Genomic DNA, 72089 nt, shown 5'->3' with positions numbered 1-72089 from the left:
AGCATTTCAATACACATTTACGCGCCTTATTTGCACCACCTAGATTTTGACCCCTTTCCATTCGGCATTATTTTTCCTGCATTAAAACTTCCACACGGAGAAAGGGTCTTGTCCGGATCACCTGTTCGTTACCGGTGGAATATTGTAAAAAAAAAACTGACTCAAAAAATGAAATAACAGATCCTTTCAATTAGAGAGTGGTTTTCGAAAAAGCACCTTTTATCCTTTTTTTTTCAAGTCACCCCTCGGAGCTCTCGGACCCATCGTGCGTCGTCGTCGTCGTCGTTTGAATCTATCTTGAGGACATGCACATGTTGCCTCATCCTGGCCAAGCCAAGGAATGGAAGAAAGAACGACGATTGGTGAATGGTAACATTGCGTGTAAACGAACATTTGGCCCTCGAATGAATGCAGCAAAAAAAAAACAGATACAAAACCAATAAACCAATTTATTGAGGGTGAACTGGGAAAAGGCATATGCAACCTGCTTCGTATGTCCGAATTTATGGGGAAACAAAATACCCTTCGCCCCGGTCGGCACAATCGTAATGGAATCGAACCGAGTGGTGTCGGAAAGTGCATCTTGCACTGCTCTATCAGGACGATCGGATCTCTGTGGTACAGTTTGAGCGGGGTTGAATGATGCATTTTGCTTTTCGGGAAACCCAAGCCATCATAATCGATGGAAGGGAGATAGCTTTGTGAAGTGAAAAAGGAACGCACACTTGACGATCTGTAAAGTAGCATGAGAAATTGATAAAATGTGAACCATTTCTTTTTTTTTTTGGATCGAATGATAATTGAGGAAGTGACTTTTTTCTGGGTCGATTCTGGAAGAGATTATCACATATTTTTAGTGATGAAGCAAATTTTCTCTTATATTTGATGGGTTAATTTGGATGAAGTTAGCACCTGACACGAATCGTTTAAACTTTCGCTTCTAGCTTAGGTCTTCCTTGGCATTATAGTATTGTCCGTAGATACACACCCAAAAGGAGACAGAAAATGATCTCAGTAAACGGATTACCGAGAATCCAACAGCTGATATTTTGATAAAATATTAACCACCAATGTATCACCCCGGCTCCACCCCATTACCCCGAACGCCATTACCCCGAACGCCACTACCCCGAATGCCATTACCCCGAATAGGCCACTACCCCGAAAGCCATTACCCCGAATGGGTCATTACCCCGAAAGCCATTTCCCCGAAAGCCATCACCCCGAAAGCCACTACCCCGAAAGGGCCATTACCCCGAATCGTTCAGGAGATCACCAAAAAAGTGGTGACCGATTAGAAGTTGATAAAGGTGGTTGAAGAGGTCTCCAGTTAGCCTAGTGGTTAAGGCTATGGATCACCAATCCGGAGACGGCGGGTTCGATTCCCGTTCCGGTCGGGGAAATTTTCTCGACTCCCTGGGCATAGTGTATCATTGTACTTGCCTCACAATATACAAATTCATGCAATGGCAGGCAAAGAAAGCCCTTCAATTAATAACTGTGGAAGTGCTCAAAGAACACTAAGTAGAAGCGAGGCAGGCCAAGTCCCAGTGGGGACGTAGAGCCATAAAAAGAAGAAGAAAGAAGAAGAAAGGTGGTTATAAGTTAGAAAAGGGTAATCAGTAACTAGTGTAGGTATGAATACTCTTCTCCATCCTATGTTCCTATGTTAATTCTATTCTTAAACAGACGATTTAGGTATCGATTTTTTCCGTTTTCTTTTTGTAACGAGTAAAAAAAATATAAAAATAAAACACAAATCAAATAGCTCTTATTTACTTCGTTGTAGATAGCATGACAATGGGAGCACATTGTTTAAGATAGGTTCCGTTTCCCTTAGGTTTCCGTATGTTGTGCTTCATGCAAAAGTAAGGTTCGTGAAAACGAAAGCAGCAAACGCAATGAAATTAAGAAGACAAGTAAAGACAAATTTTCAATATTTTAAACTAGCTGCTCTTTTGAACGTATAGCTATGGCTATAAAAACTACAAGTATTTGAAACTGACATTTTCCCTTCTTTTAAAAGTTGGTTGGCCTCAAGCACGATTGTAAACTGGTGGCAAACGATTGTGCTGGTTATCAAACTACACTTCTTCCAATATTTGCCTTCTTTTAAAAATAGGCTGTTCTTTTGAGTTTGCAGTTTCCAACCGTGAACTATTGCAGAGTTGTTTGGTAGCCAAACTGTTAGTTTCTTTATACAAATGTTTCCTTTTTTTCATCAGATGCTGCTCTTTCGAGTTTGAGTGTTACCAGCGGTGTCATGGTCGCGATTTTTTCCGCAGTCAAGTTCGCAGATTGTGAGCAATCCTCGGTACCCACTTTACGTAATTTATGTTTAGTACCTTACTGTCAGAGCTGTCAGATCGGTGTAACACGCTAAATATAATTCACACAAAAGGCAATTTACACGGAAAAATTACACGGTAATGAATATTTATTGGGTACCGGACTGGACACAGAAAATTTAATGGTTTTCTTTGGTACATCGAGGTCTTGAAATTAGTCTATGGTGTTACGTAGTTTATTTGCAGACGAATAACAAACTCCATAGCGGATTTGTTCTTCTTTGAATAATAGGCTGTTCTTTCAAGTAAAATTTTTCAGAATTGACTTGCGGCCAAACTGGCAACTAGATTTCTTTTGATTTTCTTTTGAGTTTCCAGAACATCAAGCCCTAAAATTGTTTTCTGAATATTTTTTTTCAAGATTGTAGTACTGGACTGGATTTTAGATATTCAGTTCAGTTCACTTAGCAAGGTAGATCCAGCATTGTTGGACCAAATTAACTATTTTTTTTTTTTCTGGCGACTAAACTGTAACTTTTCTTTTCATGAAAGGCTGTTCTTCTAGCTGCACTTATATAGTTTACTGGGAGTGAAAGCTGCTTACTGTGTATGAGATTTGCCCTTCTTTAATTTATAGGCTGTTCTTTCTAGTTACGTCGTTACCGGGTTGATTGGCGACATTATCTCTATTAATTCCATCTGGTGTTTTTCCTTCTTTTAAAGTTGGGCTGTTCTTTCGACTTATATTGTTACAGAGTTGTTTGGTTGCCATGTTGCCCTTTGCAGATTTAAGTATAGGGGCCGCGCATAAACTATGTAAGTAGGAGAGGGTCTATCCAAATTCTAGGCTCTATACAAATTTACAAATTTTTGTATGAACAAATCGTGGACTTCGTGGCCGAGCGGTTAGCGGCGTTAGTCGTTTAGGTATCTCGCATGCCTCGGAGTGTGGGTTCGATTCCCGCTCCGGTCGAGGAAAACTTTTCGTCAAAACAGAAAATACAGTGACCCCAAAATTTATGAATCGGCAAAAATGACCACAGTTTATGGATCACTCCATTTGATCAACATGGTGATTCATAAATAGTGTACAAAAATTAAGGTGATTCATCGGTATGGGGTCACTGTACTCCACCGGGACACTGAGTGTTATACGTGTTGTCCATTGTCTAATGTTAGTAATGTACAGCCTGTGCGGCCTCTGGCCGAAGACGGTGTAATTGTCTTTTAAAATTCTACGATGAGGAGGGGGAGAGGACCCAGGTGACCAAAATTCGGTCTACGTAGTTTATGAATGTTCCCATAGGAGATTTGCCCTTCTTTAATTTATATGCTGTTCTTTCTAGTTATATCCTTGCAGACCTTATTGACGGCCAACCTATCAATCACATTTTTTTCACATTTAAGATATTTTTTTTAAGTTACACTGTTATTGAGTTTTATTACCAAATCGTCTATTCCTCCTTAAAGGATTTTTTGTTTTTCTAACTATAAAATGTTCTTTCCGGGCCTATTTTGCAATTTGTATTATTCGATCTCGCCTAATGATCATTAGACTTATTAGTGATACTTTGGCCAAATGTCTTTTCAGCCTAATGAGCCAATATCGATAGCCAGTATTTGAAGGACCTTTGCTGACAGCTCTATTTCATACAAGATCATCTCTTATACGTATTATTCCATTATTTTGTTTTAAGGTTATTCTTTACAATGATATCTTCTGGTATTAAAGATGTCAGTAATGTTAATAAATTAATAAAAATATAAAATACCCATCAGCAGAATAACCCATCTAAAAATATGTTTTCGGGGTAATGGCGTTCAGGGTAGTGGCCCATTCGGGGTAGTGACGTTCGGGGTAATGGCCCATTCGGGGTAACGGCTTTCGGGGTAATGGCCTATTCGGGGTAATGGCTTTCGGGGTAGTGGCGTTCGGGGTAATGGCGTTCGGGGTAGTGGCATTCGGGGTAATGGGGTAGAACCATCACCCCTCCAAGTCTCCATCTAGGATTCCACAGGAGTTTCCATCCAGGAATCCTTCGAGACATCCTTCGCGATTCCTGCACAAGCATCTTGCAGGGATACTTCAGAAGATTCTTCTGGGATTCCCATTGAGTTCCTATTGAAATTCTTCCGGGGGTATATTTAAGATTTCTTCAAAAGTTTCCTCTGGGGCTCCTCCAGGAGTTTCTTCCTTAAATTCCTAAAGAGGTTACCTCTGAGATTCCTTCAAGAACTCTAGCTAGGATTCCTCCAGGATGTACTGACGAGATTTTTCCACAAGATTCTTTCCGGGATTTCTTAGGAATAACTTATGCAGGAGAGATCCTGGATTCCTTCAGAAGCTTCTCTAGAAATTAATTGCGAGATTCCTCAAGGTAAGGTACACCGGGACAAGTTGAAACGGTTGGGGCAAGATGAAACAGCGGGTTAACATGATGTTTTCTAATGATGACAAACAGTTTGATCGCCATAAAACATAGTTTTTGATTCAAACAATCTTTTAGCGAAGAATAAATTTCCAAATTGTATTGAAATTTATTTCAAAACTTCGTGTTTCATCTTGCCCCACCCGTTTCAACTTGCCCCGGTGTACCTTATTCTTACTAGGATTACCCCAGCTGGTTTTCCTGAGATTCATCTAGGGTTTTTTTAGTGATTTCTATACGAATTGATTATAGGATCCCTTTAGAATTTCCTTTTGTGGTTCACAGGGTACTCCAGCAGAGATTTTGGGGTCTTTCAGAAGTTCACTCGATGATCCGTCCAGGAGTTTCTTCTGAGATTCTTATATATATAGTTCCACTTGAGATTTCTGCAGCAACTCCTTCCTGGATTCTATCTGAGATTACGTCTGGGAATTCATGTGATTTTTTTGTTTCGGGATTTCTCAAGGAGTTTACGGAATCCTCCAGGAATTTCATCTGCGATTCTTCTATAGTCTCTTCCATAGTTTTTACACCCGGATTTCCTCCTGGGATCCTTCCTGCAATATTATCCGTATTTTTTATTTTCTGTAATTCCTCCAGGAGTGCTTTCGGAGATTCCTTCAGGAATTGCATCCGAGATTTCTTCATCAACTCATTCTGAAATACCATCAGCGGTTCCTTCCAGGAATTTCAAGCGAGACTCCTCCCGGAGTTCTTCCTAGATTTCTTCAGGAATTCTTTTTTAGACCCTTCAGGAATCCTCAAAGAACTTCCTTCAGTATTCCTCCAAAAAGTTCTCCGGGATTCTTCCAGGAATCCTACCGCGATTCTTTCAGAAACTACTTCTGGGATTACTTCAAGAATTTCTTCCGGGATTCCTAGAATAATTCCACGGGAAATTCTCCGGCACCTCACGGAAGAAATTACTGGAATCTCAGCTGGAGAATGCTGGGGTAACCCTAGAAAGAATTGCACATCACAACTAGATTTGAACCTGATCCTTCCACATGATAGCCTACTGCCGTACCGCAACGCTACTGCAGATACATAATCAATCGCAGTTTGCTACTATAAGAACAAGTGTACAAAGATGGTTCAGGGTCATTTAACAGAATACCACTTGGCCGCACGTTGTTAAGTTGAATGCTGTTTGACCGAAAGAGGAATTATGTGTGAACGTAAGTGATCGTGTCACTACTATTCTCTACATCAGCATATCTCAAACGAACAGCTTATGATTTAAAGACACAAAAATCTGTGATAAAACATTGACAGTTTTAATGCCAGCTAATCCCTAGATTGTAAAACTGGACATAGTGATCAATGATTCAAAGAAAGAAATATTACTGATAATCATATAGGTAGCTAGAGTATCAAAAAGTTCCTTTCAATTCTTTTAACATAACAAGCTCAAACGGCATTTGACCAAACAGTATTCGGTCAAATGGTCGGATACCTATAAACATAGCTACCGTTAGCTAGAGAGTAAGGCTCTCACGTAATAGCTATTGTTACGTATCCGTTGGGCAGCTTTTTTATTGGAAGTTCCGAGGAACATCTTAAGGAACAACAAGTCTTATTGTTGCAAATTCTGTGAAAAGTTCCTATGAAGATTCAGTGTGAGTCTCTCAAGCATCCATCAGAAAGTTCCGTTCGGAACTTTATCTGAACTCAGTGGAACTATACAAAAGCGATTTTTTTTTCTTGGGAAGTGGAACTTTTGAATTTATTTGGACTGAGTGCTGGGGCTTAATACTGACTTCCCAGCATAGTAGGAAGCCGCGTATTACCACTAAGACCCTAGCGACCTAGACCTAGAAGACGATTGTTGATAGAGGAAAAAATCACGCAGCAGGCTTTAATTTGCGCAGCGCAAAGCTAAAAGAAATGCAACTTTTATTTTCATGTTTTAAGGAAATTCATATCGTCATACATTTAGTTTTTCCTTACCGGCTCAGGACTCTAGCCGACGCGGAGAAATTACTATTCACTACCTAAACAACAATCAAGTAATGGTAATCCTATTTAATACAGTATTATGTAATCATCGGGGTAATACTCTTTACCTGGTGCTATTTACACGCAGAAAAATAAATTGTAAACACAATTAAATTCTAGTTCAAATCAACCGATTTTTCAGTTTGCTATAGCGACAAACTGATTTCTAGTTTAAACTGAACTGTTCCATTGTTTGTTAATACAAATATTTTCATTTGCCGAAATTTTTGACAGTTTGTTAGAACAAACAGAGATTTGGTAGTTTCAACATAAAATAACAGATTGTTTTAAACGACTGCTCTTTTGCCACTAACAAAGCCGGGAAGTGATTGTGTTGGTGACGGCAGCTTCTGCGGCAGCTCGGAAATCTATTTTTAGACACTCGACAAGCGCATGGAAGCGAGAACGAATAAAAAAAGGCAAAAAAAATCGAAACCGACCAACTTTTTGTGGATACAGTCTTAAGTACCTGCGCGTTATCGATCACGGCCAAAGCTGCACTTGGAAGTTGGAGTGATGGAGTTGCTACACTTTCTTCGTTGTGGCGATGTTGGGGTAAGAATTTTAAAGATATGTGAGTGCTTCCGGGTCATGTTTATGGTCCCCATTTTGTTGAAACAAATGAAGATTTTAACATTATATTCACAGTTCGAAAAAAAACCTGTAAATTAATGACGGATCGAATGCAACAAAAAGACCCCGTCATATATGATGGAAATTTTTGTGCGATCTTAAAATTACATTGCAGATATCTGTTAGAAAATATAAAGAAAAATTGAGCTCCGAGCGAGAATTGAACCCAGATTCTTGGGGTGTGAGTAGCACGCCAGAGCTCTCTCGGCTATCTCAGCTTGTTGAAAAGCAGACAGTCAAAGTTAAACTGCTTCTACCATAATGCACGCATTCCCGACATGGTCCGGCTGCTGCAAAAGAGTACTGAGAGAGACAACGAGGAAACCGCCACAGCTGCGAACAGCCGTTCGTTTGGCTGATGACGGAGAGTGGCTGGCATGATTTATAACAGATGCGCGTAAATTTAAAGCGAATATGCTTTAAAATCTGTAAACAAGCCGTCTGACCAGCAGCGGGATGCTCGGCTGACGTAAAATGTTGGTGATTTACATTTTTCTGCCGCAAATTTCAGTTGATCTTTAATGTACGTGCTGATTAACTTTCATATTTTTTGCTGTGTTGAATGATGGGAATTGGTTGTTTTGATCGACGAACTCTAAGTAAAAAAATATAACTTTGGATTAAGTAAATGCTCAGTTTGAAAATCAACCATGCGTTTTATTGTTTTAAACAAGCCTCATTTTTCTGCGTGTACTACGGTGACTCAGAAGAAATTATGCTACAGTGGGTTCAGAAGTGGCACTTGATCTAGTAATCGGACATAGGTTGTGCTACGATTTCACAAAATCACCATATGCAACCGTGTCAAGCACACATTAGTCCGAAACACTCCTAAATATATTATAATCTGATAAATTTCACAAAATATCCTTATTTTTCAATTCACAATTTCATGGAAACAGCTTAAGCAATTCATTCGCCATGCGTCTGCTTCTCTGGCTATAGAGTTTTGCATCGAAATTTAACCTCAATTTTCTCACCGAGAGAGAAAAGAACGGCAACGAATGGGAATCAAAACAAACCACCAGAAAATGTCAAAATTCGTGTGGGAGAGAAAAGGAAGGGACGAACGAGAATGATCCAAACGTTCATTCGTGACGTCATCTTGCAGTATCCTGTAGACGAGTGCACCGCCCTTGGCACCGCCCGCTGAAAGTTCACTCGGGCAGCAAATTTTGACACCACAGCGGGGTCGACTCTCAACAATTTCTCCCCAGCTGAAAATTTGTTTAATTTATTGCATCTAATTATCACTATGAAGTTGCAAAAATAAGGACTAGCGCATTAACTATATGCATATGCATCACTTTAAATGGAAATTCATGTAAGAAATCAAAGAAAAAAATATCAGCGCATTTTGGTGATGCATCTCTGAGTAGAAGTTGTTGAGAGCTGACCCCGCTGTGCTGTCAAAAAATTTCAAGCTCAGTGAACTCATTGTTCATCGGTGCACTCGTCTATTGTCTGGATGACAATCAGTTTCGAACATATTGCAGACTACATCCCAAATTGGACTATCACACTTTTTTTGGTACGCCTAAAAAGTGTGATAAAAGTGCACATTTGCCTCGGATCGTCTCGACGTCTTCGGTGCATTTATTCCTCCATTTACGAGGAATAAGTGCACCGAAGACCTCAACTCGATCCGACGTGACCCTGCGCTGCAATCACACTTTGAAGGTGTGTGCACACTATTGTGTCAGTCCAATTTGGGGTGCAGTCAGCAATATTCTGTCGTCGACACTAACGGCCTGTCGTTGTCCGTGCTGCCAGAACAACGATACTGGAGGGAGCATTTTCTCTCTGCTCTCAGCTATTTTAGGTTTTGAGGACGCAGACTCCAAGGGCTCATAAGCTCGTACATTTAGTACATGGTAACATCATAATGACTTCGTTTCAAATCATAAGCTGTGCCTTCGTGGTCGTCCGGCTAGTGTCACCAGGCATTTAGTCGCATCGTGCTGATTTGCGTGGGTTACCGTAGCAGTCAGAAAAAATGTTTCAACTGTGCCACTGGACGTTGTATGCTAGTCCGTTGTCTAGGGGCTGTCCATAAACCACGTGGTCATTGGGGGGGGGGTTCGGCCAATAACCATTTTGTATGGACGAAAAAAAAAATTTGTATGGACTAATGACCACGCGGGGGGGGGGGGTCGAGAAGTCCCAAAAAAATGACCACGTGGTTTATGGACAGCCCCCTAGTGTCGTTCTTACTGTTTATCTTTTCAGCTAATGAAACGGAAATAGGATTTGAAACAAGCCCACATGACAGTGGCAGGAAGTGCTGTCATATGGCTTTATTGCTACTCTAAAATCCTTTCCCAGAGTTATCCACATCAAATGGAGACAATGCGGGAAATTGATGTGTTACAATAATAACAACAATACCGTCCAATCGGTCGTCGGTCGGACGAAGAACTTATGCAGGTACACGTGAGAAAGGACTCAGCTTTGCGCCCCCTTTTGTCTTCCTCATCCTCGTCGTTGTTAGCCTTATCCAGTCGAGGATCTTTAGGGATTGAACCAAAGAGGAAGAAACAGGTGCACTACCATCATGCCTCCTATACAAAGGTGCATTCCTACTGCCGGTGAGTTGCACTAATGCAACGAAGTCGAAGAAAGGAAACCACCAAGAAGACGATTAATATTGCTTTTATACGTTTTTATTTAGGTGGTATTTTGATAGCTTTTAAGGATAGTGGCTGTGGCAGTTGAATCAAGTTTATTGTTTTATTGCGATCATAATTAGGGAATTTGTTCGTTTGATTGATTCCAAACTATCTTAGAATAAACACTTTATGGATCTGTTAGCGATCTGGAATATTTCCCATATCTCCGAATCCTCTTTTGACAAAAAAAATAACCAAAAAGAATTCTCTCACGTCATCCCAGCCGGCCGGGAATCAGATAAGACGGCAAATCACGCGCGCAGACTCGAAAACCGCTTGAAAATTGCCGAACTATGCGGAGAATTCTGGCCGGGGTCTTTTCGGCACAGCCAAAGTCGACAGCATCAAAAGCATATTTCACTAATAGCTTTTTGATGCCTCGGACGAATGGAGGGACGACTTCTGCCGCGGTTCCCATCGAGCCATTCCATTCCATCACAAACGCATTCGATCGTTTGTCGCTTCTTTTTCGGTAGAATTGTGGTCGCCGCTGTCGGCAGGCGTTCTGTGACTGCGTGTGGATCGTGATCGGGAGATAATCGGTATGACTTTCCAGGTCAATGTTAGGGCGTTTTTAATTTTAACAGACCAAAAGAGAAGGTGGCCATTTTTTTTCCTTAAAAAAATAAGATCTTGTGGAAAATTTGATTTAATTTGTCTTGAAACAATTATATTATTCATATGATTTCAATCGATATATTAAAACCATAACCTAGAATAGAACTGTTTGACTAATTCACTTAGCCTCTCTTAAAACTAATCAATCGTTCAGCACAATTCGGAAACCTGTACATTGAACTGTAAAAACTGTATTTCTCTGGCTTAGAACCGTGCATAATACGCAAGCACGCTCGTTCCAACTGCAGCCCCTGCGGGACGATCTTATTTGGACACGAGCTAAAGCTAAACCAATTGCAACGCGCGGGCCATTGCGTACCGAACGAAGAATGACCCCAAACCGAGAAAGGAAGGGGAAATCTTATGTGCGCTCGTAGAATAATGAAGCGTGCTTCCTCGGCGGGCGGTATGCCGAACGAGAGTTTAAGTTTTGCGCCATACGATGCATACATGCTCCAAAATCTAAATAGGTTTTAAACACCGAACAAATCGATATTCGTGGTGGTAGCCGAGATTCGTGTCTTGCTGATGCTGCTGCTACTGCTACTGTGGCGACGACGACGACGATGACTCTCCGGTCCCGACCGAAATTAGTTTCAATTATTGAGAAATTCCAAATTTTCATGGTTGTTTCGTGCGAGGCTAATCACTTTTCGAGGGCCGAGTGATTCAATGCGCGGTGCGGTGGCTGGCTGGTGCGCTTCGGTTGATCCTGATACCTAGCAGCAGAGCACATTAAGCAGAGATAGCCCAGAGCGGTTCAAGTCCAACCAAACTCCAATCTGGATCCTGCTTGGTTGAGGCTTTGCTTTGCGATTCAGAAGCTAACAGTCTAATCATGTCGTGCTGTGCTGGTCGATTGATTATTGATCTCTGCCCTCGGCGATGCGATTGAATACTTTGGCTGCGTAGCAACGTTAGACAATAGGGTAAATCGTGCTATTATGGAGGAGGTGACGCAAAAGTTGAGGCAATGTTATTTTCGAAGAATCATACAAGATCATCGTAATATTTTTTCACACGTCATTGGTATAGCAGAAATTCGGATGATGGTATTGCGCATTTCCCACCCCACTGGACCCCTTTCGCAGTTAGTATAAGTTCGGGATCGTGAATAAAACTGCGATTTTGCATCGAATCGTGTCGGTGTCTTCTGCGCACTTCTGCATTACAAGGTGCTGAATAAGTGCGCAGAAGACACCGAAACGACTCGATGCAAAATCGCAGTTTTATCCACGATCCCGCACTTATACTAACTGTGAAAAGGGTCTAGTGGGGTGGGAAATGCGCAATAATGGATGGTATGATAATAGAAATAACGCTTGGTTAACCCGTAAACACCAGGGACGATCTTCTTTTGGCAGAAATGCAATATCGTCTTTGTTTTAAAACATTTTACCCTCGATTTTTTTGTTTTTTTTTTTTTTTGATAGTCAAGGGGAATAATTGTGCTAAGAAATGCATGATACCTCCCCCCTTTGCACCCTCCCCGCTGTTACTGGTAGCCGAAAATACGTGGCTTTTTTTTATAAATTCTACATGTTTTTGCACAAATTTCATCGTTTTACTAATCATTAATAGTATTCACAGAGCTATTCTAAGGCCTCCAAAGTACTCCGAAGTTTGTGCCACATATCCATTATCCTATACCAAATTTTATACACGATGAATCATCACTAAACATAATCTACGGTACTCAGAAAGCCTCAAAGCACTCCTAGAAAATTCATGGTGCATGAACTGGGTGATCTAGGTCATCCAAACTACTCTGGAATTCATTTTCTTAAGATCTACAACATCTACCATCATTTGTGTTCACTCTGTTCATGAAATTTAGCCACGTTGATGTCCATTAGACCTCGCAATGCTACGAGCAACTCGATATTGTGGTAGTTGGACATTTTGTGAAATACAAATTTAATTGTAAAAAATATTCGTGGGATGTAGTCTACTGCTGATGAAGCCCCAGTGCACAACTATAATGCTTTTGGTACATTCATGGGGTACTCCAGGCTTTCCAAACTATTTTGGAATTAGCTTCAAGGTCTACAGGCTCTACTCTTGTTTTTGTTCATTCTATCGGCATAATTCTTTAACGATTATGTCTGTTGCACCTCATAATACTCCGAGTATCTCTATGTGTTGCTAATTGGGTGTCCACTGGTATTCAAATGGACTCAATGTATTTTGAAGTATGGGTCGCAATATCTGTAAATAATATTTTTATTGTAGCGAATGAATACTCGCGAAATATAATCTTCGCTACTCTTAGAGCCTCGGAGTGCAATTCTGATAACTTAGCAACATTCACTTGGTAATTACTTTATCGGTGTACTTCCTTTAAAAAATCCTTCAGGAATTCTTCCAAGACTTTCGCCAAGAATTCCTCAAATAATCTTTCCAGGTATCCCTCAAAGTATTCCTGGAACAATTCTTCCAGGAATTTTTCAAGAAATTCCTCGAAAATTCTTCTAGAAGTTCCTCCATGTATTCTACCAGAAATTAATCCAAGAATCTCTCCAGAAATTTTTCCAAATATTCCACCAGGAAATTCTTTAAGAATTTCTTCAGATATCACTCTAAAAATTCTGCCAAGAATTCCTCAAAGAATCCCTCTAGGTATTCCTCCAACAATTTCTCCAGGAATTCCTCATAGACTTCTGCCAAGAAATTCTCCAAACATTCCTTCAGTTTCTCAGTTTCTCCAGGAGTTCCCCAAAGAATTCCTCTATGATTTTTTTCCGAGAAGCTCCCAAGGAATTTCTCTAGAAATTCCTCAAAGAATATCTCCAGAAACCTGCAGGAAATCAGCCAAAAATTTTTCCAAAAATTACTCCAGGGATTCATCCGAGATTATTTTCAGGCATTTCTCCATAAATTCCTCCAGGAATTCGTGAAGAATTTTTTCAAGGAATTTCAATTCTCCGTTTCTGCAATGAAATGGTGCAAAAAGCGAGGGTATTATGATTCCTTGCCTAATTTGATGCTGTTTGAGCAAAACTTTGGACAACAGTGTTGTTGTTTTCTCCATTTCTTGCAACATAAACAACATAGTTATCCAAAGTTTTGCTCAAACAGCATCAGATTAGGGAAGGAATCACAATACCCACGCTTTTTGCACCATTTCATTGCAGAAACGAAGAATTGGCCTTCTCACCATACAAAAATTCAGCTCATTACTACAAATCTAGTACTGCACCGAACGTGCCTCATTCCAACAGAAATTACTTCAAGAAATCCTCCAGGAACTTCTTCAGGAATTCTTCGTAGAATTCCTCCAGGAACTCCTTCAGGGATTTTTTAAGAAAATGTTTCAAGAATTCCTCCAGAAATTCCCCCATGAACACCCATAGATTCCTTCTGGAAACCTTTAGCAATTCCTCAAGAAAATACTCTTGGGAGAACTCCGAGAATTCCTTCAGGGATTTCCTCAGAAATACCACCGAAAACTGTTAAGAAATTACGCCAAAAATTCCTCCCGAAATTCCTCAAGAAACTCCTTCGGGAATTATTGCAGGAATTACTCCAGAAACTCTTTCAAGTATTCCTTAATGAATTATTCTTGGAGCTCAACCAGGAAGTCCTCTAAGAATTCCTCAAGGAATATCTCCAAGAATTCATCCAGGAATGTATCCAAGGCATCTGTCTAGAATTATTCCAAGAATCCTTCCAGGAATTCCACTTAAAAATCCTACAGGATCTTCCCCAAGAATTTCACCAGGGGTCCCTATAAGACTTCTGCCAAGAATCCTTTCAGGAATTTCGCCAGGAATATATTCAAGGATTTTATCAACCCCAGGGATTCCTCCGAGAATTCTTTCAGGTAGTTCTCCAGGAACTGCTCCGAGACTTTTACCCAGAATTCCTCCAAGAATTTCATCAGGAATTTCTCCAAAAATTCCTCCAGCAAATTTTCAAGAATTTCTCCAGTTATTCCTCCAAAACTTCCGCCAAGAATTTCTCCAAGAATCCGTCCAGGAATACCTCCAGGATATATTCCAAAAATTCGTCCAGCAAGTACTCCAGTAATTTCTTCAGGAATTCAACCAGGAATTTCTCCAGGAATTACTCTACGATTTTTTCCTGGAATTACTACAGGAATTCCTCTATATGTCCAGGAAATACTCCATGAATTCCAACAAGAAATATTCCAGGAATTCCTCCAGGAAATACTCCAAAGTTTTCTCCAGGAATTGCTCCAGCAATTTCTTCAGGAATTCCTCAAAGACTTCCTGATTTATTCCAGTAAGTACTCCAGGAATTCCTATAAGGAATATTCCAAGAATTACTCCAGGAAACAAAATTAAAAAAAAAACAATTTCGAAAATTCCTTCAGGAATTCCTCAAGTAAATCCTTCAGGAATCACTCTAAGAATTCCCCCAGGATGTTCTTTTAAAATTCCTTCACACTACATGAATTTCTTCAAGAAATTCTTGGACAAATTCCTGGTATAATTCTTGTAGGAATTCTTGGAGGAATTCCTGAAAGGTTTTTTCAAGGAATTCCTGGAGAAATTCCTAGAGAGATTCTTGGTGGATGATTTCCTGAAGGAATACCTGGGGAGTTTCCTGTAGGCATTTCTGGAGGAATTTCAGAAGGATTTCCTGGAAGAATTCCTGAAGGTATCCCTGAAGTAATTTATAAAATAATCTTCGGAGTACTTTGGAGGCCTTAGAATAGCTCTGGGATCAAAACATCAACAGACTATGATGGGTAGTAATACATGGCAAGGATCAGTGAAAACTATTGATGTTAGCAAAACGATGAAATTTGTGCAAAAACATGTAGAATTTATAAAAAATACTAAAAAAGCCACGTATTTTCGGCTACCAGCAAAAGGGGGGAGGATGCAAAGAGGGGAGATACCATGCATTTCTTAGCAGAATTATTCCCCTTGACTTTAAAAAAATCCAGGGTAAAATGTTTGAAAACAAAGAAGATATTGCATTTCTGCCAAAAGTAGATCGTCCCAGGTGTTTACGGATTAACGATTAGACACCAATGTTTCAAAAAAAATACGCAGGAACGAGTTCACCAAATAAATCAACTGACAGTACTCCCAAGATGAAATAAACTAGTGTATGTATGACTGCATGTTTCTGAATGCTTTAGAACACCTAAGTATTGAACTAAGGAAAATAACTATGTATCTTCAACTTGCATGTTTTGACAACTTCTTGGTTTTGCTTTGGCTGACCAAGCCATGTGTAAATTACACTGTTGAAGCAAAACCATGTGCGGCTGTGGGATCGAGTTCAGTTCTACGCCTACTGGCGATGAAGATAGTCGAGTGACTTCGTAGCTTGAAGGAATAGAAGCGCCCGTCTAGCGAATCGTGAGTTCGAGCCTCACCGGAGTAGGGCAGAGATGGAAACACTCTCATCGTGAATCAACTCGCGAGTGTTAAACCAACAAACAATTTACTCACGGTACCGAGAGTAAGCCGTGTGTGAGTCCATTCGCACCCGCTTGCTTCACGAGTATGAAGCAAAACAAAAACAAAAACACTCATGAATTTTTATTCGCGAAGAACAAGTAGAGATGCGGGAATTGCATTTTAGTGCGATTTTAATAGCAAAACAAATAATTATCCATTAGATAGTAGTGTTTTGTGCTTTATTGTTCCTGAAAAGTAAATCTGCCGGCCGCGTAAATTATTTTTTCACAAAATTGAAAAATGTTCAGAGCTGCTTCGCGAATCAATCACGAGTGCGACCAGCTTCGTTAGCTCGCGAGTGAAGGAAGTGCGAATATATTCTGGCTTCTGTTGTTCACGAGTAGGATAGCTTTGCGTTTGTGTCAGCTCAGCTGCTGTTGGAGAGTAGCTCACCACCAACTACAACCCTGGCAGTTATCTGTTTTACCATCGACGAGTTATAAATAGACAGATGAGCACGAGAGATTTCAATAGGTTCCACACGGCTGATTCCCATTATGAGGATGAACTCATGCCTCTCTCATCTCTTTATCTCCTGATCGGGAAACATCGCATCGGGATGCTGCTTGAGAGATTGAGGGAACGAATTAGATTGTAAGGCAATTTAGGTTTAGTTAATCATAAGCATCCAAGGAGTAGGGCACGCGTGTCAGTAGTTTTTAAGGAATAAATGTATATCTTTACGTAGTCCTTTTCAATATATGTGCATTGTGTTTCAAATCGTGAATTCGTGTATATTGTGTGTAAAAACCAAGCCGGAAACCCCTCTGAAGCTCCCAGTCGTCCCAAGGCACCACAAGGTCTTCTGGAGATCGCCGTTGGCAGACGAATAGCCCATCACCCAGGAATTCGCCATTTGCACCACCACTGATGTTGGGTACAGGAATCCCCCCACATACAGTCCACTAATTCGAGGTACGTTGGATCCCGACAGCTGCATTCCTCACTGTTTTCCATCACTGGAGTAGGGTCTTGAACCATTTGGGCAGGTGTACCTATTTTGGGCACTTGCCGCTATAACTAAGTCAATTTCAAACCGATTGATTTGAGTTTTTGTATAGAGTAAGATACTGTACGTGCCTAACTCTATACAAAAATTCAAATCAATCCGTTTGAAATTGACTTAGTTATAGCGGCAAGTGCCCAAAATAGGTACACCTGCCCAAATGGTACAAGACCATACGTAGATTTCTTTTCATAATTCAAATCTCAATTTGTTCATCGAGCACATGTTTCTGTTGTGCACATGGATGTTGAAGCATTTGTATGTTTTGTTATTTACGCATACACATTAATAAACTGATGCAAAAATGTTTAATAGGTTTAGTTACAATATTTATGTATTTCAACATTTTAAACTGCCGCAATAATAGTACGTCTTCCCCTTTGTCGTACATATAATACACAGGCAAATCTGAGTTGTTTCGTTTAAAATAGCCCCCATTGTGCGCTGTCGTTCATTAGACATGTTCGAAGTTTTCCAACGTTCCAACGTAATCCAAAAAGGATTATTCCTCAACTGTGATCACCGGATCCGTCTAGCGAACAGCAGCGTTTCTCATTCTGCACGTCATTTATCAGAAGAATGCGAAAACCGCTCAAGGCTGCTACCGAACTTTATCAGTTACGTCCTTTCCCGGGACCCTTCGTTGATCTCCACTTCATCATCGGTCGTCGTCGGTGGTTTATAAACACTTTTCTCGCACAGTTAATCGCTTTGGCTACCGCTCTTGTTTTCGTCTCAGTTGCCCCGCCACCACTTCACTTCATCTCCATCATACGACCAGGAGTCTGGAACTCCAGGCGACGACGCACAGGAGGAAGCTAAAGTTAATTTCCTTCGTCCCCAGCAGCGGCAGCCAGCCAGCCAGCCATCCCGTCGAGCAGACACTTATTCTTCGCTCATCAAACATCCATTATCCAGCGCCTATCTTGGATCCTTGGATCCGTGTGCCGTGCCGTTTCAGCAGCAGCGGACCAGCGCGGTCGAGACCCAGAGGTCTCGTCGCCGCCGTACAATACTTGATTTTATTTTCCATTTATTTAAAGCTACCAGCTCATTCTTGGTCCATGTCGCATCCATCCGGGGGGAGTGGAAATGAGCAAAAATAATTTTCATCGCGCACGTATGCAATATGCATCTCCCTCCATCCATATAGGTGCGCTTGTCTTGGACGTCTGGATTGGCGCGCCGCGCCGTTGACTACTGCACAGCCATCCATGGGAGATGACCGCCGTAAGCATTGTCCATCAGAATCGGGCGACTCATGCGGCTTCAGTCCAGGCAGAATCTGCAACGTCACTGCCATCATTCTGGTGGATTCTGATTTTCATAGGGATTTTTTCAGGAAGGTTGGATGGCGGTAGCTGAATTGCTTGGGCTAAAACAGCTACTGAAGTCGTGGTGGAACGTTTTATGATGCCAGGTCGAGTCAAACTGATAAATCACGAGTCTTGGTCGATACATTTAACATTTCTGGGTTATTATTTTTTTTATTGAGGCAACATGAGATGCTTCTTATGATCAAGAATATATTTCTTATAGATCAATGTGTGTTAGTCAAGTATCTAATCCTGTCGAAGATAGTCTACCGATTAGGTATTAAATAAGTATGAATTCCCGAATAAAAATTTACATTAGCCTGACGTTAAATTTCGATGTATACATCAACATCAAGGTTTGATGTACTTCTGATGTTGAACATTGGAAAACATTACGATTCAGATGTGTTTATGCAAGGTAACATAATGTATACATCAGGAAATCAAACGTTTTTCTGATGTCAAGCAAATAATCCGAAACATCAAAATCTGACGTTTTCAAATGTTTTTTGATGTGCAAAAAACATAAAACTCTAACGATTTTCTTTTGTATGTTGATGTAAAATAACAATAGATTTGGACGTTTTCAGATGTTTCATGATGTGCAAAAACATTAGATTCAAACGTTTTGTTATGTATGTAGATGTAAAAAACATTAGAATTATACGTTATATTGATGCAAATTGAGACATCGGATTTAGATGTTTTCAGATGTTTTATGGTGTGCAAATACATTAGATTCAAACGTATTTCTGATGTATGTTGATGTAAAAAACATCAGATTCAGACGTTTCCTGATGTATGTTGACGTCAATTCTGACATTTGTTTTAGACGTTTTCAGATGTTTTATGATGTGTAAATACATTAGATTCAAACGTATTTCTGATGTATGTTGATGTAAAAAACATCAGATTCAGACGTTTCCTGATGTATGTTGACGTCAATTCTGACATTTGTTTTAGTCGTTTTTAGATGTTTTATGATGTGTAAATACATTAGATTCAAACGTATTTCTGATGTATGTTGATGTAAAAAACATCAGATTCAGACGTTTCCTGATGTATGTTGACGTAAATTCAGACATTAATTTAAAATGTTTTTAAATGTTTTATGATGTGCAAATAGATTAGATTCAAACGTATTTCTGATGTATGTTGATGAAAAAACATTAGATTCAGACGTTTTCTTACGTTCTTTGATGTACATAACCATTTGATACCAAGATGGATACTCATATTTGCAAAAAACAAACGTGTTCTAATGTTCTAGATTACATACCACAGTTATATGTATTGCGATTGATAGATATTGATAGATTGAAGTCATATTCTTAAATACTCGTTTTCCTTTCGATTGTCCGTCTCTAGGTCCGTCTAGAATGTCTTAGTAATGCATACATTTTGATCATAGCAGTAGCTCCCGTGCCCCATCAGTCAGTTAACTGACCTCAGCTTACCTAACATCATATGTGGCAACTCTTTAAGCGACATATTGGAACTAGTGCCGAGAACGCGAAGAGTCGTTAGACCACTGATGTAGGCGCCAAATCATGGGTGACGAATTTTACGGCGTGCTTGATCAAATTTGTAGCATTTTACACAATCTATTGGACAACAAAAGAAATTCGAATAGTTAATAACAACTTCTCATCAATACACCTATTGTCTACACCTCTAACTACATAGCACCTTACCTTACTTCCGACATGATAGATTGAAGTTATATTCTTAAATACTCGTTTTCCTTTCGATAGTCCGTCTAGAATGACTTAGTAATGCATACATTTTGATCATTGCAATAGCTCCCGTGCCCCATCAGTCAGTTAACTGACCTCAGCTTACCTAACATCATATGTGGCAACTCTTTAAGCGACATATTGGAACTAGTGCCGAGAACGCGAAGAGTCGTTAGACCACTGATGTAGGCGCCAAATCATGGGTGACGAATTTTACGGCGTGCTTGATCAAATTTGTAGCATTTTACACAATCTATTGGACAACAAAAGAAATTCGAATAGTTAATAACAACCATTTCTAGACAATACACCTATTGTCTACACCTCTAACTACATAGCACCTTACCTTACTTCCGACATGATAGATTGAAGTTATATTCTTAAATACTCGTTTTCCTTTCGATAGTCCGTCTAGAATGACTTAGTAATGCATACATTTTGATCATTGCAATAGCTCCCGTGCCCCATCGGTCAGTTAACTGACCTCAGCTTACCTAACATCATATGTGGCAACTCTTTAAGCGACATATTGGAACTAGTGCCGAGAACGCGAAGAGTCGTTAGACCACTGATGTAGGCGCCAAATCATGGGTGACGAATTTTACGGCGTGCTTGATCAAATTTGTGGCATTTTACACAATCTATTGGACAACAAAAGAAATTCGAATAATTAATAACAACTTCTCATCAATACAATGGTTAGTTTTGGACACCTATGAAAGATGTATATATATTTTTAACTTGAATATTTTTTCTTGAATCCCCGTGAATTCCTGAAGTTCTTAAATTAATTGAAAATAATACAAAATACGAAGAGGAAGGTGAAGTGGTACCTCGGGAGCACGAACGTTTTCTTGAAGATTATTTGGAATTGGTAGCCTGTTTCAAAAGCTCGTCACAAGTGTCATAGGTGAACTGACTGCGAACTGAGGAGAACTGACGGACCTATGGAGGTGTACTAGCAGACCATTCTTACAAGATATTGGACGGAGTTTACTACTGAAAACTTGGTGAGAGAGTTCTTTTTTATTGTATCTTTTAACAGCGGACTACAAACCCTTATTTACTAATTGGTAGTCAGGCAAATCAGACAAGTTTTTTGTTCCCTATAGACCATTTCCTTGCCATTTGCGTTTTTACCAGGAAAATGTCCATTAATATCCATTCAAATTCACATCCCAAATACCTATGTATGAAAGTAGCCAAAGTTCTGAAATATTGTCTTAACAAGAGTGAGATGTAGAGCAAATGTTAGAGTGGAACAAGAAAGCGTTTTGAAGTTTTCGAGTTCAAACCAAATTGTTTCTTTCGGGTTCCGGGTTGCTCTAAATCCTTTTGAATAAGAGTTGTTCACAGCAGAAATATAGGGTGTCCCAGAAAGTATGGGTAAAACTTTGTATAGGGAAAATACAATTATTTTCTTAATAAACAACAATTTTTATATTTTTGTATTTTAATTCAAGGTATTTTAAAACATTTGGTATAAAACAACTACTTTTTGGGAGTGGAGGGAAATAAGAGCTGTCAGTCGAAACATAATGGTTGGGAAGAGTGGAGATGCCAACTTCTTATTATAACTTTTATGTGGAGAATGACAGCTTCTTCTTTTTCACATTCATTGGGGCATCCTCCAATGTGAAGTGCTTGCACTATATATATTTGTATGATCTTGGTTGTACAATTATAATGTTTTGCTTGGTCAAATCACATTGGATGGACAGCCCACTGCTATCGGGCTTAGTACCGTGCTACAATGAATGGAAACCATCATCATCATCATCATCATCATCATCATCATCATCACCTATGAAAGATGTATATATATGCTTATAGCTTTACGATCGCTCAGGCCAAGGTGTCTCGGGAATTTGGGTATTGTTAGTGGGAAGGTAGACTCCAAAGGATACGTTTGGTGAACGTTGAGGCGCACAAAATATTGTTTGTGTTGAAACAGCTGCCTGCATAATTCATCTGATCTGTTTCTTCATATTGACCGCTGCAGAACTGGGTGGCCGAAAATCTGGAAAGGAAAACTGTATCAACATATTTCATTGAATAAGCTATTCGTGATACGCTTGCAATGGTTATACACCTTACCATAGTTCCTGTTTTATATAATAAACCTACCTGAATCCTCCCGAAAGAATATGTTCATTATCAGCAAACACTAAACACACCAACAGACACACCGAAAAAATATCACTAGGGTGCGGGCACCGGTTTTGGCCAGTCTAAGGGAAATCATTTTTATAAAAATAACCAATAATCCTATGAAAACAATAAATGCGTCAAAAGAAAGGTTTCAATCTATATTTTGAAGGAAAAATGCAGAAATCATGCCAATACTTGATTTTTGTATTAAAAGTGGCACTGGCCAAAATAGAAGCTCTGCCGCAGTTTTGACCATATTCTTAAGTTTGGTTTCTATTTTGGCCAATCACGTGTATTTCTTATGGGAGTGGCCAAATTAGAAGCACCCTGGCCAAAATAGATATATGGGAGCAGATTTTTTAAGGAAATATATTTTTTTCTTCCAGTTTTTAATTAAAATGTGTGGTTTCACAGATGTAATCATCATATTGTATCAGGATCTACTAGTAAAAAATAAATTTACGCCGATTTAGATCGCAACAGGCTCAATACCGCACTATGGCCAAAACTCCGGACTGGCCAAAACTGAAGCTTCTACCCTACATCAAATCTTGATTCTGGATTGTTCCTACAGGAGCCTGACTACATTTGTTAGGAAAATAGCATGATCAAATTTTAATGTGGTAGTCCTTGCGCCGTAACGCACTATTCCAAGGTGATATACTCACTTTAAGGGTTCCGAAGAAAAAAAAACATTTAGGTACATACAAACTTTAAATTAATTTTATAAAGACGCGGACACCGTCTTCAGCCAAAGGCTGCACAGACTGAATGAAAATTAACACTAGACAAGGGACACACGGAGCATGTACCAGTGGATACGGAGAAGAAACTATTCTCAAGAAAATTCCCGGAGCGGGAATCGAACCCTCACCCCACAGCATGGTGCGATTAGAAGCTTGGTGACCCTAACCGCACGGCTACGAGGCTCCACATTTGTTGTTTGTCTGTATTAACGAGATTTTTAACCCTAGGCTAGTTCATCTCGGGACCACGCATAACCACATTATGTGAGTATGTCGGGAATGGGATTCGATCCCAGATCCTCGGCGTGATAGTCTTGTGTTCATACCACCACACCAGGTTCGCTCCACATAAATTAATTTTAATTTAATTAATTTTAAAGTTTCGATTTAGGGAAATTATTCCATGGATTCCTTTAAAGGACCCAATGTAGGCAGATTTAAAGTGGAATTGAGCAATTATAGAATCAAATTAAAATTATCCTGGTATAATCGCAATTCAGTCGCATATTTGAGTCGTTTCAGATAATCTTTTTGGTGAAAACCGGGTAGAAAAAATCGATGGGTAACTGGTATTTCCCTTTCAAACTTTCAAAATTACACGACATAACCTCAATTTTTAATCGCCAATGCAGCTGTAACTTCTTGCTTACTTGGAAGGGTCACCATGAAATAAGATAGGTCAGTCGTTCTCCATGAATTCCTGGAGCAATCGTTGAAAGAATTCACTGGAAGCATTGCCGGAAAAATCTATGAAGTAATTCCTGGATGAATCTCTGGTAGAAAGCCTACAGGAATGCATGGATGAATTTCTGAAGAAACCCTAAAGGAATTCCCGGAGAAATCCCTGGATGAATTCCTCAAAGTATACCTGGAGAAACTCCTGGATGAATTCTGGGAGGAATCACTAGAGGAAATGCTAGAGGAATTTCTGAAAGAATCCTTGGAAGAACTTCTGGAGAAATCCCTGAAGCAATTCCTGGAAAAATCTTTAGAGAGAATCCTGGACGAATGCCTGGAGGAACTTCTGGACAAATTCTCGGATGAATTCTTGGAGCAATCCCTGGAAGAACTCATTAAGGAATCCCTGGAGGAATTCGTGGAGAAATCTCCTGAAGAAGTCTGGAAGGAATCCCTGGAGAAAATTCTGAAATAATCGCTTGAGAAATTTCAGGATGATTTCCTGGAAGAATCTTTAGAAGAATTCCTGGACGAATCTTTGAAGGATTTCCTAAAGGAATCCCTTGGGAAATCTCTGGAGAAATCCCTGAAGTAATTCCCTTGAGTTTCTTGAGGAATTTCTGAAGGAATTACTGGAGAACACCTCGAGAGAATTCCTGGAGAAATCCCTGGGGGAATCCTTGGAGAAATTCCTGGAGGAATCCATGAAGCAGCTCCTGGATGAATTCTTAAGGGAATTTCTGGAGGAATCCCTGCATCAATTCCTGGAGGAAAATCTGGAAGAATTCCTGGAGGAATGCCTGGAGGAATCCCTGAAAAATTCTAGAAGGTATTGGTAGAGAAAATCCTGGAAGAATTTCTTAAGGAATCCCTGACGGATTTCCTGAATAAATTCCTGGACTCCTGGAAGAACTCCTGGGGGAATTCGTGGAAGAGTCTCTGAAGCAATTCCTGGAGAAATAGCTGGAGGAATTTTTGAAGGAATCGCTGAAAGAATTCTTTGAGGAACATCTGCAAGAATTCCTGGAAGAATGTCTGGATAAATGCCTGAAAGAATGCCCAGGAGAATTCCTGGTGGAATTCTCGGAGGAATCCCCGAAATATATCCTGAAAAAATCTTTGGAGGAATTCCTGGGGGAATTCCAAAAGAAATTCCTGATGAATTCCTGTAGTAATCTCTGGAAAAATCCATGGAGGAATGCTTTGAAGAATTCCAGGATAAATTCTTGTAGAAATTCCTAGGGGAATTCCTGGTGGAATTTTTGGAGGAATTCCTGAAGTAATTTCTGGACGAATCTCAGGCGAAATTCCTGGAAAAATGTCAGGAAGAATTCCTCGAGGAATGCCTGGAGAAAGTTCCTGATGAATCATATTTTTTGTTAGAAGTGAGCATGCATGAAAACAAAAAGAACGGAATCAATCGGTGCCGTAATCGCTTGTTTTCGAATAGGATGAAATTGGGAGCGTGAGATTAATGATGGCACACAAACCCTATTTATTCAAACAAAATTCTAAAAGTATGAAAAAAATCATAGTGGTTCAGAAAAAGATTTAAAATTTAAAAATTACAAAATTTAAAAACCTAATTCGGCCCTCTGCACCACCATGGGTGACTGAAACTAGAAATAAGTTCTCTGGGATCCCCTGAAAAATACTTTGAAAAAAATCTCGTCAGAGTTTGCAAAAATACAAATCTCCAATTGAATTCTATAGGAGTATCCAGATTATTTCATATTCAATATCTCCGTCCAAAAATTAGTCGAAATCCAAGATTTCGCAGTTTGTGGTGATCGGGAAATTATTCACTAATTAAATCCTCCAAATGTCATAGAAGGACTTTAGCGTACATAAGTATGATTTATTTAATGTGATGTAATATTTAAACATAAAAGTTTGACTCACCAGACTGATTCGGGTTGACTCTCGATCTGGGAAATTCCCACTACTCTTCCGTCCATTGATCTTAGAGACCGTCGATAACGTACCGGACGACAACGACGAGGACGACGTTGTTGGACAGCGCCGAAGCCGAGGTGAAGCAACTTTCTGTCACCCATTGCCGCCGAAGAACTGGGATGTCAATGATCCACTACCTACCGTCGTCGTCGCCTTTTTCTGGTGCTTCTTCGTGCCCTTCTGGGTCGGGAGAATGCATCCCAGGGGATAATTGTTCTTGCCGCACCAAATACAGCAGCTTCCACTGGATGACGACGACCTTCGGTTGCTCCCTACCGAGCTGCTTCCGGTCGTCAATTTGCGGGGAGTCCTTCCGGAACTGAAGTTACCGGTGCAGTTCCGCCGGTCCGAGCTTCAGGCTCGAATCAAAACACTCATACGTATTCTTCTATCACATTCGGCCCGAAATTCCCGTTTTCTCCCTTCATTCACCCGCGATTCAATTAGATGACAGCACTGTCGGAGCTGGAGCTTGTTTTTTTTTCGGAGTTTCCAAATCACTCGTCTTTTTTCATCGCGGCGTTTTTATTGATTTTATCCGGACGACTGACACTCACTTCTATTCGAAAAGATAAATATTCACGAGAACCGGGCACAAAACTGATTAAAAATTTACTTTTTCTTCCGCTCTACCTTTTCAGCGCAGGTTTCCAAACGAAGTTTAACTGCGGAAAGAAAGACTTGACGTGCAACGTTGAAGTGAAGTCACTCATTTTAAGTAAACTTCCATGGCACTCAAAAATGAGTAAAATTCACATAAATTTTAAAATAGCTCATTCGCTCACATTTTTGTGGAATTTTAATGGTTTTCGGTATAACTACTAAACAATATTGCCATGCCTAAATTATAGCAAAATACAGGCTTATGTGGATGCACGAGCTGATTTTAAAAGTGTGTCTAACAGAAAATCCAACGGAATTTGGCCGATTTTGTGTAGGTATCATGCATTCCTGTGTTATGAATTATACACGTGTGGGGAAAGTTATCTTTTGTTGCACAAATCCTGGCACAAATGCACGTGTTCACTTGTTTGACTTTTGAGCGGCTTCGTGTTGTTTGTGTTATTTATTTAGGTTCATTTTCTGTAAACACGGCACCGCTCAAACGTCAAATTAATGAGCTTAGTTGAATCCATTCTGATGATTGAGTGGGGCATCAATATGAAGTTTAATTCTAATGTAACGTTGCATTCTGGTGTCGTTACATGTTTTCTGATGTTTCAAGTGAGCAACACTCGACATCAATATGTGTGGAGCCTCGTAGTCGTGCGGTTAGGGTCACCAAGCTCATAATCGCACCTTGCTATGGGGTGAGGGTTCGATTCCCGCTCCGGGAGTTGAAACTTTTCGTGAGAATAGTTTCTTCCCCGTTTCCACTGGTGCATGCTCCGTTCGTCCGTTGTCTAGTGTTAAGTTTAGTTAAGTTTAAAAACAGTCTGTACAGCCCAAAGCTGAAGACGTTGTCCGTGTCTTTTTTTTTTTTTTTTTTTTTAATTCTAATGTAACATTACAATCGTGTGTCGTTAAGATGTATTCTGATGTTTCAAGTGAGCAGTATATGACAACAAAATGATGTTCGATTCTAACGTTACATTACATTCATGTGTCGTTAGATGTATTCTGATGTTTCAAGCGAGCAACACATGACAACAATATGACATTTAATTCTAATGTAACATTACAATCATCTGTTGTTAGATGTTTTCTGATGTTTCAAGTGAGCAACACCCGACATCAATATGAAGTTTGATTCTAATGTTACATTACATTTATCTGTCGTTAGATGTAGTCTGATGTTTCAAGAGCGCAACAATTAAAATCGATATGACATTTGATTTTGATGTAACATTAGAAGATGTTGTCTTTGGATGTTATGTGATGTTAAGTTCAACATCACATTGAAGTTTGACTTAAATGTTACATGTAAATCTTATGTATTACTGTGTACTTAGATGTTACATTGAAGTCTGAGTACATTAGGAGAACAACGATATACATTACATGTTAAGGTTTTATAGATGTGTGCTGATGTTTTCTACATTACAATTTCTATTCGGGTTGTAGTGTGTACGAAGTAACGGCAAGTAACGAATAGGCTGAACTAGATTTCTTTCAACGAGTTGTCTCCGTCCGAACGACAATCTAGACAAATCTATCTGACCCGATATCTCATTAATCGAAAATGCATTCAAATGAGAATCCACCCCCAATATTTGCAAACACGCAAAACACACGACTCGAATGTCCAAAGGAAACCGTGCGAAAATAATTTATGACTGCTTGTATTACTGCCGTGTGCTGCCGTAAAATCTATCCATTAAATTAATCGCAATTAATTACATAAATCAACAACCACGGTTAGGGTGCAAAGCAAAGTGCTGTGACATGCGCCATACTCACCAAGGTGAAAATTTTGCTGTGGGCGGTGAACAAGGAGCGACAAATAAATAGATCAACCGACAATAAATCTCGAATTGATCAAGGGCCTTTCTTGGTTCTGCGATAATTTGCGTGATTTTCATTCTACTTTTTTGGAGATAGCAGATTCCAACCAAATTGAACCGGCTGTTGGCCCTATGCCAAGACCCACTATTCTTCTTTCTAGTATTAGCATTAGCATTAAGCAAGTCGCAAAAATTCGTATAGGTAGTACAGTCTCAGACCGCTGTAATGAGAATTGACTCCTTCCCGTTCGTTACCAAAGCACAGAGATTCGGGGCTAATAGTAGAATAACTAGCCACAGAAGTCAAATGTCGCGACAATTCGTGTGACTAACATCTAGTTTGCCACGCCCTTACAGCGTCAGTAGCGGTACTAGAAGTGTCAAATAAATTTTATTTACCAAAACAAAAGATCCTCTATCAGCTGGACAGTTAAAAACAATCAATTACTACAATTAAAGTTATAAATTTAATTAAATAGGAAAAGTGACTACAGCGCCATTGGAGTTCTAGTGTATTTCTATTGGGCTAATCATTCTTCATTACACCAATAAAGGGCCCATATAGCCGAGGCGGTAAACGCACGGGTATTCAGCATGACCATGCTGAGGGTGACGGGTTCGATTCCCGGTCGGTCCAGGATCTTTTCGTAAAGGAAATTTCCTTGACTTCCTTGGGCATAGAGTATCTTCGTGCCTGCCACACGATATACGCAAAATGGTCATTGGCAGAGGAAGCTCTCAGTTAATAACTGTGGAAGTGCTCATAGAGCACTAATCTGAGAAGCAGGCTTTGTCCCAGTGAGGACGTTACGCCAAGAAGAGGAGAGGAGGACCAATAAAGCTAGCCATGAAAATGTTTGACACTTATGAGGTCGTTTTGACAGACCATACACATGTACGAAAAAGACGGATCATATATTCTACTTTATCGATCTTGTTGTCGTATTTTCCATGCTCTGTCAAAATGACCTGAGAGTTGTCAGTCGTTTTGAGGTTCGATTCGCTGATGTAATAAAGAATTGACTCTAAGACAAGATTGACGCAATCCTCCAACGAGGATCGTGAGCTGTCCTGGTTACGTCCTTGTCCTTGCGACAGCTGGGAAATGGGAAAGGAAGATTAGTTGAGCGCCTAAGAATGGTATGTAGTAATCTCTACGTCTTCTCAGGCTTAGGTATCACGGGAATTTGGGTGTTGTTAGTGGAAGGGTTAAGTCCAAAGGAGAAACAAACTTACCAAATTATACTAACTCCAGTACTCTCGAGATAAAATTGTTGAATTTCATTTGCGTCTCCAGGATATCCAGTAGGAATATCACAAAAAATACATGGAAATCACGCGAAAATGGAGGCGAATTCCAACGCCCTGATGGGAATAAGGCAAACTCACACAAAAATCGTGAATTATCTTACTCAACACTACGTGATCCGCTAAATCGTCAGGTAAGAGAAATATGGTGAACATTAATCAATTTACAAGCATTTTTTGATGTAAAATTTGCGGAAGGCATTCCACCAGCCGATTCTCAATTTGGCCAACCATATTCGGAGCAAAGTGCTGTCCCAGATCATCTTCCGTCGTCTATCACCTAGAGTAAATGAGTTCGTGGGAACCCGAATACAAATTGAGATGTAGCTAAGCATTAGCAAACAACATCAATACACTTAGTACTGTCGTTTTATGTTGTAGCTTTAATGTACTCTGACTTCAGCTTGACATATGAAAACATGACAATGCATCTGACTCTAATGTTACATTAGCATCTAATGTCATACTGATGTAAAACGATGTGTATATGAGCATCAAGATACATAAAAAAACGTTAGGATCTGATGTTACATCAAAATGTAACGTCATGCTGATGTAAAAAGACGTACTCATGAGCATCAAGATACATCCGAAAACATTAAGTTCTGATGTTACATCAAATTGTAACGTCATGCTGATGTATAATGATGCAAGTATAAACATCAAGAAACATTCAAAGACATTAGGCTCTAATGTTACATTTAAAAGTAACGTCATGTAATGTAAAGCGATGTTCTCATAAACATCAAGATACATCTAAAAACGTTAGATTCTAATGTTACATTATGAGCTAATGTCGTACTGATGTTGAACGCTTTACTCTTTAAAAATCAAGGACATTAGATTTAGACGTTCCCTGATGTCTCCTACATCAGGATTACATTGCGATTTAGATGTGTTTATGCAAGGTAGCATACATCAGAAAATCAAATGTTTTTGATGTCATGAACAATACCCAGAACATCACAACCTGATGTTTTCAGACATTTCTTGATGTGCAAAAACATTAGATTTAAATGTTTACAGAAGTTTTTTAATGTGCAAAAACATAAGACTTAAACGTTTTCTGATGTATGTTGATGTATGTAAACATTAGATGCAAACGATATTCTAATGTTTTACGATGTAAAAAACGTTACCTCTAGACGTTTACAAATGCAGATACATCTGAAAACGTTGAGTACTAATGTTAAATTCTAACCCTAATTTCGTACTGATGTTGAACGACGTATTCATAAAAATTAGGAAACACCCAAAAAAGTTTACTTCTAATGTTACATTAACAGCAAACGTCATGTCATGTCATGTCGTTATGTGCATAAACATCAAAATGCATTCAAAAATGTTATCTTCTAATCTTACATTATACGCCAACGTCATGCTTAAGTAAATTGAAGTACGTAAAAACATCGAAATAAACGGCGTGACATCAGATTCTAACGTTGAATCACGAAGATATCAATCGATAACGAACTTGGTTCTCCAATTATCTAAAGGGAAGGGTCGGCTCGTGTATTGCGCATATCAAAAATTCTGATATGCATTTTTTGAAGAGGGTTACCGGACCACATGGTGGTGACCCTCTTTGGGCCTAATGTGCCCCTTTAGCAAACGGTAAAGACAACACCTCAAAATTAAAGGTAACATGTGAGGACATTAGAAAAACGTCAGAATATAATTTTTCTGTACATGAACAAACATTTGAAAACGACTAGATGTTACGTTTTTTACATCGAAAAACATTAGAATAACGTTCGAATCTAACGTTTACATACACCAGCATACATCAGAAAACATTTAAATCTAATGTTTTTTCACATCTAAAAACATATGAAAACATCAGGTTCTGATGTTCAGGGTAATATTCTTGACATCAAAAAACGATTGGTTTCCTGATGTATACATTATGTTACCTTGCATAAACACATCTAAATCGCAATGTATGCTAACGTTCAACATCAGAAAACATTCAAAACATCTGAGAACATCAAAAATACATGCGAATCGCATGTTTCTGTGCGTCAAAAAAACATATAAAAACGTCTAGATTTGACGTTTTGTACATTGCAAAACATCAGAAAAAACGTTGGAATGTAACGTTTTCATACATCAATATACATCAGGGAACGTCTGAATCTATTGTTTTATACATCAACATACATCAGAAAAACGTTTGAATCTTACGTTTTTGTACATCAAAAAACATCTGAAAACGTCAGGTTTTGATGTTCTGGATAATATTCTTGACATCATAAAACATTTGATTTCCTGATGTATACATTATGTTACCTTGCATAAACACATCTAAATCGTAATGTATTTTAATGTTCAACGACAGAAGTACATTAAAACTTGATGTTGATGTACACATCAAAATTAAATGTCAGGCTAATGCAAATTTTTATTCGGGAAGTTACCTAGCCAGTTTCAACGACGGCCGGTGGACAACGGACCAGATTTTCACTGTACGGCTAACCCTCCAGAAATGCCGTGAATACCAAGTCCCACCTATTCATCGACTTCAAGACGGCATACAACAGTATCGACCGTACAAAGCTTTGAAAAATCATGGCGATAACAGCTTTCCCGGAAAGCTCACAAGACTGAAAAGAGCAACGCTGGGCGGCGTGCAAAACAGCGTGAGGATATCGTTCGAATTTCAACGGGGACTGCGACAAGGTGATGGGCTTTCCGGTCTATTATTCAACATCGTCCTGGGAAGTGTTATGCGACGAGCCGGGCTCAACAGTCGGGGTACGATCTTCACGAAATCCGGTCAATTTGTCTGTTTTGCGGATGATATGGATATATTATTACTAGAACATTTGGAATGGTTGCAGAACCGTACACCCGCCTAAAACGTGTTGCAGAAAAGGTCGGATTGGTGGTGAATGCGGTTAAAACAAAGTAGGGTCTTGTACCATTTGGGAAGGTGTTCCTATTTTGGGCACTTGCCGCTTTAAAAAAAATCAATTCTATTCCAATCGATATGATTTTTTTGTATAGGAATGGACTGCACGTATCTCACCGTGTGCCAAATTAGGCTATTAGGTATAAAATATACTTAGTTATAGCGGCAAGTGTCCAAAACAGGTACACCTGCCCAACTGGTACAAGACCCTACATGCTGGTTGGTGGGACTGAGCGAAACAGGACAAGCCTTGGCAGTACAATTGTTATACATGGAAGGTTGTCTATGACGTTCGGGTTGAAGCAAAAAGGGAGAGGAAGCCAAATTTGAAAGGAATTCGAAGTGGCGGGTATTTTGTTTTCAAAGTTTCTCACGGTGCAGACACCTAACCAGCCCAGGTCCAGGTAATGTGGGGTTAAGGCCGTCTTCTACAACAAAAGTAAAAGCCAGGACTACTCTCTACTCTACCTACTAAACACATTCTCATGGTCGCCAAACCATAAGTCTACGGAACCACCAAGAAGGCATTGCTTCGGAGAGGGGCTAGTGCACATCGCACCCTCAAGGTTAGCTGCGTAGCCTGCAGCAACGAACATCGATGACTCGCTTTGAAGAGTCTATCACGATAGCATGCTGGTATGGCGCTTAACCAGTTTCCCGGAGTGGTACCACTCCCTTTGTCCTCGGAAGGCGGGCAGGGTCGACACCACGCCTGCTTCCACCTGCACAGTAAGTATCAAGAACTGATACCGCGAGCACAACGATTTGACCACCCCGAAAGTAAGGCCCTATCAGTCAGCACACAGAAGGAACTGCCGGCATGGGGCCTCCACCTGCCCCAACAGAGTAGACCGACGTCACGACAGCAACGCTACCTGGATGTTCTCTCCGTGGCCACTTAATCGCTGTGCCACCTCCTGTGTAGCTCCAAGACGATGTGGGTAATAGCCGTTGAAACGGCATTCCATTCATAGGTTGATTCCGAGGGTAGATAGTTTAGTTAACAGGCGCCATGAAGAAATATGGCACCTGTTAACTAAACTATCTACCCTCGGAATCAACCTATGAGTCCACCTTCCTTTGATGGAATTGTTCCACGCGCACTGCCATTTGACCCTGGAGGCCATCCTGGCAGTCGAAGCACTCTATGTCCTCCCTGATAAGCATAGGGGAGACTGGGGAGACTTGATCCCTTTTTCTTAATTTGCCTGTAACTTTAAGAAAAAACACAAATTTAGATCCATTTTTCGTACAACATGGCAAGTAAACATCTATTGCAAGTTTATACACAACATAAGGACTTTAAATTATTGTTAAAGTTTTCAAAACTGTGTTTTTATGGAGGCATGTCTTATGATGTATTTTTCAAAAATGGGTCACAATTGATCCCCTTTAGAGCATATGGTTAATTTAAAGCGAATATAACTCCAGAAGCTTCCTATTCATTTTCTTTTCAAGTTTTCTTGAATTTTTGATGAATACGGTGTATTTGAAATTGTAAGATTTCCCCCAATTGTTAAGGATATGCCGTATTTTGAAAATGGGGAGACTTGATCCCCCTTTTAATGGTGTGTAATAAAATAATTATTATCTGACACGTTTTATCATTGAATATACTAGAACTCCGAGTAAATAGAGGCTTCCGAATAGTATTTTATGTTTCACATGTATAATGTGTGTGTAATCCTCGAGGGATCAAGTCTCCCCATGTCACTGCTGTATACACTAATCTATATTACTTGAAATATTTATATAACAGCCTAATTTGAATAAATACGTTTGATAGTATTTTATTTATACTATGTACTGTGAAATTTTGACACGATTTGGTTCAATTTTCACAAAGTTATTGAGATTTTTCGGAATCGCCTAAAAGATTTCTGAAGGATTGAAAACAAACCATCAGCCATTAAAAAATAATGCAATGCACAATTAAAATCAATTTTAGCCAAAACATTGTCGTCTGTCCAGATGTTGTTTTGGAAAAAATAAGCTAGAAGAAAACTGTTTTTGATTCCGAGAAAATATGGGGGGAACAAGTCTCCCCAGGGATCAAGTCTCCTCAGTCTCCCCTACCGATAGGCACCATAACAGTGATGACGCAGAGCGCATCGTGTGACACGGTACTGTACGCGCTCGTAACCCTCAGGCACATCAACCTATAAGTACTTCCAGCATACCACGGTAGCTATCGGTACTACGCGTGGGGCCGGGAAAAAGGCAGCCCTCGCCTTCTTGATCCGTGCACCTATGCCGATCTTGCTGCCGCCATTTGACTACCAAGATATTGGAAGCTTTCAACATTCTCACTGATTTCCCAATGCTCAGCTACCGTAAAGCTGGAAGGGTTGACCGTGTGTACATTCAACGATTTGGTTTTGTTGACGTTGATTGGTAAGACCTGCCGCTAAGGAGCGATTGGCACAATGACCTTGTCTCTGCATATCAGATTGCCGTGGAGCTAGGAGAGCAACGTCATCAGTCGAAGTCATTTAGGTGCTTTATGGTAATGGGCTGCCACTGCAACCCACGATTTGGTTAACGATCAATCGCACCTACCAGGATTTCATCGATTACTATGAGGAACAGTATAAATGACAGTATACATCCTTGCATCACTCCAGTGATTACCCGGATGGAATCGGACAAGACACCGTTGTGCAGTACTCTGCACAAAAATGCCCTGTACTGTGCTTCAATGAGGCCGATTTTCTCAAGAACACCCTTGTGCCCGAGGGCCTCCCTCATATTTTCGTGAGGGAGCATCCATTAAGTACGTCACGCTAAAATTTTTAATTTTCAACCCCTCCTTCCCCCTTCGTACGAGTTTTTCCTAAACTTAATACATTGCTTGTCACACTTTCACAAACCCCCCTTCCCCCCTAGTACCGTGACGTACTTAATGGATGGTCCCTGATTGTGACGGTCGAAAGGTTTTTTGTAGTCAATAAACACCAGGTAGAGAGATTCTTGGAATTCATTGATTTGCTCCAGGATGATACGGAATGGATAATAGGTGCTATGGTCCACACAGGATCGTCAGGCACGGAATCTTGCTTGCTGCCGTCGGAAAGTTGCGTCAATCTTCTCCTGTATCCGGTTAAGGATCATTTTGCAGAGGACTACTGTTCCCGAAACCCAAAAACCGTTACACAAACCGAAAAAATAGCAATAGCATTACCTAGCATTAAAGCGAGTCGTACATATTCGTAGGTGGTACAGTCTTGACCATTGTTGTGAGGGTTGCATATGGTTGAGTTAAACAAAATCTTCAATTGAAAATGGGTAATATAATAGTAGTTTACGCAACAAGGTGCAGAATGACGATTTTTACAGCACGAGTCGTACATTTATCCAACGAGGCTTGCCGAGTTGGATAATTACGACGAGTGCTGGAAAAATCGAATTCTGCACCGCGTTGTGTACAACGTTTTTTGCAATTTCATAAATTACCCTTGAGGATAGTTTTTAACAAAACATTTTCATCAAACTGCACACTGATGTTCATAGCCATGTTTAAGAAAATCTGAACATAACAGGTTATACTGTGCAGTTGTCCCTATTTTTCAAAACTGCGTCCACAAAGCATCAAGAAGTTGACCAAAACTGAAAACAGTGCTGTAATGGTTCATTACGCAACGCAAATCAGTGCTGTAATGAACCATTACAGCACTGTTAATTTGGTGTGGGAAAGTAGGCCTTTCCCTGTCAGATTTGCGTGAGGTAAAACAGCCTATTACGATGAGAAATTGCAAAAAATAATATTTATAACCGGGGTTCGTTCATAATCTGCGAGCTTGACTGCGGAAAAAATCGCTGGTTGCACAATGCACATACAAAGGATTGTCCAATTAGGTCCAATTCAGATTTTCAATATTTTTATTTACTTATTTTTCAGCAGATAACTTGAGGCGTGTATGCATTGCACGCAAGGTTGTGTTGTCGACTTGCACGGAATAATGAATATTCATTGTTTGCAAGCTTGTATGATACATTTGACCATGATGACCATGGGATGATCGACAAAACCATGATTAAATTTTCATCGATTCAATAACCCGCGGGTGGCGCCGAAATGTATGCATACCCATTTTCCTAGAAAATCATCGGAGCATGCAAGACTAAGTTCAACTTGGGTACGTACGGGACCATTTGGGCAAGGGGTCTTTTTTGGGCAGCTTTTCGCTACATCCAGAAAGATTTCTACTCAGTTGCTGAGTTCGTCCTACTAAGAAAACGATAACTCTTTTAACTCAGTATTCGTTTAATAAATGGGGCAACTCATTGGCAATGATTTGTCCCAATTTTAGAAGAAACTGATTAGCAAAACGAAAAAGAAAATGTTATTGTTTTCTGAGTAAGAGATCAGATCAGATCAAAGAGGAACGCAAAAAAATCATTGATTGATTATTGTTTGAGTTTTCAATATATACCCTAATTTCTTAAGCCTGTTACACAAAATACAAACCTGAACCTAACCAAAAAGCCGCATCAGAGATGAGCATGAGCATAGATAACCGCACAATTAGTAGTTGGTACTGTAGAGCGAGGTCGACCACGACGGACTGGTCGTGCAGCGGAATCTATACCGACGACGGAACAAGGGAATCGATCCGGGGAACTTTCGGTATAACGCGTAATCAGTGGCAAACAACGAACGTACGATTTAGCTAGGGTAGAAGCTTCAGTTTTGGCCAGTCCGGAGTTTTGGTCATAGTGCGATATTGAGCCTGTTGCGATTCAAATCGGCGTAAGTTCAATTTTTACTAGTAGATCCTAATACAATATGATGATTACAGCTGTGAAAACCACACATTTTGATTAAAAACTAGAAGGAAAAAATATATTTCCTTAAAAAAATCAGCTCCCATATATCTATTTTGGCCAGGGTGCTTCTAATTTGGCCACTCTCATAAGAAATACACGTGATTGGCCAAAATAGAAACCAAACATAAGAATATGGCCAAAACTGCGGCAGAGCTTCTAATTTGGCTAGTGCTACATTTTTTTTTTTTTTTTTTTGTAGAGTGACCAGGTGGAGCTGCAGGACAGCTGATAGCAAAGCCTGGACCCATTCCCAACTTTCCCCCTACTAGGACCAATACTCACGATGGACTAGACGATGTCGTCAACTTGAGCAAAGTGTGTAGTAATTAGTATTGGGTCGTAGTAGTTTTTAAAAATACTGTTTTTGACTATTCCCATCGCACTAGTGTTTTGATCGAATGGAAGCTCCAAAAATGATTTGATAATAGAACAATATTTCAATAAATCAAAAATCTCCGAGGTCACTGGCAACCTTCAGAGAGAAAAAAGGCCGTCTATGCCAACGCCTTCAAATTACTGTTCCTGAGAAATACCTATTACAAAGAAGAGCAAAAAAAGTCATAGCTAATTCTTAAAGATTTGATATTTTTGAAAAATATTCGGAGACAGCTACCAGAGCTAGTGTTTTTAGCCGATATGCAACTTGTTTTTCTGACAGCTTCCCCAAACAATAATCAAATAATATCCTAAGTTATTTTATAATACACTCTGAAAATTATTTCAAGCAGATTACCAATAGTGTCAATAATCGATGTTAATCATTGACAGCACCAGTATCATCCCCAAAAAACTCTCATATTAGCATTGGATAACACTTTTTGAGCTTCCATTCGATGTCAGTCCAATGATGTCAGTCAAATCCTTTATGTCAAAATATAGTCTGTAATGTGTCAAATTGTGTTCTTAATTTCGCTAGTCGTCTTCTGCATATCTGTGATAATCTTAGTCCGAAGTATTATTATATCCACCGTAGCCCTTTACATTTTAAACCGTCCTAAGTCCTAAAGACACATGTCTGTCACTAAATTCCTTTTTTTTTGTCAGTGTTATAATATCGTCTAATATATAAAAACAAACAAGTTCAGTCAGCTGATTTTTGTGTCAAAAATAAAAATGATTAAGATTATTTGTCAACTTTTATATATTCATCCCTACGCAACCTATAAAAATAAGAAATACAAATATAAACTCATTTCTAAAACCAACAGTTTTATCTTTAACTAATTAGTCCATAATTTTCTAATGGTAATGAGTTTAATTGTTAACGAAACCTAATCTGTAAGTCAATTTATCCTAGCGTCCCCTGTCCTGTGTACTTTCGATTTCAAGTGATGAATGATGAGTGTAACGCAGAGACCTCCCCTACCCACTCTTGCGTTATGTTAAATTTAACAATTATTGTTAAATTTGAGAAAATTCAAAGAATTCAAAGATTAGGTCTATGCAAGCTGAATTATAACTTGTCTTGAACTTGTGATAAATGCACAACGGATACTCCTTTGGTTCCCATTAGCACTTACGGCGGATTCCTTCACTTGCACTCAACTCGTAAACCAGATATATCTAGCTCAAATTCCAAGCGGTGGTGAATAAACTGGCGCTAAAGTGCTAATGGGTTAAGCCCTCCCATCGCGTCAAGATTGAATATCCAGGTGGAGGGGGCCAGTGCCACTTTTAATACAAAAATCAAGTATTGGCTTGATTTCTGAATTTTTCCTTCAAAATATAGATTGAAACCTTTCATTTGACGCATTGGTTGTTTTCATAGGATTATTGGTTATTTTTATAAAAATGATTTCCCTTAGACTGGCCAAAACCGGTGCCCGCACCCTATGTGTATTGCACGGACTCTTACAGTGAACTGTATTATGCAAACCTATTGTCAAGTGTCTCTCTTATTGCCGCCCATAGACGGGGAGACAGATGTCGCACTCCCAACAGATACTCCGTGATTGACCAGAACAATCGAAATATTGCACAAGGAATCAACAAACTGAGCTTGGGAGTAGCTACCGCTCTCAATGTGAATTTTCGAGAATTCCACACTTTAATAGGTCAATAACGGCGCCGCCCACGTCCTTACGGTTATCGAAGAAGGGAAGGTATGTTAGTGTAACGTACGTTGCTACTAGAGACCGAGATCACCTCATCTTCTCCACGACTATCCCGGGGAAGGGTTTTTGTTAGTGGGACGAGGAGAAAGTTACATGATCTGGATTCGCTAGAGGCGAATGAACCCCTCTGGTTTAAAACCTCTATAATAAACGAAAAAAAAAATGATCTGGATTCACTTTGGTAAGTGATGTGATTCATGCAACCTTTATTGGTATCAAAACATGTATCCATTATGAGTAAAACTTCACACATGCAGACACCATTCAAAATATTTTGTCAATACATAAATGAATGAAAAATATGAAATAACAAAAAGTGATTTGGAAACTTGTGCCGACACTTGACGGACGTGACGAACCATTCAACACTTGTTGGTCAATACATAAATGGTTTTGTTTTATAAATCATCAAATAGTTGTTTTAATATGGAACGAACTCACCGATAAAATTCCATCTTTGGGTCCAGTGATGTACTCCTAATCGAACGCGGACATAAGCGAATCTAACCCGACGTCTCCAGTAGACAGAAATGTCTTGCCATTTTTCTGGACAGCTGTGTCATGATAGAAATATTCTCTCGCCGTTTGCATGCAGAGCAGTGGTGTTGATCATTCCTGTTACGTTTTCTCTTTCTGCTGACATCAAAATAGCACGACATTTCTGTCTAGTGGAGACGTGAGGTAAGCCATACACACTTGTCGGCACCCGCAATTTTTGCAACTGGTGAGCCCGAACTATCTCTTCTCACTCAAAAACTGTAATCAAAAAGCCGCGTCACTGATAACAAAAAACTATCATAAATACTTATCTGTAGCATCAAAAAAACATTCAATATTCATCACTATAGCAATCGTGCTTCATGTATTCCGATTAATTTGAGCTATCCGATATTTTTTTTCTACAACTATTTGAGCTTAAGATCTTTTACTTTTCTTAGCAGCTCTTCGCGCATTACTTTTCTTGTTCAACAATTTTGTTGCTACCGTAACTACAACAGCCAAGCATAAGGCCACCATTCCAGCAAACACTAGCCCCACATCCCAAGAGTTGTAAACCACCGCCGACAGTTCGCTTCCGTACGATTTTTCCAATCGACGTGCTCCATTCTTCAGCACGTTCTCGATAGACCATACGGACAACTCCAGAGCAGTCTGAGGTCTATGTCGGTAGGCCGCCGATACGGCAATCGCGGCCTCCCTTACGCTGAAATTCCGTTCAGGTCTTAAAAAAGATCGATTCTGAAGTGAAGGAACAGTTATCTTACCTTGGTTGAAGGGCCGCCTGTACACACTGGTATACGTACTCCGGCGTGATTTTGTCGTAATACATCGCAACTCCCATACCCCGGTTGACCAAGGCAGCTGCATTGATGAACTGATCGCCGTAGATGGGGGTCACAACAACTGGAACGCTACAGTGTACAGCTTCCGATACGCCCAGTAATCCACCGTGTGACAGGAATATGCGGACGTTCGGATGACCTAGAATGCATGATAGGAATGAATATTTGTATGAGTAGCTGGTAACTTTTTCTGAAAACTACTCTCAAAAAATATGTATTTTGAGTACTACTTGTGATGTTATTCAGTATATTATTTGTAATACCGATTACAATACACAGAAGAAGAACGCATGTTTTACTCCAAAGACGTATTTGTTACTTTACCTGCAAAATACTACAATTATCAGACAAATCTGAACCAGAAATTTGTGGCTGTTAGTGGGTATATTTAAAATTATCAAAATTAGCGAATAATTTCTGTCCAAAGTCTTGAAGTAATTCCATCAGAATGGTCTTCAACGAATCCGCTTGATTTTTTTTTTTCATTACTTCTCTTGAAAAAAATGTTCGGAGAAAAGAACAGGAACGACTTAAAGCATTTCAACAATAACTATTCCAAGGAATGCAGTCGTCAATACTTCGAAACTACATGATTTGGTGCAAAGCTTCATCATAAGCAAATGGCAACAGTTTTTTCTTTAAGTTTCTATTCTGTAGAAGTTCCAGCAGGAATCCGTCTACATATGGATATCCAACGTTTACCAGAAGACCTACGTGCCACTCGATGCACGCTATGTCCAAAGGGAAGTATTATGAAAATCGAATGCACCTCAAATTTTATTCCATAGGATCGTAGGTTTGGACCTCTAGTTTCAGAATCTGTGCGGCTTAAAATATTTCATCTTGGGTTTTTCGATTTTTTTCAATTTGTTTGATTTGTTTCCTATTTTCCCATACAAATGACGAAAAAAGTCATTTTAGGGAAATTTCATCCCATATAAAAATGTATGCAAAAAAAAAACCAAGATGGATTATTTTAAATCGTACATATTCTGAATCTAGAGGTTCAAAAATACGGTCCTAACGATTAAACTTTGAGGTACATTCACTTTTCATAATACTTCCCCTTGGACATAGCGTGCGATGTGACGTTAATTTCAATTCATTTACTTTTCTAAGCTCCTCGACCAGAAGATGTTCACTTTTCACTAGCCGTTCATTGAATATGAATTGATATTCTATTCAACAAACGGTATGCTGGAATCACTTACATATAACATCCCGTTGTGGCAGCCATTTCCGAACAATCACGTTCTTTGGTAAACCCTTAGGGCTCTCGTCCTCCCATTTCCACAGCACCTTCATGGGTAGTCGCCTCAAAGCATTCAATATGGCGTCACGTTTCTTTTGCGGTAGCGTAGAAGCTCTCAGAACAGATCCCCACGATATCACGATCACACCTTCAGGAGAGTGGTCCAACACCTTCTGAATATCCGTGGGCAACGGTTTCTGCTTCCTAATGTGTACACCGCCAATTTCAACAACCGCAGGAACCAGTGGCCTCGCTCCACTCAAGGTGTAGTGTTGATTGACCAGTATCAAGCTGGTGTTCCGGGCAATCTCCCTTACACTTGGGAGGCCTTTACCAAACTTGGCCACCAGCTGACGATCGTCATTCCACTGGACGATACGATACAGCAAATTCGTTGATCTCACAACAAACCAGTTCTCGAACCGTTCCCAAAAGCTCATCCGCTCGGAGAATGTACTAAACTCGGACGGGATATACGATGGATCATCCGGCAAGCCAACTCGCTCGTAATGCCATGGCATCAAGGCACAGCTACTTAGTCCCACCAGGGGCACTTGCATCACATGGCTTATCCCCAGCAGGCAATCAGTCGCAAAGTACTCTGTCACAAGTAAATCGAACGGCTTCGACCGATGCAACGCCAACACCTGATCCAAAGCTGGAGAGTTCAAGGCCGCCGAACAGGTTTCAAACCCCCAACTGGCAAGCTCGTAGAACTCCACAAAATTATCGAAAAACCTCCGCCTGGAGAAGCCCTACAAGCACACAATCACGCACTAATTATATTACTTCAGCAAAGCCGGCATCGACGACCGACCACCAACCAACCTCCAGACTGAACGCATTCGTCAGCAGCTCTTGTCCTTGAAAAGAGAAATCCGTATAGTTGGGATGCGGTTCGTCCAACGATGGGAAGTAGCTGACCACCGTCACCTGGTGGCCGGCTTCGGCCAATCCACGCATAATCGGTTGGAACACCTTGAAGTGGCTCAAGCCGGGATGCCCGAATAGACCCAATATCCGGTAGGCGGCCGAAGAGCCTATGACGACCACCCATAGCGGTAGCATCAGGTGAAGCAGCGACTTGAACCGCATCGCGCACTCTGAAGAACACCGATGATGATGATGATGATGATGATTGACAACACTCTTCGCTTATAATACGGGCGGCAAAGAAGCGCGTGTTACTCAACTGCCAGCTGACTGAGAACTGATACGCGAGGAACGATGCACTAACACAGAGAGTCCCGATCCGATCGAGTGGTGAGCCATTGATGGATGCATACTGGATGTAGAAAGTGATAAGGCAGTTTGCATTATCGATTCGATAGGTAACGATTGAATGGGTGTTTGTTTTATTTTTGAAGAATACCAACTAGAAACGTGACGAAGACAATCGTCGATTTTGATGAGGCTGCTGATTTAGACCATTCATGGAGGATCGACACTGTCGAATTGGTCGATTTGTTCGAAGCAAGTTTAAACCGAGTCTAAAATAGTCGTTTTACAGATTTGTTTGAATTGAATTGATGATGTCATGCGGGCGAACTCTGACGGGAACGGATTTTATGTATGTTAGCGCGTGCAGCTTAAAATAGTTTGAGAAATAGTATTGAATAACCCTAACTAGTTTGTGTTGGGTGGTCGTAATCCTCAGGGAAACGGCAGAGCAGTAGTTTCTTCCATCTTAACCCGTTAACGCCCAAGGTGTCTCACAATTCAAATCTTCAAATAAATTTGTTATCAAAGGTCAAGTTCCAATAAAATAAACATGATTTGACGAAAAAAATGGAAGTCTATGGTATAATTCCAAAAAAAATCTTCATTGTAGGTCTTCAATATCTGATAATTTTCTCGAGCTCTATTTCAGCACAACTTCTACGCTATCGTTATATTCTGATCCGTATAGATACAATACAGCTCCAAACAAGTGAGAGAGATGATAACCACTCAAAAAGAATAGAAAAAGAACTTTTAAATTGGGGCAGAAATACAACCCGATAAACGCCTAAAAGTATGCAATGTATGGTCCTTGTAATTTCATGTAGTTTCGACTGCAATATTCAACATTTCTCAAATTTATTTTTTGTAACAAATCAAATAAAGAGTGCTCACTATGTGTAGCATAACCAAACGTTAAAATACTGTAGAAGTTAGATTTTACACAGATAATGATTTCTAATAAAGTAATTGAGTTTTTCCTTTAGTACTCCACAAACTCTCTCTACGTACTCACCATACGTATACACCATACGTCTTCAGTGTCTCGTACTTACAGGTATTCCACTAACACGCCCAGGTTCATCATTATTCCATGTTTTGATATAAAATTTCAACCAGGTATACTCTACACGGCCTCTCCATTTATGTTTGCACTACTCCATGATTTTTTATTCGTGAACAATATGTGGGTTTAATGGTGCCAGTCTGGGCACTATCAATGTTACAACCACCCAAAAATTCAATTTTATTCGGTCTACCAATTGCAATTTAGAATTACGTACAAAAGTTTTGGACACGAATGCCAACTTATTTGATAAAGTGTCTTTAATAAAATATAATAATAATAATAATAATAGTACAAAAACCTGAAAAACATAACGCTGGGGGAAGAACATTCCCGGTAGAAATCCCTGAAGGAATCCCGAAAGGTTTACTGAAGGAATTCTGAGAGGCATATCTGGTAGAATTCTGAGGGAATCTCAGCTGAAAGCTTGATAGGTATCCCTGAAATAATCACAGGAGAAATCCCGGGAGGAATTGCTGTATAAATTCCGAGCAAGGATCCCAGCTCGTAGCAAGAATTTCATTAATGTTTCGCCAGAACACTTTGAAAGTATACTAAAATGAATCTGTAAAGTAATTCCATAAAAGAACGGTGGTTAAAATTTCTAGGATTTTCTAAAGCAATTCTGGCAGAAAACTCTGAAGTTTTTCGTGAAGGAATCCTGTAAAGAATACCTGATGGAATTCTTAGAGAGATGATCATGACTCCTGATAACTTCTGGTCCTGCCGGTCAGAAGCTGAGCAGGTATTCCTGTAAGAACCATAGAAGATGTCTCTATGATCTAGGATTACCTGAAAAAAATCTCGGAAGAAATCTATATTTTTCATATTGTTCTTTCGGGAGGAATTTCTTAAAGAGTCACAGCTGGAATCCGGGAAGGAATCTCTGAAAGAATTCCAGCACAAATCACAGAAGGAATGCACAAAAGAATAACTAAAAGAATCACAGCAATCTCGGAAGCAATATCTGAAGGAATCCTTGGAATAAACCTGGGAAGATTCTCGAAAGAAACACCTGAAGAAATCCTTTTGTTTCCTGAAGGTATCTCGAAAAAAAACCTCAGCTCATCTAATCTCATCTCAATTCTTCACCCCACTCTCTAGCATCTACCTTACTGTCTTCTTTGCCCTCTATTCCAAACCTCTATCATAACCTTCAACCCTACCATCTGCCATACCCTCTACCCTATACTCTACCATAACCACTGCATTATCCTTTACCGTACCCTCTAGTCTATATTGTGTTTAATCGTACCGTCTACCCTACTCTCTACCCTAACCTTTTCGCACCCTCAACCCAACTCTCTATCCTACCCACTTCCCTACCGTCTACCCTATCCTCTACCCTAACCTTCTACTCCACTCCCTCTACTCTATCCTTCACCCAAACCCTCTACCAGACCGCCTTCTTCACCGTTTGCCCTAGCCACTACCGTACCATAGTCATCAAGCCTGATCGATAGATACCCATATTGCATGGTATCATAGCTCAAACTACCATTCCATGATTGCCATCTTGGATATAGTCCGCCATCTTGGATTTAAAAATAGGGTCAAATATCGATTTTTGACTTCTACTCATGAAGCCCGATCGATAGATACCTTGGATATCTTGGATATGGTCAGCCATCTTGGATTTCAAAATGGAGTCGGATATTCATTTTTGAGTTCTACCAATGAATCCCGATCGATAGATACCCATATAGCATGGCATCATTGCTCAAACTCGCATTCCGTGGCCGCCGTCTTGAATATGATCCGCCATCTTGGATTTAAAATTATGTTGAAAATCTATTTTTGACTTCTACTCATCAAACCCGATCGATAGATACCCATATTGCATGGTATTACATATCGAACTACCATTCCATGGTCGCCATTTTGGATATGGTCCGCCATATTGGATTTCAAAATGGCGTCGGATATTCATTTTTAAGTTCTACTTATGAAGCTCGATCGATATTTATTTATTTATTCAGTTTCGTCAAACAACGTAGACTAGTACATATACATACAGTTTTTGTTTCATTTCTTAAAGCTATAGTACATATTGTTAATAAAATACATATAAGAAAATATATAAATAGTGTATGCTGGTGGATGTGTGCATAATTTGTGCTTTTTAAATATTTTAAGTACTACTAAAGACCGGTCCAGAAAGTATGGACGCAGTAAGAAAATACTGGCATTTAAAAACTATTGATGACTAGTTCTTTTTGAAAGCTACATTTTGTTGGTCAACCTATTTTCTCAGCATTTGTATAGCGGTTTTTGCAATTCCATCAATTCGTTTCAAAATACATGAGCTTTCAGCGAAACATCATCGAAAAAATGTGCACAAACGATGTACAGAGTTTGAAAGGTCACTTAGGAAATGAGCAAAATATGTTGGGAGTAAGTGAGAAAGTCGTGCAAGCAGCAATCAGCAACCATGGTGGGGATAACACGTTTAAGCATAGGCAAAAATTGGAAGAAAAATGAAGATCCTGCTAACCCTCGTTTGGATAAACAAATAATGAAGGTGTTTGAGCACAAGAAAAAACCTTCTAACTTACACAGAGCGGGGTATGACCAAAAAAGTTATCATTTCGAATTCCAATGTTCATCGTGGCAAAGAACGTTTGAATTATCGATCTTATAGTGAGCAGAAACAGTCAAAACGAAATTCGAAACAAGAACCATCAATCACGCCCAGACAACTGAAGACTAGGTGCGTCCATACTTTCTGGGGCAGTCTTTACTGATGTTATTTCTTATAGTGTTAAAATATTTCTTTAAATTATGCCGCGACATAGTTAAGTCAATAGTTTCAGTGTTGATTATAAATGTTCATGATTTGATTCAAAGGTTCATTTTTGGCATAGTTTGTGCGACTAAGGGTAGTTTTAAACAAGTGTCGATTTCGCAATTGCCGTGAGGGTATGTAAAAGTTTAATTTTGATAAGATTTCAGTTGAATCAATTCGCTGCGAAACGATGTCGCTAACAAATAAAACCATTGCAGTTTCACGACGCTGTTTCAGTGTTTGAATATTGATAAGCCTACAGCGCGCTTCATAAGATGGAAGAGGAAATGTAGTCCAACCTAATTTTCGAAGAGCATATAATAGAAATTGCTTTTGTACTGATTCTATTCGATCGATATGCTTACTTTGAAATGGGGACCAGACAATGTTACAATATTCCAGAATTGACCTAACATAGGCAACATATAATGTTTTTATTGTGTAGGGGTCGTCAAAATTAAAGCTAAAGCGTTTTATGAAGCCAAGCATGTTATTTGCCCTATGTATAATGGTATTGTAGTGGTCATTGAAATTAAGTTTAGAATCTAAGATTAATCCTAAATCCCTAACTCTACTACATTTTTCCACACACTGATCTCCTAAGGAAATTGATATGTTTGGTGTGTTTCGATAGATACCCATATTGCATAGTATCCGAGGCAGCATTGCCGTTAAAAAGTATATATTCTGGAGTTTTGACCGCCATCTTGGAACCTAAGCCGCCATCTTGAATCCCCTACTACCACATTCACATCCTAAGGAATGTGTATGCCAAATTTGATTGAAATTTCTTGACGCATTCCAAAGTTATGCCGGTACATTGATACATATATACATACATACATACATATCAACATACAAATAGACAAACATACAAACATATAAACATACCTACAAGCATATAAACATACAATCATACATACATTGACTTTTATATGTATTGATAAACAACTCTGCCGAAGAAATGAACTATAAATCATTAATTATTGTCAAGATTCCAGGGAAATAAATTATTTTCGCATTGGAAATGTAGCTCATAGATCGTGACAATATGTAATCTTTGCAGTATCGTTTACGCCACCTAGTGAACCAGTCACAAACTATATTGTCCACTATGAGCAAGGTATGGGTGTGGAGAGCATCTTCTCTGAACAAAGTATTCTAAAATTTTGCATAATTCTGGAGATATTCACATCAAAAGGACTGTCCTATTTATAGGACGCTGGGCGTTCGGGGCATCTGTCCTATAAATAGGACGCTGGGCGGATATGGGTTAACTAGACACAGACTACAGTTTCTGACTGTAATCAGGAAACGCCAAAACATTTAAATTTGTTAAATTTCACTTAGTTTCTGTGCATATAGTGAATTTTATCCTTCAAACATCTAGAGCATGAGCATGAGCATGAGCATAGATGACCGCACAATTCGTAGTTGCTACTCCGTGATTGACCAGAGCAATCGAAATTGCACAGGGAACCAATGAATAGGGCTTGGGACTAGCTTACTATTCTCAATGTACACAGTTCGAGAGCTCTCAACTTTAATAGGGTCAATAACGGCGCCGGCCACTCCTTACGGTCATCGAGGATGGGAGAGAATGTTAGTAAGACAAACGTTGTTATAAAGACCGCGAATCGCTGCATCTCCACGTTTTGAATTTTATTCTTCAAACATCTAGAAGCAACAAACTTGTTTCACTGTAAAGAACATGCTATTATTTGCATAACTAAAACTATTGCGTTTAAAACTTTAAAACTAGAACAATTAAATTATCTGACGCTACTCCCGGAATCAAACTCCCGGTCTCTGTATCCACGTCCCGATGATGTTTTAGCTGCCACATCGACATACATTTGGTCCTTGTTTTATAAGGGAGCGGGACATTTGACATAAAGCCGTTTGGCATAAGGTCACTTGGCATAAAGACATTTGGCATAACGGTCATTTGGCATAATGGGTGTTTGGCATAATCGAAATGCACCCTTCTTTGTTATGCTAAGTTTCCATTATGCCATGTGACCTTATGCCAAATGACTTTATGCCAAATGACACAGACCTACTTCTATGGGCGTAGCCAGAGGGGGGCAGAAGGAAGCGTCCCCCCCCCCTGGCCACCAGATTTTTTAAGTTAAAAAAAAAAATATTTCAAGAAATAAACTAATAATAAATAATAATAATTGAGGTGTTTATTCACAATTATCAAACATTGTTTAAACGATAACCACAAGAAATTTCTCCAAGAAAACCACTTCAATCTTTTCATACAATTTTACTAAATATCAAGCTTGGTTGATTAGCCATTCAACCAAGCTTGTTATTTAGTAAAATTTTATTAAAAGATTGAAGTTTTTTTTTTTTTTTTTTTTTTTTTTAATTTCTTTGTATTTGTGAATTTTAACTTATTTGCTAATTCTGGTTTTCTTGGAGAAATTTCTTTTGTGATGTTTATTCATAAAATACAAAAACAACATGCCAAATTTCCAGATATGCCGGAAGATTCCGGTATGGAAAAAGAAGGACAATGTAGAACCATATGCTGCTATAGAGTGTATTAGCATATAATTCACGAAGTTTCACTAATATTCAATTCAAACAAACGTCATGCTAAGAGCAAAACACCTGAGATTTCTTTCAAGGATACCTTCAGAAATTCCTTTAGGTATTTCTTCAGGAACTTCTCCAGGGGCTCTTTCAAGAATTCTTCAAGGGACTTCCCCAAAAATGTCTCCTTCGTGAATTCTTCCGTGGGCATCTTGCAGGGTTCGGATAGTGATTGTTTCAGGGCATGGATGCCATATATACAGATTTATCTGTATTATACAGATTTTAAAATATCCGTACAGATTTCGTTTTATATGGAATACAGATTTTTGGGCTAGATGGGCTATTTTTTCTGTATGGGATACAGATTTTTCACCCAAATTTTGTATGGGATACAGATTATTGAAAAAAGAGATACAGATTTTTCAAAAAATCATCTGGCATCCCTGTTTCAAAGTATGTTCCAAGAGATGCTTCAGGAATTCCTCCCACGATTTCTTCAGAAATTTTTACAGATAATTCTGCAAGGATGCATCGACGAATTCCTCTAGGATTTTTCCATAGCTTTCCATCATGGATTGCTCCAGAGATTTTTCCAAGAATTCCTTTAGGGGTTTCACCTGGCATTCCTTCGGGAATTGCTCCTGGGAAATCTTTAGACGTTCCTCCAGTGATTGTTCCAGTGATTTTTTCAAGGATTTCTCCAGGAATTTCTCCAGGGATTCCCAATAACAACAGGGATCCTTTAGGTATTCTTCAAACTGTTCAAGTGTTCCTTCAGAGATTTCTTCATGGATTTCTTCATATATATTGCGTCAAGAATTGCACTAGAGATCGCCCCAATAAATCAATCTGGAATAATTCGAAGTATTTCAGAAGGAATATATTCCAGAAACCCTTTAAAAAAAAATTAATCAGAGATTATCTTAAAATTAATCCAGGAATTCCTTAAAACATTGTACAAAGCATACTTTTGGGAGTCCATCCAAAGATCACAACAATAATTCGTTCAGAATTTATTGCAGGCATGGAATGACTCCTTATTTTTTTTTTCTACAGAAATTATTTTGAAAATACCTCCAAGTTTTCTCCCAGGAACTCATTTTAGAATTTCTTCTGGAATTTCTCTTGGGGAACGTCCATAAATTACGTCACGCTTTTAGGGGGGAGGGGGGTTCAGTAAAGTGTGACAACCTATACCAAAATTTCAGAGGTCTCACACAAAAAGTGTGACATAGGGGGGAGGGGGGTTGAAAATGGGCGTTTTTTTGCCTGACGTAATTTATGGACGCTCCCATGGAACTCTTCCAGGAATCAATCCAGTACTTCCTCCAGGAAATTTTCATGGATTTCCTTAGGTATTGCTTCTGAGGTTCCTTCTGGGGTTTCTGCAGGAGCTACAGGGATTCCACAAGGAGTTCAGGATTTCTCCATGAATGCAATCTGCGATTTCTTCAGAAATACCTTCTGGTATTTCTCCAGGAATTCCTCAAGGTATTCTTCCACGAAGTTCTTCAGGCATTCATCCAGAAATTATTCCAGAGATTCCTCTGGGAATTGCTGCAGGGATTCTTCTAAAAATTCCTTCAGGGATTCCTACAGAAATGCCTATAAAGATTTCTCTAGGAATTCCTCCAGGAATTCTTCAAGAGATTCTCCAGGAGTTTCTCTAGAGATTCCTCCAGGAATCCCTACATGCATTCCTTCAGGATATCCTCCATGGATTCTTGCAGGAAATCCTCCAGATTTTCCTCCAAGAATTTCTCTAGAGATTTACTCGGGATTTTTTTCTGTGATGAGAAAGAACAGCTTATTTTAAAAGTTCCTCGAAAGATTTCCCCAGGACCTCCTCTAGGGATTCCTTCAGGAACTCTTCCTTGTATTCTTTAAGGAACTCCTCCAGGAATTTATTAAGTACATCCTCCAGGCACTGTTAAAGAATTCCTTAAGAAATTCCTCTTGAAATTGCTTTCGGGATTCCTTCTAGAGTTTTTTTTCAGAAATTCCTCTAGGGATTCCTTCAGGAACTGCTACAGGGATTCCGACACGAACTCTTTTAAAGATTCCTGCAATATTTATCCAAGAAGTGCATCTACGATTTCTTCAGGAAAATACCTGGTATTCGCCTAAAAATTCCATAGGAGATTCCTCCAAAAATTCCTCCAGGAACTTCTTCAGGGATTTTTCCAGGGATTTCTTCGCGAATTTTTCCAAGGATTCCTCCAGGGATTTCTTCAGAATTTCGATTCCATCGAGAATTTCTCCAGGAATTCCTAAGGAGTTTGCTCTAGAATCCCCTTCAGGAATTTCTATAGGTTTTTTTTTTTCTGAAATTTCTCCCAGAGTTCCTCTAATTCATCCAGTAATTGTTTCAAGAATTTCTCTAGAGATTCCTTCAGGGATTCCTCCGGCAATTTGCACAGGAATATCTCCAGGAATTCCTTCATGATTTTATCCAGGAATTTCTCCAAGAACTTCTCCAGGAATTGCTTGTGGGCATCCTTCAGAAATTATGTCAGCAATTTTTCCAGGAATTTCTTCATGAAATCCCGTAGGATTTTCTTCATGAAATCCCGTAGGAATTTCCTACGAAATTCTTCCAGGCAATTCTCCAGGAATTTGTCAGGAATTCCTGTAGACATTTCTACTGGAGTTTCTCCAGAGATTCCTACAGGAATTGCTTCAGGGACTCCAGATTCCTCCAGTAATTCCTGTAAAGATTCTTCCAGGAAATGCTATTGTGTTTTTGTGCAAAAAAAATATGCAAATATATTAGTTTTTTCACGTTTGCAAGGTTAACTGATTCAAAAAATATGATTTTCTGAAATTTTTTAGTTTTCAAAAACCTTGGTTTTTAGAACCACCCTATCTGAAAATTGGTCACCCTTATGACGAAATAAAAAGAATACGGGTCTAATTATTTTCAATGAACTACAAACCCACCAAGTTTCACGATAATCGGAGTTACACTAAATCGTTTTTCTATGGAATGGCTGTATACAATCAATGATTGTCAATCATAGACATTCGTTTAGCCGAGGCCCGAAAATTTTCAAAAAAGTGCCAGGAAACTCATACAAAAGATTTTATGATAAAACTTTTTCATGTAAGTGATAGTATATCTAGTACTGTTTTATGAAAAGATGATACATCACACTTACATACACACTGAAACGAAAACGAGAGTAAAAACCCTTCAAATGTCATTTTTTTGCCTGGACATTCGTTTAGCCGAGTGTATTTCGAGGATATACCCCAAGGCATTTAGTTTATGACGTGTTAGCAAGATAATTGACCTTAAAAGTTTATTTGTGTGTGAAATTCAAACAGCCATTCCATAGAAAAACGATATAGTGCATCTCAGATTGTCGTGAAACTTGGTGAGCTTGTAGTTCTTCGGAAATAATTTTTAAGCTCCTTTTTTTTTTGTTTGAGAGCTCCTTAAAAACTACTTAATAAAATCCACTAAAAATACTCAAGAAAACCCAGAGTTTTTTTGGAAAACTTTTCTATAAATTCGTTTTGAAAATCCAAAAACAATGCTTCTAAATATTGAGCACACAGTTGCAAAAAATAATTCGTTTTGGATATCCTTAAAATAGGACGCTATGCAGAATACCACGATATGGCGATATGGACCCACAATGTACATGTGAATTACTATTTTAATATTTTGTTCGGCATGCTGTTACTCCTTAAAAATCAATAGGTACTTCAACAAAACTGACTTACATAGAACATCCCGTTGTGGTAGCCATTTTCGTACAATCACGTTCTCCGGTAAGCTCTCGGGGCTATCGGCCTCCCATTTCCAAAGCACCTTCATCGAAAGTCGCCGCAAAGCATTCAATATAGCGTCACGTTTCTCCTGCGGTAGCGTAGAAGCTCTCAGAACGGATCCCCACGATATCACAATTACACCTTCAGGAGAGTCGTCCAACACCTTATGAATATCCGAAGGTAACGGTTTCTGCTTCCGAATATGTATTCCGCCAATTTCGACGACCGCAGGAACCAATGGTCGCGCCCCGCTAAGGCTGTAGTGTTGATTGACCAGTATCAAACTGGTGTTCCGGGCAATCTCCCTAACACTTGGGAGACCTTTACCAAACTTGGCCATCAGCTGACGATCATCATTCCACTGAACGAAACGATACAGCAAATTCGTCGATCTCACAACGAACCAGTTCTCGACCCGTTCCCAAAAGTTCATCCGCTCGGAGAAGGTACCAAACTCGGAAGGAATATACGATGGATCATCCGGCAAGCCAACCCGCTCGTAATGCCATGGCATCAAGGCGCTGCTACTTAGTCCCACCAGGGGTACCTGCATCACATGACTTATCCCCAGCAAGCAATCAGTCGCAAAGTACTCTGTCACAAGTATATCGAACGGCTTCGACTGATGCAACGCCAACACCTGATCCAATGCAGGAGAGTTCAAGGCCGCCGAACAGGTTTCATATGCCCATCTGACAAGCTCGTAGAACTCCACAAAATTATCGAAAAACGTTCGTCTGGAGAAGCCCTGCAATCACACAACCACGCATCAATTATGTAACTTCAACAAACCCGACATCGGCGACCACAAACCTCCAGACTGAATGCATTGGTCATCAACTTTTGTCCTTGGAAAGAGAAATCCGTGTAGTTGGGATGCGGTTCGTCCCACGATGGGAAGTAGCTGACTACCGTCACCTGGTGGCCGGCTTCGGCCAATCCACGCATAATGGGTTGGAACACCTTGAAGTGGCTTAAGCCGGGATGCGCGAAAAGACCCAATATCCGGTAGGCGGAGGCGTGACCCAGTAAGGTGATACCTATGGCCATCCATAATGGTAGCAGGTCAAGCGGCGACTTGGTTCGCATCGCGAACTATCAGACCACAACGATTATGATGCTTGACAACGGTCTACGCTTGAAGTTAAAATTTGGAAAACACTTCACTATTACTTCACTTTTGCAAAAGAAACATTATAGATTAAAAACTATTAAGATGAAAACTTGTGCTTATCTTCTATGCTCTACGATTACAATACGGACAACGAATTATGCGAAAAAGGAACGCGAGTAATGCAACTGCCAGTAGGACTGAAACGCGTAGAGCGATGTATGAACTCAGTGAGTCCTGGAGCGAGCCATAGATGAATGCATGTTTGGATGTGATAAGGCAGTTTGCACTATCGAATCGATAACGATTGAGTGGTGTCTTTGTATTTTAGAACATTAGAAACGTGACGGGGTGTTTATTGTTTACGTTAGGCGTGTGACTTTGGATCGCCAATCCGGCGACGGCGGGTTTGAATGAATCCGTTCCGACCAGCAAATTATCTAGATTCTCTGGACATAGGGTATCAGAAGAAAAAATGTGACGAAGACAATCTTTGATTTTGCTGAAACTGCAGAAATATACCTACATGTAAAACCGTGGCTTATTGACATACGTTCATTTATGTGTACAGCATGTCAATTAGGATCACACTAAAATGTCTCGGATATACCAAAGTGGCGAAACGTTGGCGTCAATCAGTAGCGAACACCACGGTTGTTGTCCGACATTCTTGCAATATACTCTGCCCATTAGGCTGCGACTTATTTTTCAAAAGCTGTCGAAACCTTTTTATATCATATTCTGATTTATCGACCGTATTCTATTAATAACTTGATGATTTTGTGGCTATATCGGTCTTTTTCTACTCAGAGTATGAGATCAAAGTGGATAATGAAATGATAGATATGATAGTATTCGCTAGGTTGCGAACAAGAATGAAATTTTTTATAGGAGGTGAAATTAGGCAAGTAGGCCATGTATTGAACGAATACATCGAATGCGTGAAACTTCTGCCGTACGACCTGTGCTTAAACAGATCGGCTTGGTTGGTAGTTTATACCACCAATAGAGTTAATAAACTATAGAGGACGAATGTCGCTGCTGTTCCCTTTGTTCTCGTTCGCAAACATCCCGGGTATCTATCTGTCAAACTGCATACTTTTTTGCTTTGACACTTATATCCCTCCCTATCTTCGCCAGCAAGAGATGTTGCGGCGGCGACGCCAGCGACATTCTCCCTCTATAGTTTATTACCTCTATTATACCACCTTACCAAGACTGGCAGATAAATTCAATCACCCGATTGCCTAGGTATGTATTGTTCTGTTTTCATCACAAGTTCTGTCGATCAGTAGCTTTTTCGGAAAACACACTCGTTTCATAGGGGTATATACCTATATCGCGGCGTGTTCTTCCTATTGATCTGTCGTGTTTTTCTTGGTTCCGCGTTGTTTGGATTTTCCCTTCCGAAACGTGAAACGGCTGGTGGTGCTACGCCATCCGGAAGTGTTTCGTTTGGAAAGTGCACGTGACATTTGTCTGAACTGTCGATTTGGGCATCGTTTTGAAAAGAATAATTCGTGATTGTAGTTTTTTCATACCGAAATCCTACAAATCTTTTTCATTTTCCGTATTTATCGTGAGTGTTTAAGCAGTGCCTAATTCAGTTGTCCGGGAGAGTTGTGATTAAAGTAAATTTACTTCAAAATTGGGATATTTATCATCGTGTGAGAATTTGTGTTTGGACGGGCGCGGTGCAGATTTGATTTGGAGATATTGCTGCTGGATGTCCAGGAGATGCTAATGGCATTCCGCGAGTACTGGAATTCGTATGGTCTGGTGAGTTTGTTCCTCCATATCGTTGTAGTGCCTAAACGTTGACCATGCGCGGAACTACAGCGCATTCGGCCTCTCAGCTACAATGTCAAGCACGCTGGCTGTGGTGCATAACAAGCGAGCACGACATTGAAACTGAGGGGCCAAATGCGCTGTAGTTACGCACATGACGTTGACCAAACGTTTCCTTTGAATTTAACCCTTCCAGCAATAACACCCACATTCCCGTGACACCTGGGTCAGAGAGGAGGTAGAGGTCTCTGCATACCTTTCTTAGGTGTCCAACTAATCTTCCTTTCCCATCCCTCAGCTGTCGCAAAGACGTGGCCAGGGCAGCACTCGACCGTTGGAGGATTGCGTCAATCTTGTCTGAGAGTCGGAGATTAGTCCTTTGGTTCGGACGGGAAGGAGGCAACCCTCATAACAGCGGTCCAGGACTGTAGCACCTACGATTTTGTACGACTTGCTTAATGCTAATGCTAAATTACCAATTTTTAATTTGTTTAAATCGCCACCCCCAAAAGCCATAATTTGAAGAACAAATTTTCAGCATAAAACGCCTTCAGAAGAAATATTTTTTGGCTGCGCCGCTATTTTTTTTAGCAACGACTCAAATTTAACGTACATGACATCATTGCTTACGAAATGTGAGATTCAAATTAAAAAAAAAACCATCATTGATCGTCGAAAATCCCTCCCACAGAAAATATCTGTCTACGTCACTGTACCCAAAAAACTCGGTTTCGTTCATTTAATTCATATTTTTTTCTAAACATTTTCATTGGGCCCCAGATGTTTTTACGGAGGTGAATATATGACGAAGCCACACCTCGAATTTTCAAGAGCACAAATCTGAAGAACCGAGTGTCGGTTTGCGCTGAAAAGTTGATCGATTGGTCACCACCAGCGGGTAACCAATCGATCAACTTTTCAGCTCAAATCGACATTCGGTTCTTCAGATTTGTACTCTTGAAAATTCGAGGTGTGGCTTCGTCATATATTCACCTTAAGAGGAATCCCTGAGAGAAACTGCGATAACATCTGCGATATATAATTTCCTAACAGAAACTCTTATGAGCATTTGCGCAAATGCAGGAGCAACTCCAGGAAAATCCTACGAGGTACTCTGGGGGCAACGCCTGGAAAACTTAGGGAAGAAATTCCGGAAGACAATTAAGCAGGCTCCCCGTGAAAAGTTCTACGAGTCGGAATCCTGGAAGATTTACATGAAAGAATTCCGGAAAGAATTGTTCGGTTCGAATCTTGAAAAAGTGCTGATAGGCATCCGGAAGAATCTCCGAGAAGAGTTTAAAAAGGAGTACCAAGGAAAATTACGTGAAAAATACGGAAGAAATCTTGTGAAAAATTCTGGGAGGCTCTCCAAGAGCTATTTCTAGTTCCACGAAGAAACTCTGCCAGAATTTGTGGACAAATCTTTGTACCTAGCGGAGCTTCTAGACGGATTTTAACTTACAGATTAATCCGCATCCACATGAATATGCTATGCAGCATTTTATCGAAATCGTTGGCTTCCCAGAAACTTCGAAAACTTCTTCAAACAGTGCCAACTCTATGGACTCTACTTCTGAGTAGATTTACAAGCAGTAATGTTCGCCACTTTTTATTCATACGACCCTATGTTTTACTTTTTATCGGAGGAAAAAAAATCCAGAGTATTCATAATATTTCCTGAGTATTCCATGTTTTCCTCTGTTCAATAAAATTCCCTGAGGATTGCCTGGTTTTCCCATTTTTTTCCAGAGTGTAGATACGCTGAGTTTCATCTGAAGCCCGTAGTATACTTATAGGTACGACTACCACTGATGGCACCATTTCAAGGTAGGCTTGGTTTCACCAGCCGCTTCAGGTTTTAGGAAGGTTTACTGTCTATAATCGCATATCAGTCACATCTTGCAGGGTTTCCTGTTCATGTGGGGCAGTTATACGATCACAGGCGGTGTACATGTACACCTCTGCCATCGTTCCAAATGTTCTGGCAATAATGTCCATGTCGACAGCAAAGCACACAAATTGACCGGATATCTTACAAAACTTAATCCGGTTGTTCAGTTCGGCTCGTCGCATTACACTTATGAGAAAAGAGTCCGTTGCCTTGTCGAAGTCCGAGATCCGAATGAAGTGAATTCACCCAAAACACTTACGCAGTTTTATATACCGTGCAGCCAGCCAGCTTCCCAGGAAAGCTGTTTTCGTATAGAAAGCATAAAGCATCTGAGAAATGTCCATTATGATACGTGTGACCAGGTGCAATGGTACGTGTAGCGACAATTATTAAGCACAATTAATAGAGTGTAGGTTAATGAATTTCTTTTCCGTTCCAGCGTCAAGTGAAAGTCGAACTGTTCTAAGTTTTCTCTTACACCTTTAATACTGCGCAAACAGTATTCTTTTTATTGTTTTTCATTATGTTTACTTTCTTACAATTTACAGATGTGTGTTGTTGGTTTTACTTATTCTGTTTAATCGGATTGTGGATAGAGATAAATTCTTACTCAGTTTGTTTAAATTGCATAATAAAATATACATACGACGACGACGCGCGCGCTAATCTCTACTTGTTTGGATGGGGGTAATAGTTGCTGTCGTTTCAATTTAGTATAAATAAAATGTGGTCCATAGCAAACAACACGGAAGCGCTAAATAAAAAAGTGACAAAACAGCCGATTTGAACAAAGGGTTTTTCTCTGTGTGGAGCAAATATCTATATTAGTTGGACAAGATATCAAAGCGGATTGAGACCAATAAGGAAAAATATCGATCTTAATAAGTTATTTTAGACCAACAGTATCATCTATATGTGTATGCATACTATTGATAGAAAAGCCTAAGCTTCTGTTTCAAATAATAATTTAACTTACCGAGAAGCTTAAATGTTACAGCGACCGTCTTTGATCGACCAAACGATAAAGGGTTGAGTCCGGGAGGGGCGCAACGATTGAACATCGCAATTGCCTCTGTAGAAGACTGTTACGACTTTTACCTAATAAATGGGACTTACATGCGACAAATTAGTTAGCCGACGCTTAACAGATCTTCAAACTGAAAGGAAAAGTAACATTCTCCTATATTCAGTGATTTTGAATATTATGCTCTTGTTGGCTCTATAGATCTACTTATCAACTTTAAATGTTTGTTTGGGCTTAATCGCTAGTTATCGTTCCTCCTAAACTTTGCAATAGCATGTGCTCTGCTTCTTAATGTTTATCTTCTAAGTAGAGCGAAATTTGCCTGTTGATTTCACACCTCGCTTCAGTGAGTTTTTTTGTCTGTGTGTGTGTATGTATATTACTCACCGAAAATATAGAACAATACGTGACTGTGATTGAACTTGTTTAGGTGCGGCTTATGTTTCCACAAATCTCAAAAGCTAAGGTTCGTCCGTTTTTTTTATTCATATAATGAGAAACATACGCGTTTGAAACAGAAGCACTTGGATTTTTAGAAAAACGTGAAATAATACAATAATCAACTTCAAAGCAGTTTTCCAGGATCCATGCTTATTACCTCGGGTAAATAAAGACGTATAGTTGAAACAGGGATAAGTAAATATGCAGTCTACGTTAAATTGGTTGTAAATTGAATCGTTTATCAGTAAAAAATATTGTTATCAAAACTTCAATAATTCTCTGATGAATCAGCCCCGGTCTGAAAATTTCGTTAATAAAGAGTTATATGTATTGTGTTCAATTACCATTCTTTAAACGATAATTTCAAATCTTTTTAGTCGTAACACCTCCTTTTTCCACACTTGAATCATGTTTAATGATTAAGATTAATCAAAAATCATTGTTCAAATTCACACATTTTTATTACATATTGATTACATTAATCGTAATTACGTAACTTTCTCAATTTAATTCTTAAAGTATGTGACATCTTAAACATTAATGATTAATCATGATCAACTTTAGAAATAAAGCAATAGTTGGATTCTAATCTGTTCTCAATTTTTCTGTAATTAATTTCAAATCGAGTTTTCAATGCAAATTTAGGTGTTTATAAATCTAAGCCACAGCCGAAAGTTTCAAGAGCACGAGCTGAAGGAACCAAACAACATAGTTCCGTTTTGGAAACTTGTTCGTTTAACACTAAAAGGGATACCTGGGGTCCATTGAACCCCAAGCGCCTTTCAGAGCTCGTCTTTGATGGAACACACTCAGCGAGGTGACGAAACTGAGGCCATGAAGGTATCCCTTTTAGGGTTAATCAGTTCCAGCGGGTTGGCAATCGATAAATGTTCAGCTCAGAGCGATGTTTGGTTCATTCGGCTTGTGTTCTTTAATATTTCAGGTGTGGCTTCGATATGTATAACTTTAACAACGACAAAAACTAAATAATTCCTTTTTACTTTTATTGCAGGTGATGCTGGGTATCCTTTGCGACCGTATTTGATCACACCATTCCGCACGTCTGGCAGTGTCCCAAGTTCTTCGCGACAAACAAAATTTAATCAAATCCATTCTAAAACAAGAAACATTATAGAAAGAACTATAGGAGTAATGAAAAATGTGTTCAGATGTATTTTGGCAGCACGTCAGTTGCATTACAAGACAGAAAAGGCAGCAAAAATAGTGAATGTTATTTGCGCTTTGCACAATTTGCGAAAACGATTCAATGTACCAGAAGATGATATACAGTGGGAGCAAATTGATGATGAAAATGATGATCCTCTAAATGAAGATGACCTTGACACAACAGCTAATGAAATCCGACAAGAAATCATGTATTCTATTACATAAAATTGTTCTGTCAAGTACATGAACATTAATTATGAAAAATAAACTCACTACTTGCAAGATTGTGTGTAATGCAATACTTATTAATTCATCTACTGACCATTAGGCCTTCTTTGTACAATGTAGGGTGGGGCGGGGCAAGATGGGTCAGTGCCATTTTCGGACGCATTTCTCATGTTTTGATTATGTTAATAATTTTGTTAGATGACCAGCATGAATATATAAAAGTTTGGGACATTAATTGAAAACATATTCTCTCATTGAAAATAAAAAATAAAATGGTTTTAGCCATTTTTCTTATGCAATACATTCCATATAATCTCCATATAAACGGCCGCGGGGCAAGATGGGTCACCTTCAATTTCGAACGTATTTTAGGAGCATTCAAAAGTTATTTATTTTTTATTACAAGACTATAATGACTTCAATCAAGCGGAATGAACGCCCAAAATTATAACATAAAATTATGATAATTTTTAGTGAAAACATCGATTTTCAAGTCGCCTTAGGATCACTCAAATCGTAAAGTTTTTTTATATTCCAAATAAATACATAAAATGTTTACTAGTAGCTCTTGTTTACTCAATATGGATATGGAGCATATATGAATGCGGGACGAATCTTATATTTTGACGTTTTTCGTTGAGAAAATGTGAATTACTTAAAAGGTGACCCATCTTGCCCCGCACTTTTTTCACGGCGCAAAATCGATCACTTTTTAAAACTGGTTCTTTAACATCATATTTTGTATTTAATGAACTTTTTATCGACTTTTAGTATAGCTAACTAGTGTATTAAAGAGTAGCGGACGAATACAAACCAATACGATTTGTATTTACAAAGTTATGGTGATCCATCCTTAGGTGACTTATCTTGCCTTGCCCCACCCTATATAGTAGATAAAGCCAATCTTCTTCTCTCTGACGTAAACTCCCTACTGAGACAGAGCCTGCTTCTCAGCTTAGTGCTCTATGAGCACTTCCACACACGCTAAAACCGCTCAGCACCTAGAATGTGTAAGACCTACTCATAAGTGCATAATTTCCAAAAATGTGTAACAGTAACAAATTCACGAAAACAGCTCGTACACTCTTCTAAATGCGAAATGTGGATATTTTATGTTTACCATGGTCACTAGTAAACCTAGCTAGATTGCCGTACATTTTTTTTACGAATTTCACGTTTTTGTGGACGTAGGGGCCCTGGTAGGGGCTGATTTTGTAAATGTGCAAGGGTTACATATTTTTGGTGTAGCCTGGAAATTATGCACTTTAGTGCTGAGCGGTTTTAGAGTGCTGTTATTAACTGAGAGCTTTCACGATATATACGCATGCTTTATAAAAAAAATTGTCAAATGATTATTGACCTTTTGCCAAACAACTTTATGCCATGTGGGCTTCCCCCGCTGTAGTCGATTGGGATTTTTTAAACGACCCGTTCGATGATAGTAATTATTGTTTCTCAGATTTATGCTCATTTGGCATTAGGGTCTATTGATACTTAATATTCAAATTATCCTTTTTCACACCTTTTAACAGAGTTAGATTTAATCATTTTACTGGGTAGTTCAAAAAGCAAAAGAATAACATATCCCTTGTTTCCAGGTTTTTCCGTCTTCTTTCAAACGAATATTTTTTTCTCAAACATTTGGAAGTGACCGTTCAAGTTTGTTAGATATCTTATTTTATTGATAAATTTCTTAAAATTGTTTAATGACCTCACAAATTCCACATTTTTAGGATTTTATTCTTTCCAAGTTTGTGTCTACTGTTCTTTCTCTTATTGTTTTTTTTCGCACTGGCACATGCACATTTACTTTTTCCAGGACTCCCATTTTTCTTCATATCTTCCTTTCCGGTTTTGTTTTATTTTTTCTTATTCTCATTTTATTTCTTGCATTCCATTTCAATAAATGTTTCTTTATCCTTCTTTAAAGTATTCTTCTTATCTAGTTACTGTATATTTTTTTCGCTTACTATTACTATTTTGGTTCAACTATTATATCCACATTATTACTCTAAAACTCTTTGTTATCTTCTCATTGTTCTTGTGCCTTAAATTTTTCTTATCTTGTTTTTTTTTTCTCTTTTACCATCGTTCTCTTTCTCTGCCTATCGCTCTCTCTCTATCTCTCTCGTTCACTTGTTTTATCCCCCGATTGCTTCCTTCTTCTGCCTGCGTAGTCTTCTTCTAGTACTTATATTGTCATTCTGATTAACCCTTTCTCTCGAGGAGGTCAAGTTTTTTCTTTTTGTATCTCAATAGTTGCACTTTGTAATCTTGTTTGTCCTTTTGTTTTTGAAGCCAGTACTTTTTTCGCTCGTTGAACTCCTCCTCTCGCAGCTTGTACATTTTTCTTGAATAGCGTGCACACTCTGCTGTGTGCTCTACTATGTTTTTCAAGAGCCTTGTCTGCTCAGTCAACATATCAAAACGTAAATCCTGATCTCTGTTTTCGGTCTTCCTTTTCTGCTGCCGACTGTTCGGTGTGGAATGAGAGCGGATATTGTTGCTTCTTGGGGTTTTCTCAAGTTCTTCAGCCTCTACTTCGAATGTTTCCTCGTCATTAGTCTGTCCTACTTCGTCCACATGCTGTTCCTCTTCTTCGGCAAAGTCCATGTCAGAGCACTGCGATGATCTTGGCGGCGATCGACTCGTCGAGGGTTGATTGCTACCATGTCCATTTGATGATGTTGGTAGTGGTGGCCTGCGGTTAAGACCAAATGCTGTCCCTATAAATAAGTTAGACATAATATTGTTAACTGAGAATAAAATCACAATTTTCTGTTTTTTTTTTCCTTTTTTTTGGAATTTAATAACTTTTGATTCTTTTAACCAATTTTTAAGGTTATCTTATTTCAATTGATGTTGGGAAAATGTTGAATTGCTTGTTTTATTTTTTTTCTGATTTCATACAAGTTATAAAAACTATTATTGATACTTTTAAGTGCGTTTAAGCTACAATACACTTACCGGAATGGTTGACAGTTTTATCCAGTGACATCAGTTTCACCACGGCCTCCTCGGTCGGGGCTAAAACTTTCATGGTGTTCGGCCCACCACCAGTTGCGTTGGCCTCTCGTTTATTGTAAGCCAGTTTTTTTTTTATTTTCAGCTTGTAATCATTCCATACCTACAAAGTAGAAAGTGAATAAATTGTATTGCCAAGAGATTTTTTTTTATATGAGTGCCTTTTGCTAATATGACTAGAGCTTAAAATCATATTCGGATATGTATCGTACTAATTGCACTGAATAGATCTAATGTTGCGACCAAATTCGGTGGATCATCTATGTTACCGCTAAGGGCCAGGATCGCAATCTAGCGGGACAAAATGTATAACTCCAAAACTAAGCATTTCCGGTATATTGTCTCCAGCAATGTTTATTGTTATGATTTTTGTTATTAGTATGGGCTTTCATGCTGGTAGGCGGAACCAAAAATGGGTAGTAATGTTACGATAGACGGGGATACTTTCGAGGTGGTGGAGGAATTCGTCCTCCAACAACTTCGAACAAATCCTAAGTTTGCTGTTATTCCTAATTAGAATCGACCATTCAAACCAAACGCCAGATTTGATTCTTGTTGGTCACGCAACCGCAAACTCCCTTCCCCCCTAGGAGCGTGACGTACTTGGCCTCTTATGTTAGTTATTCCACCCCAACAGAGCAAAATTAACAGTGATTCTAAGAAAGTAAAACATCTTGCTTTCCTATATCAAGGTTGTAGCTTACCCTCTGCCACTGTTTTACGGACCGAGTCGGAGGTCCGCGGCTATTGAGCGCCACGGACAGATTTGCCCACTTTTGCTCGTAGGTATCCGAATTCACTCCGATCGCCTCGCAAAACTTTTGCCCTTTGGCCACTTTTGGGTTCTTCTCCATCCACTGAACCAGATGGTCAAACTGCTTCCGGTTCGTTATTTTGACCCTATAAATGAAAATAGTCGTAAATTAAAACGTTTTCTATAAATTAATAAAAATACTTACCGCTTTACGTCCATTTTTTTATTTTTATATTCAAGCGAACTTGCTGAGCGACTGCTGGCGTGTGCTTGAAACGTACGGACAAGCGTCACAAGCAAACGTAGCAGGTGAAGCAGCGACTTGGATCGCATCGCGGACAACGGCAGACGACAACGAATATGATGTTTAACAACGGTTTTCCCTTGAAACACTAGTTAAAATTGAGAAAACACTTCACTTTTTCATTTGCAACTTCTTCAATTCCACTACATGGGCTTATTATCTACGTTCTACACTTATAATATGAACAACGAATTATGCGAAAAAGGAGCGCGAGTTCTGCAACTGCCAGTAGGACTGAAACGCGTAGAGCGTTCAGTCCTACTGGCAGAGCGTTCTGCAACTGCCAGTAGACTAAACGCGTATGAACTCAGAGAGTCCTGGAGCGAGCCATAGATGAATGCGTGTTTGGATGTGATAAGGCAGTTTGCACTATCGAATCGATAACGATTGAGTGGTGTGTTTGTTTTTTTAAGAACATTAAAAACGTGATGGGGTGTTTACGTTGGCCTTGTGGCTTTGGATCGCCAATCCGGCAACGGCGCGGCGGGTTTTAACGGGTCCGTTCCTATCGGCATAAGGCTATCTGACGTTTAATCACCTTTCTCTTTTTGGCTCCCTTGATAAAGTAGTCTTCGGTATCATTGTGCTTGCCTCAGGATAAAAAAATATATGCAATGGTAATAGGAAAAGTCTTTCAATTGATAGCTAAGAAGATAAGATGTGACGAAAACAATCGTTGATATTCATGAGGCTGCAGAATTGAATCACTCACGTAAGGGATCGTCCATAATTGACGTAGCATTTTAGAGGGGAGTCTCTGAAAATGCTACGAACCGTTGCTGCAAAATTTACCACATAGTCTGTGATATTAGGTTTAAGTGAACTGCAACTATTCAAATACCTTTAACGCTATTATAAAGGTTTTTTTTTTGAACTTTTTCCTTCCCCCTGATTAAATTCATGTAATTGTTCCTTAATCCGCACAAGCTGCAATATTAGAATTATATAGCTGTTGAAAGATAGTCCATAGCTCAGCTCATGAAAACAATTTGTACACTCTTATCCTTGAACTACCGTGTCAGCCCATATACTGTGTGCCTCCTAATACCATGTATTTGACAAAAATTTAAATATTTTACTAAGTGTATTATTTTTTTAACTAAGTAACTAATTCAATCATTAGCATATTAAACCTTCTTAAGTTAGGCGTAATAAATTTGGCACATATTTACAAAAACAAGCAATTAAAAATATTCACAAAATGTGAGTGCGAAGTACCAATACACGGTATTAGGGCATGGTTCCTGTTGCGGGGTGAACTTTCTTTGGCACGAATATACAAAAATTGAAAGCAGCTTTGGTTGTAGCAGCTTCAATGCTGGAAATACATCATTTATTATAATACAAACTAATTAATTAACACTAAAAATTCCCTTACATTTTGCTTTCTTTATTCGCACTACGTCCACCTCTTACCACAACAGTTTACTTTCTGCTTTGGCACTGAACCGTGTTGCCAGTTTCACCAAACTCAAATCTTTCTCAACAGCCTCCCCCGGTGAAACTGGTAGCGGGTCGAATTATTTTATTTCCCTATTTGCCGTGGAATTGCTTTCACATTTTTAGCATGTGTGCTCTCGCTGTTCATAGTCACCGATATATATACACCACTTCGTCGCTTTCGTTTTCGCATTCAATTGTTTATCTCCGCCGGGATCGAACACCACCAGCACCTTTGCCGTTAACACCATCGCCTCGCGTAGTTTGCACCGATTCATATCGGCAGCTACCTGGCACTTGCTGTTATGAAAATAATGTTCAACTTTCGTCGTCACCATGCGACTCCGGGTGCGTTTGGAAGAATTCCACAAGCTAATATTTTTCCTCCATTCACTATTGTTCTGCTCGGTTGCGGTCTGTCGTAATTGAACGTTCGGCTGCCGTATAGAAACCTGCTGTTGACCGTTTGCTTTGAGTCCAGAGGTAATGCAAACAGATGGTGATATGCAAACTTCGTGAATCGAGTGCGGTTCGTTTGTTGAACCCTTTTGAGCATTTTTAGCACCATACTGTTGTTTTACCGCGTTTATCCTGGCAGCAAACTCCAACTGCATTTTCTCCGCAGCTTTTTTGAACGCTTCCTCAATCTCTGCCATATCTCGCTGATACTCTTCTTCGATGCGGCGCTCCTCATCTTCATAATATTTCCGCCAATCTTTGCCATCATCTTCTGGCAATGGCAGTCTATAGTGCTGCAGTCGGTTACGTGCTGCAGACTCCATCTTTTAAGCGGTCCTCAAAATCATTGAAATTTGTTGCGGGGTGAACTTTCTTTGGCACGAATATACAAAAATTGAAAGCAGCTTTGGTTGTAGCAGCTTCAATGCTGGAAATACATCATTTATTATAATACAAACTAATTAATTAACACTAAAAATTCCCTTACATTTTGCTTTCTTTATTCGCACTACGTCCACCTCTTACCACAACAGTTTACTTTCTGCTTTGGCACTGAACCGTGTTGCCAGTTTCACCAAACTCAAATCTTTCTCAACAGTTCCTTTTGTGTTCCAAATACCGTATTTCGGCTAAAACTGAAAATATTATTGATACTTTTTTACTTTATGAATCAATTGTACAAACCTCTAGGCAACGTTTAACGCACAGATTCTTTTAAGTATGAACTTAGTATGATTGATATAGTGATAATTCAAAGGACCACCAATGTACGAGGATCACATACACGGTATTAGGCACAATGCTATGTTTTACCATTTTGTTTTTAACAATGGTTTAAACATTTGGAATATTATTCATTATATTTATTATTCATAATACACAGAATAACCAATAATATAGCGTTTGAAAAATCAAGAAACACGGATAATTGTTGATGATGATTAACCTGGGCTTGTTAGGGGAATATCTGTAAATAAAAAGAAAATCGGGTTAAGTGGAATTCAAACCACTAAGAATTTGCATCCTTTGACAGATACGTATTTCGACCTCAACTGTAAGGTCGTCTTCAGTGTCTTGTCAGTTTCTTCAGTGTCTTGTACTTGAGTCGAGTCAAGTACAAGACACTGAAGACGACCTTACAGTTGAGGTCGAAATACGTATCTGTCAAAGGATGCAAATTCTTAGTGGAATTCAAAGGAACCGTACTTAACCCGATTTTCTTTTTATTTACGGATAATTGATTTTTACAGGGCTCTTTGAAGTGAAGAGCATCCTTAAGGTCACGGTATTAGGGCATGGCACGGTAATACTGAGAAAATAAAAATGAAATGAAATGAAATGAAATGCTACGAACCATGGCAAAAGAGGCTACGAGGGGGGAGGAGGGTGTTGAAAATTGTCCTCGTCGAAGTCCCCGGCGGCACCCGAACGAACTGGACAGTTCACCCGAAACCCTTACGCATTTTTTTTTACACCATCCATTGTCACTTTTATCAGTCTTTCAAGCTTCCCAGGATAGTCGTTTTCGTACAGAACGTATAGAGCATCTGACAGGTGTCGTACATCAATCCGCGAATCATACGTGTGGCGACACTTAATAGGGAACGTTCAAATTACGTCCAACATTTTGGGGGGAGGGGGGTCTAAGAAAGTGTGACAGTACGTGTATAAGGTATAGGCCTCAGTTTCGTCACCTCGCTGAGTGTGTTCCATCAAATACGAGCTCTGAAAGGCACCTGGGGTCCAATGGTATCCTTTTTAGGGTTAATAGAGTGTAGGTTAATGAATTTCTTTTCCGTTCCAGTGCCAAGTGAAAGTCGAACTGTTCTAAGTTTTCTCTTACACCTTTAATACTGTGCAAACAGTATTCTTTTTTATTGTTTTTCATTATGTTTACTCTCTTACAATTTACAGATGTGTGTTGTTGGTTTTACTTGTTCTGTTTAACCGGATTGTGGATAGAGATAAATTCTTACTCAGTTTGTTTAAATTGCATAATAAAATATACATACGACGACGACGACGCGCGCGCTAATCTCTACTTGTTTGGATGGGGGTAATAGTTGCTGTCGTTTCAATTTAGTATAAATAAAATGTGGTCCATAGCAAACAACACGGAAGCGCTAAATAAAAAAGTGACAAAACAGCCGATTTGAACAAAGGGTTTTTCTCTGTGTGGAGCAAATATCTATATTAGTTGGACAAGATATCAAAGCGGATTGAGACCAATAAGGAAAAATATCGATCTTAATAAGTTATTTTAGACCAACAGTATCATCTATATGTGTATGCATACTATTGATAGAAAAGCCTAAGCTTCTGTTTCAAATAATAATTTAACTTACCGAGAAGCTTAAATGTTACAGCGACCGTCTTTGATCGACCAAACGATAAAGGGTTGAGTCCGGGAGGGGCGCAACGATTGAACATCGCAATTGCCTCTGTAGAAGACTGTTACGACTTTTACCTAATAAATGGGACTTACATGCGACAAATTTGTTAGCCGACGCTTAACAGATCTTCAAACTGAAAGGAAAAGTAACATTCTCCTATATTCAGTGATTTTGAATATTATGCTCTTGTTGGCTCTATAGATCTACTTATCAACTTTAAATGTTTGTTTGGACTTAATCGCTAGTTATCGTTCCTCCTAAACTTTGCAATAGCATGTGCTCTGCTTCTTAATTTTTATCTTCTAAGTAGAGCGAAATTTGCCTGTTGATTTCACACCTCGCTTCAGTGAGTTTTTTTTTTGTCTGTGTGTGTATGTATATTGCGCATTTCCCACCCCACTGGACCCCTTTCGCAGTTAGTATAAGTGCGGGATCATGAATAAAACTGCGATTTTGCATCGAATCGTGTCGGTGTCTTCTGCGCACTTATGCATTACAAAGTGCTGGATAAGTGCGCAGAAGACACCGAAACAATTCGATGCAAAATCGCAGTTTTATTCACGATCCCGCACTTATACTAACTGCTAAAGGGGTCCAGTTGGGTGGGAACTGCGCAATATTACTCACCGAAAATATAGAACAATACGTGACTGTGATTGGGCTTGTTAGGGTGGCTTGTGTTTCCACAAGTCTCGAAAGCTAAGGTTCGTCTGTTATTTTTTTTTTTTTTTCATACAATGAGAAACATACGCGTTTGAAACAGAAGCGCTTGGATGTTTTGAAAAAACGTGAAATAATACAATAATCAACTTCAAAGCAGTTTTCTAGGATTCAGGCTTATAACCTAGTGTAAATAAAGACGTATAAAAGCACACAGATGAAACAGGGATAAGTAAGTATGCTGTCTATACCAAATTGGTTGTAAATTGAATCGTTTATCAGTAAAAAATATTGTCAAAACATCAATAATTCCTTGATGAACCAGCCCCAGGCTGAAAATTTCGTTAATAAAGAGTGATACTGTGTTCAATTACCACTTCAATTTAATTGTAATATTGTAAATGCAAACTGTAAGGTTTCTCTTTAATGATTAAAAAAAAAAAAACGTACGAATTTCAAATTTCGAAAATTTGTGAAAACCAAACGGCACCCTATTAGGTCCATGTGTGTGTTGTATGGTGTGAAGTATGCGTGTAAATATGAATTTCGATAGGACTCGTCGCACTTCTACACACTACTAGATAAAGGAAAGATTCCGCAGCTATTCCCAAACGCACTTGTATGTACGGTTGGGGTTCCTTAACAATTGATTGGGAGGAGATCGTCAATGGCAAACCGACATGAGAGCATGTTCCGGGGAACTTTTTGTTTTCTGTTTTTGAGGGAGTGATTTCTTAATATTTGCTCGTCAGTTGCTTTGTTTTTGCTTGTTTTTACAATTTTTGAAGAAAGGTGGCAGTGTGATCCGTTTTTGTTGTGTATCTTTTCAGATTTTTGTTTTTGTTGTTTTTTTTTTCGATCCGCGCAGGTAGAAAAGCTGTGCAAGTGGATGTTGATAACATTTATTTGTATTTACAGTTATCTACAGAGCTATTTAAACAATGTTGCTGTACTTTAGGCGCTTGCGCGACAACTTTTTTGTGGGTCTTTTGTTTGGTAGGCGGCTGCGCCTAAAACACACACACACTAAAAATACTGTTGACGAATTGATAAAATATGTGTCCAATTTTAACTTACAACTGATTATCTAAACATTACATCTTAATATACACACACTTTTCTCTTTAGTTAAGTATAAAGTGTAAGCACAACTTTTCTCCTTTGTCGGAAATAAACAGATAGACGACCGCGTGCTAGGAAAATTGAATGTGCTAGTGGACATCAAGAGAGAACGAGGAACGTTTGAACTTATGATAGCGAAAGAACAATAGACGAAACGGAAACAAACGAAGTAAGCTTAGAAATTGCTTGCATTGCGGTTCGGTGTGCTCTCCATACTTGCCATGATGGAGCTGAGCAGATCACTGGACTTTTTGGAAGGTGTTGCTGCTGTGCTGACGACGGGTTTCGCCGCCGCCGCCGACGACGACGACAGATGAATACTCTTCTTCACCTTTGGCGTCGCCGGGCTATGTTCGTCGGTACTGTGATAGATGTACGTACCTTTGGTGGGGATTTCTGGGATTGGTGCGGATGGTGGTAGGGGTGGCAACGGTGGGGCTACTTCGGCGGGTGGCGGTGGTGGAGGCGGAAAAGGTGGCGTAGGTTCAATCTGGAACTCAACCGAGTCGGATGCATTCAAATGTTGATCGTCATCCACAATGGTAGTGGTTATGATTTCCTCCTCCGTTTTCAGCATTAGCAACGTTTCGGTACTGATCTCATCCCCTTCAGCAGAGATGGTTGTTTCCATGGCGACCGTAAGCTTGGCTTCGTCATTACAATTTATCACAGACTCGTAATTGCTATTGATCGTTGTATCTTCCAAAAGCACTTGGCCAACATTGTCAATTTCGATTTCGGCTGCGACAGAGGGAACCACCGGTACCAGACCAGCAGCGATATCCTTGTCCTTCGTCACACTCGAAGTCGATTCTCGCCTACTGCTACTAGCACTGTGCGGATGGCGCTCCGAAGAGGACGACGATAGCTTCCGCTTTCGATCCTCGCTCGTCGCATGCTTCGATGAAGAACCGGATGACGACTTGCTCGAAGAGGAATGATGCTTATGATGGCGATGCTTGTCCCGTTCCCGATCCCTCTCCCTCTCCCTGTCTCTATCCCGGTCCCTGTCCTTATCGCGTGGTT

General features: G+C 39.4%; 3 protein-coding genes across 4 annotated transcripts in view; all 3 read right to left on the bottom strand.

The window, feature by feature from the left end:
- Positions 1-40101: 40101 nt before the first annotated feature.
- LOC109429550 (UDP-glycosyltransferase UGT5-like) lies at positions 40102-54327 on the bottom strand. Of its 2 annotated transcripts, none has more exons than XM_062849202.1 (4): positions 54071-54327; positions 53210-54005; positions 40532-40748; positions 40102-40470 (listed from the first exon to the last, which is right to left on the bottom strand). In XM_062849202.1, exons 1-4 carry the CDS (start codon positions 54305-54307, stop codon positions 40182-40184), a joined length of 1539 nt encoding a protein of 512 aa, XP_062705186.1. In that variant the 5' UTR covers positions 54308-54327; the 3' UTR covers positions 40102-40181. The 2 variants fall into 2 exon arrangements, with proteins under 2 accessions (XP_062705186.1, XP_029720092.2); XM_029864232.2 differs by lacking the exons at positions 53210-54005; positions 54071-54327 and adding exons at positions 41821-42616; positions 42690-43193.
- Positions 54328-62561: 8234 nt separating this feature from the next.
- LOC109420971 (uncharacterized) lies at positions 62562-65284 on the bottom strand. Its single transcript, XM_062849203.1, has 4 exons — positions 64891-65284; positions 64636-64831; positions 63875-64034; positions 62562-63633 (listed from the first exon to the last, which is right to left on the bottom strand). Exons 1-4 carry the CDS (start codon positions 65016-65018, stop codon positions 63116-63118), a joined length of 1002 nt encoding a protein of 333 aa, XP_062705187.1. The 5' UTR covers positions 65019-65284; the 3' UTR covers positions 62562-63115.
- Positions 65285-68713: 3429 nt separating this feature from the next.
- LOC109429914 (uncharacterized) overlaps positions 68714-72089 on the bottom strand; it is a 52701-nt gene continuing 49325 nt past the window's right edge. The window contains exon 7 of the mRNA XM_029864230.2: positions 68714-72089. This exon is cut by the window's right edge and continues 798 nt beyond it. Within this exon, the coding sequence (XP_029720090.2) occupies positions 71239-72089 (851 nt within the window). The 3' untranslated portion in view covers positions 68714-71238.

Source organism: Aedes albopictus, chromosome 2 (genome assembly GCF_035046485.1).
Source record: "Aedes albopictus strain Foshan chromosome 2, AalbF5, whole genome shotgun sequence".
In the NCBI taxonomy this organism is placed as follows: domain Eukaryota; kingdom Metazoa; phylum Arthropoda; class Insecta; order Diptera; family Culicidae; genus Aedes; species Aedes albopictus.
The sequence above is the reverse complement of the archived record's forward strand: the minus strand, read 5'-3'. Positions and strand labels throughout refer to the sequence as shown.

Bases quoted from the DNA above. Each gene is read 5' to 3' on its own strand.
- LOC109429550 (XM_029864232.2), bottom strand. From the start codon at position 42,956: ATGCGGTTCAAGTCGCTGCTTCACCTGATGCTACCGCTATGGGTGGTC. The intron at 40,749-41,820 runs GTAAGTGATTCC...CATGCATTCTAG, and splicing joins GCCACAACGGGATGTTATAT to GTCATCCGAACGTCCGCATA. The intron at 40,471-40,531 runs GTAAGATAACTG...ACGGAATTTCAG, and splicing joins CAGGCGGCCCTTCAACCAAG to CGTAAGGGAGGCCGCGATTG.
- LOC109420971 (XM_062849203.1), bottom strand. From the start codon at position 65,018: ATGCGATCCAAGTCGCTGCTTCACCTGCTACGTTTGCTTGTGACGCTT. The intron at 64,035-64,635 runs GTAAGCTACAAC...TCTACTTTGTAG, and splicing joins CCGTAAAACAGTGGCAGAGG to GTATGGAATGATTACAAGCT. The intron at 63,634-63,874 runs GTAAGTGTATTG...ACTTATTTATAG, and splicing joins TAAAACTGTCAACCATTCCG to GGACAGCATTTGGTCTTAAC.